The sequence below is a fragment of the Asparagus officinalis genome, chromosome 8 (genome assembly GCF_001876935.1).
Source record: "Asparagus officinalis chromosome 8, Aspof.V1, whole genome shotgun sequence".
Classification (NCBI taxonomy): Eukaryota; Viridiplantae; Streptophyta; class Magnoliopsida; order Asparagales; family Asparagaceae; genus Asparagus; species Asparagus officinalis.
Genome location: NC_033801.1, coordinates 73,518,630 through 73,590,718, shown reverse-complemented (window position 1 = coordinate 73,590,718; position 72,089 = coordinate 73,518,630). Strand labels below are relative to the sequence as shown.

Here is a 72,089-nt window from a genome sequence, read left to right as displayed (position 1 = left end):
GATCTTCTATCACATATAGTGAAGTTACTAATATTTTGACGAAGTATGATTTGAGGAGGAAGGACAAAGAGACTTTCCGCGCTAGTACTTCAGGAGAGGCCTTGTCGATGAGAGGTAGAAGCCCATATCCGAAAGGTGGTAATAGGAGCAGGTCGAAGTCTATAGGCCATCACTAGTTAGCTAAGAATCAGTGTGTGTTCTGCAAGGAACAGGGACATTGGAAGAGAGACTGCCCGAAGCTTAAGGAGAAGGAGAATAGCAAGAAGAATGGCCCGAAGGCCAATGAGGTGAATATTGTGAAAGGTGATGATTCTGATGATTCGAGCTTTTCTCTATTGATTACTTCAGAGGTGAACCATGTGGATGTATCAGATTGGATACTTAATTCTGCCGCTACTTATCATGTGACTCCTAGGCGAGATTGGTTTGTATCATTTGACAGACTTGATGGGGGTGTTGTTATCATAGGAAATGATTAATCCTGTAGTATTTGTAGAATAGGTATCATGAGAATTCAGATGGACGATAGAGTAGTCTGTGAATTGAAAGAGGTAAGATTTATTCCTCAGCTGAAAAAGAATCTTATTTCTGTTAGAGATTTGGAGGCAAATGGATTCAAGGTGACCTTTGAAGACATTGTAGCAAAGTTTACTAAGGGATATTTGGTGGTGTTGAAGGGAGTCCGTGGTCGAAACTTGTATTATCTGAAGGGGAGCACCGAGGTTAGCCAGGTAGCTTTAGCTATTTCAGATACAGACATAAGTAGACTTTGGCACTACAGGTTAGGGCACAAAGGAGAAAAATCACTCCAGGCTTAGTGCAAGCAGGGGCTATTGAAGGGAGCCAAGAGTGAAAAGATTGAGTTCTGTGAGCATTATCTTCTTAGCAATAAGACAAATGTGAAGTTCGGGATAGCCATCTATAGGACGAGGGGAATCTTAGATTACATGCACACAGATGTTTAGGGTCACACCAAGACTGCATCACTTAGTGATCGACATTGGTTCATCACGTTTGTTGATGACTATTCTAGGCGTTATTGGGTGTACACTATGAAGCATAAGAATGAAGTTTTAGAGTTATTTGTGGAGGGGAAGAGAAGATTGGAACTGCAGACTGGAAGAAAGATTAATGCTTATTGTCGCAGAGTGGTTTGGAGAAGATCTTTTAGGCTGAGACACTATCATATGTGAGCCACCTCATTAACAGGCTGCCTTCATCTGCGATTGAGGGGAAGACCCCTATGGACATGTGGACGGGAGAGCCAGCACATGACTATGACCAGCTCAAGGTATTTGGGTGCCCTGCATTTTATCATGTGAGAATAGATAAATTGGAATATCGAGCTAGGAATGTCATATTTGTAGGATTCAAGCGTGACGTCAAGAGATACAAGCTATGAGATCTAGTGGATAAAAAGATCGTGCTGAGTAGAGACGTCACTTTTGATGAGGTTTCTATCTTGAAGTTTCTCAGCTCTCACCAGGTGGAGAGCACCCCAACAGAGGAGATATCGTAGGTGGTGGAGATTGATGCAGCTTCATAGTGTCCAGGTGGTACCGTGTCCATTAGAGTGTCGATTGAGGTGACGCTAGGCGAGCACGATGATGATTTGGAGGATACGGGTACAGATGAGCAGGATCAGGGACCGACGGTTTAGGTTCAGGATTCTCTTGCAGTTTGGAGACAGAGGAGAGACATACGGATGCTAATACGGTATACAAACACAGTAGTTGTGTATGCATTTTCGGTGGAGAGTATCAATGAAATGGTACCTACTACATTCAGAGAGGCTGAGTAGAGTTCAGAGGCTGATTCATGGCAGGTAGCTATGCAGGAGGAGATAGAATCTCTTCATAAGAACGATACATGTGAGCTTGTTGAGCTTCCAAAGGGGCGGAAACCGATTGGTTTCCAGTGGGTATACATGAAGAAGGAGGGCATTATAGGCACTCCAGTGAAATCCAAAGCTAGGTTGGTTGTAAAGGTCTATGTACAGGAGGAAGGTATTGATTATAATAAGGTTTTCTCTTCTATGGTGAAGCACTCTTCGATTCGGATTTTGCTAGATTTAGTGGCACAATATGGTTTGGAGTTAGATTAGTTGAAGATAGCATTTCTTCATGGTAATCTTAATGAAAATATATATATGACTCAGCCATTGGGATTCTAAGCTGCGGGGAAGGAAAAGTTGGTTTGTAGGTTGAAGAAATTGCTATACAGTTTGAAGTAATCTCTTCGATAGTAGTATAGGCGATTTGATTGTTTCATGATCGGTCATTCGTACACTCGGAGCTAGTTTGATCCTTACGTGTATTATCACAAGTTAAAAGGAGGTGTGTACATTTATTTATTACTTTATATCGATAACATGTTGGTTGCTTTTATTTTCAAATCTGCTATAGATGAGTTGAAGGAACAACTTTCAAAGGAGTTTGAGATGAAGGATTTGGGTGAGGCAAAACGCATTTTGGGGATGGAATTGGCATAGACAAAGAGAAGGGTAGAATTTGTTTAACACATGTGGCTTATTTGAAGAAGGTTCTACAATGGTTTAATGTTAGCATGGATACGAAGCCAGTTAGTGTACCTTTGGGAGCTCATTTGAAACTTTCAGGTAACCTTTCACTTAAGACAGTTGAAAATAGAGAGTTGATGTCGAAGACTCCATATGCGAGGGCAATTGGTAGCTTGATGTACGTGATGGTATGTATGAGGTCGGATTTGTCACAGACGGTGAGCATTGTTTTGAGATACATGCACGATCCAAGAGTGAGTCATTGAGACACCGTGAGATAGATTTCGAGGTACATTCAAGGTACTCTCAATATTGGTTTATTTTTTGAGCGGGCAGTTGTGCATTAACTATGTTGATTCAGATTATGGTGGTGATTTGGATAAGTGTCGGTCTACGACGGGATATGTGTTTACTTTGACCCGTACGCCGGTGTATTAGAGATACACCTTACAGTCTATGGTGGCTTTGTCGACGATGGAGGCAGAGTATATGGCGATTACGAAGGCTGTCAATGAGGCTATTTGGCTTTAGGAACTTTTGGAGGAACTTGGTATATCATAGCGGTCCATCACTCTTTATTGTGATAGTATGAGTACAATCTATTTGGCGAAGAATCAGGTTTTTTATGCTAGGACGAAGTACATTGATGTTCATTATCACTTCGTTCGAGATGTTCTTAAAGATGGCGATATGAAAATTGTGAAGGTCCACACGAAGGATAATCCGGCGGATATGTTCACAAATGTGGTTTCGAGCAACAAGTTTGATCATTATCGAAACTTAGTGCATATTTGTGATTGTTGAGGCTGTTGACGGTCATTTGGATGAACTACGGACAGCTGGATCCCTTGGGAGAGGGGATACGTAGGCAGTCATTTTGATGTTGCCGGTTTGATGAGTTGATACCGATATTTTTTAGAATTTGTTCGCATTCTCATTTGGGTTCTCGACTTGTTGTGGATTGAGTTCGTTGTCGTAGATTTATTCCACTTTGTACCGGGTGCAACAAGTGGGATGTTTGGTTGGTATTGGTGTCGGATCGGTTTTGGGAAAACTTCACCGAGATAGAGAATTGAAGAGAAAACAGCAACATTCAGTTTGGTTCTGTCCGGTTGACCGCGACCAAGGGTGAGGTCGACCAGAAACGTGCACGAGTACATGGTAGTTTCAGGATCTTTGTCCGGTCGACCGCAACATCAAGTGCGGTCGATCGTAGACCTTATAATTGGTTTCCTGAGTTTTGGACGTTCTGTCCGATTGACCGCGGCGTCAAGTACGGTTGACCGCCTGTTAGGTTTGGGCCTGGATTGAGAGATCATTGGTTAGGGTTTGTTCGAGTGTTTGAATGATTGTAACCCTTTTGTACTCTCCTCGATATAGTGAAATCTCCCTATCCCCTCCGCGTGGACGCAGACAAATTGTCGAACCACGTATATCTCTGTGTTTAAGATTGATTTATCGTATTTGTTTGGATTGTGCTCGTGTTTAGTTTGTTAATCGTCTCCCGTGGCTTACGGACTCGTTCGGTGTGCGAGCATGCTTCCGCAAAGACGCGCAACACAAGCAACACATGTATTGGACCGCTTACTTTGTAACCAATGTTTATCTTAGCATCCAATGTAAGAGACACGGTGAAAATACATATTCGGCTGACAACAAATTACAATGCAAAACAAGATGATGCCTCTTTATTCATGCATCCAATTAATATATGAGAAAATCACGTAAGATGCATACTTGTTTTGTCCCAAGAGAACTCCATGAGGGGATAAACTTTTAAATTGGATACAAATATACAAATACTCTGTCCCTGTTTGTTTATCCCAAGAGAATAAATAAAAAAACCAATACTTCAGAAATTTTGTACAGCCAATTTCTGCTAATTAAGCAAAACTCCTAGCAGCATCTGCCTTAAAAATAATTTTACGTCCCCAATAATATAAAAACATGGATTCCTCTGTCATCTTCCTGTTGTTCTTAATCTTCTGAAAGACTCGGATCATCTAGCTGGAGAGTCGTTCAATCTTCTAAAAATTTTGCTATTTTCAATACAAATCCAAAATGACTTACTGCTAGGAGTCGGATGATGAACTTTAAATTCTTCCTGTATAAAAATAAAAAAATAAAAAATTAACAATCGAATTAAAAATTCTAATAATTCTAAACTATATCAAACTTTTAGCAAATAAAAATTAAGTTGATTCCTTTAAAAAAAATAAAAAGAAAAAATATTCAAAGATTGATAAAGTACCTGAGTATGCCGACTAGATGATCATTCCTCCTTGGCTTGAAAATTGGGCTTCCTAAAGATCGGCGAAGGGGATGCGTCCGTTATTCGCTTGAGGATGCCGACTAGATGATCCTTCCTGAAGATTGGTGAAGGGGGAAACGAAATCAGCGGCTTCTACGGAGATCGGACGCAGGAAAAAGAGAAGCGGGTTTTTGGGGAAGGGGAAAAGAAAGCAACAGAGATCGGTGAAGGGGAAAAGAAAGCAGCGACCGACGAAGGGGAAAAGAAAGCGACGGTTTTTTGGGGAAGTTAATTTGGAAGAAGAAATTTTCGAATTAAACACACTCCGACTTTTTTTAAAAAAACTGATCACCTCTCGTTTTATTTACTAAAATTGACTCACTTCGTGGCCACGAAGTAGGATGATTTTTTTAATTCGGTTCCTAAATAGTCGGGGTTGCCAACCTAGCTATTTAGAAGGTCGTGGGTAATATATAGCCTAAATTTGTCAGTGTTGTCAATCTCGACTAATTTAGCACACTGTCTAATTGGTCGGGGTTGGAAACTCTGACCAATTTTAAAGCTCTATTTTAAAATGGTCGGGGTTCCCAACCCCGACCATTTAGCAGAGACTTTTGCTTCAAAAGAGGCGAGAGTTGGCTAAGGCAAAATGGTCGGGGTTGGGAACCCTGACCATTTTGTGTACGTGCACAAAATGGTCGGGGTTCCTAACCCCGACTATTTTATAAAGCTCTTCCTTCCCACTTTCAGCTAGAAAATTAAACTCATGTTAAAACATATCAATTCACCAACTAATGTTACATATTTATCAATTCACAATGCAATCACAATCACAAATAACACACATACCAATCCATAATCGCAAACATTTATTTCACTTACTAAAAATCCATATTCAATCGCATACTAATAATCAATACTCAATCGGATACATAATATTCAAGTTCAAACGCAAACATCCTATCAAGTATATCGAAACTTAACAAATATTTACAACTCCCTTTCCTCTCCCTCTCCCTCTCCCTCTTCTTCCTCTCCCCCTTCCTCGTTCACCTTCGATGTGAGCTCAGATGAGATCCTCGTCTGGTTGTGTGTGAAGTTGGGAGCGCATGACATCATCGTCGACTTGAACCGGCTGTGAACTTCTGGCTTGAGCCTGTTGTGAGCCGCCAGCTTCATCATGTGCACGACTTGAGTCTGCCCCCGCATGTCCTCAGAACCATCGACGCCCATATTCAATTAGTCACTCCTCATGTCCATCACATCTTGCATTACGTGTCCTCTAAAGAGCGGACCAAATCTTTTTTATCATGCGAAGGAACGTGTTCCTCGGCTCTGGCTCGATAGTCATTCGCAATGCATCATACGCCATAGTAGAAAGCTTTTTGAGCTCTTGTACCTATAAGATAAAAACCAAAAGAAAATTATTATCAAGTGGATGATAATAATATAAAACTCATAAAATATTTGTATATTATGCTTATACACTTACCAACTCTCTCTCTCTCTCAACTGGCCCTCTTGGTATGTACTCCTTAGGAGCTTTGTTCTCCTAAAATATCCACTGGCGAGTAATCTCTCAATACCACCGCAAATACACACCTAGGTCAGGTGCGTCAGCCCTCTCCATCACTACTTGTTCCTCCCTCAACTCCCACCTCTTGATGTAAGCATGGCGAATTTGCATAATGTGCACCTTTTCTGGGATTTTGCTCTATTCTCTCCACAGGATTCGGAACATGTTGTTGTAACCCAAATTGTTAGAGCACACAGTCGAGTACGTGCATCTCGACAATCTCAAAACATATGATCAGGACGCGAGCACGCCATACATCTCACCTTCCCTGCAAATATCTGGTAGTGACTCCAAAACAGTTCATATGACATCCACTTACGTAAAGCAGATATCAGTAATAAATGATGTAATGATTGAATATATTTAGATATTATGATTTAATACATGTTCATCCTCCATTTGATCAAGCTCATTCCTGTAGAAGTTTTCAAGGCCCTTGGTGAGGTATGTCAAGATCTGGACACATTCCATCTATTTTATATACAATGGGTTAATATAGATTGAAATAAATGTATAAAATTACATGTAATCATATATATTACAAAATAACTTAGTAATACCTATAGCCTAACGGAATATGGCTATCGAGAGCACGGGTCTCCCTCAAATCTGGGAAACCCAAATGCAATCTCTCGTAAGACCATATATGTTGCAGAGTGACACAACTCTTGAATTCTTTGTTTTGAACAAGTGCCACTTTGGTCATCTCTCTATACAAATACGCTAACATGGCACTCCCCCATGATAATCCTCTACAACCCTCAAGATCCTCTAGGAGTGGCAACCACCTCACGTGCACCGAATCCTTCGTGGAATCCGAAAAAAGAATAGTACCGATCATATGAAGTATGTATACACAGGCATACATCTTGATGATCTCCTCGGTCGCATCGATCGATACATTCATGTAATTGTTTCTCAACCATTCAAGCTTGATCTTATCACCCTTCATGTGAGGAATTTAACCCAGCAATGTTTCACACTTTCCTACCCAGTTAAAGTCGTCGCTACCCGTGATAGTATCTCCATCCACTCTGAGTCCAAGCAAAATCCCAACATCATGCAATGTAATCATCGACTCTCCTTGGCGCAGGTGGAATGTATTTGTCTCGGACCTCCATCGTTCAATCAGTGCCATCAAGAGAGCCCAATCAAGTCTCACTCATTTAATTTGTGAGCACTCAAAGAAGCTTGCTTGATGGACATAAACTGAACATGTGGATCGGTCAACTCCCAGCTCGATTGTGCACAAGTATGATAGTAATGCTCGGGGCCTGTATATATAAACAATGCAAATGTTCAGTAACAATCAATAACTTAGAATAATTGATATGATTGAAAATTTCTTCAAATTTGGAAGGAAGTGTCAGATGTGGGATTTTTTGAGATTTGATTTTTTTTGCATCTAAGTCCTTGTGTCATTTAAAATTTGACAATCGAATAAGAACTTGACGTGGCAGCAGCACGGGAAATTCTACGAATGGCAGGCTCACTCTCTCTCTCTCTCTCTCTCTCTATATATATATATATATATATATATATATATATATATATATATATATAATATATATATATATATAGATTAATAGGTTCCTATGTCAAGAGGGGATCCCTCCTTAACATGAGGCGCACATACCCACCATCGTGAATAATAGTAGAGAGAAATTTCACAGTGGTGGAAATTGTTGCCCACATTATTGTCAGGAGGAGATTTCCCTCCTGTGACAATGATACTCATTAATATATATATATATATATATGAGAATAGGGTATGCTGGTACCAAGCAAAAATTTACGCTTCGTTAGTAATGGCACAATTCCCCCTGCCACTCATTCCAAATGGGGAACCATTCACATGGTTGGAAGTGCATGGGGAGATATGCAATCATTTGAATGAGTGGAGGGGATTATGTCAGAAAAAAAAAAAAAAAAAAAAAAAAAAAAAAAAAAAAAAAAAATTTTATAAAAAAAAAAAAAAAAAAAAAAAAAAAAAAAAAAAAAAATAAAAAAAAAAAAAAAAAAAAAAAAATTTGTAAAAAAAAAAAAAAAAAAAAAAAAAAAAAAAGAAATAAAAAAAAAAAAAAAAAAAAAAAAAAAAAAAAAAAAAAAAAAAAAAAAAAAAAAAAAAAAAAAAAAAAAAAAAAAATTTGAAAAAAAAAAAAAAAAAAAAAAAAAAAAAAAAAAAAAAGCATCACTACGCAAGCATAATTTTTTATGTTTGGTACCAAGGCATACTTATTTTTCTCATATAATATATATATATATATATATATATATTTATATATATATAATATATATATATATATATTATATGTGTTGTGTGTCTGACTCTCGTCAACTTTCTCCTACAAAGCTTGGTCCGGTCTAACTCCATGACGCAATCTTTAAGACTTCTTAAGAAAAATAAAATTAATGTTGAAACTTGTGATCATCTAAAGATAAGGCTTTCCTAAAAGTTTAATCACTTCTAAGTTTTGGATTCATATAAATAAATACGTATACACATACATTACTTTAACTAATATTAATACTGTTTTTTAATCAGACTATATTAACAATTGAAAGCGATGTACTTTAGCATTCTTTTTCTAGGACGTTGATCCACTTTGATGATATATAAGTAAGTGTTAGATTTTTTTTTTTTTTTGTCAAAACTGCTTTCCAAAATGAGTTTTCAAACTATATATATATTAACTATAAGTATTTTTCATAAATGGTTAGTAGCCTAGTGGAAAGTTTATGTTTTGGTATTTCAAAATGTTCCTTGTTCGAGACTTGCCAACGGCAAGCCGAGAAGTGTTTTATTTGAATTAATCTCTCATAAGTTCTCATGGGTCATGGGTCGTGGGCCGTGGGCTGTGGGCCAATGGGCCAGGAATCAGGGCTAATCGGGCTGAGGCGCTAAGTGGCACTTTGTTAGGCGCTTGTTGACGAGGTTCGTCTGTCATACGAGGTTCGCCTATTTGACGAGGTTCGCTCGATCGACGAGGTTCACCTGTTTGACTATGTTCGCTCGTTCGATGAGGTTCGTCTGTCATACGAGGTTCGCCTGTTTGAAGATGTTCGTTTGTCAAACGAGGTTCATCTGATTTGCTGAGACGTACCCTCGCGTTTCGTAGCAATGCGTCCATTGATTGCCTCGTATTCAGCAGTTACCGTATGTAGCAGTTACAACAGCATTAAGGATAATTTAATGCATTGATATTACAATCTTAATTGTCATTAAGAATTGTAACAGTAACATTAATTGCTAATGACTCTTGAGCTGGCCTTAGAGACCTATAAATAGTTCTCTTGGGCAGCTCTTGGTTGAAGTCGAAAACTCTCTCATGTGTGTGGAATACGAACGTTGGTATACCCACGCGAGCTTGGAATACGAACGTCAAATTGACGTTGTTGTTGTGCTGCTGCTGCAGAACTGTGCCCGCAGGAACCCTGAAACCGAAAGGTTTTGAACCGAAAGGTTCTAAGATCGAAGAGATCTTTTGCCTTGACCGAAAGGTCTTACAGATCAAGGAGATCTTGACAGTACTGGGTTGGTGCACACTAGAGTACTGTACTGCTGTTCCTGGAAGCAGTTTAGCCTTGGGATCTTGCACCGGAGTAGGCCAAATATTGCTTTAAGCATAGCGTTTCACAAACGCACAGCAGTTAATTAAAATTTTTAAAATAACAGCATATCATCCTTCACTGTTCAATTTTAGATTTAACCTCAATTTCCAACAATCTTAAAGCAATATTTCTGATCTACTAATGGATCCTGCGAGGACTCTTGGAGTGGACTATCTCAAGTTAGAAAATTTTGATGGATCTAATTTTAACGCATGGCGTCGAAAAGTGATTTTTGGGATGCAACTCCTTAAAATCTACTATGTGGTTTCTGAGGAGAAACCTGACTTTGAAGAAGACTCAGAGTCTAAAGCCTCTTGGGATAAAGATGATCATTTCTACAGGATTTATCTCCTTAACTGTCTGGCTGATCATCTGGCAGATGCTTACACCAACAAGCCATCTGCAAAGGAAATCTGGAATGCTCTGGAGGAGTAATACAAGGATGAGGAGAAGCTTACGAAGTCTCACCTCATTGAAAAATTTCCGGACTTCAAGTTTGAAGATGACACTGAGGTTTTGCCTCAAGTTAAAGAGCTCGAAAAGCTTGTTATGAAGCTGAAGGATGAAAAGATCAGTCTTTGTCAAACCTTTATTTACGGTGCAATTGTTAACAAGCTTCTTCCATCTTGGATGTCGTTCTCCACGGACATTCGAAGAAGGAAAACACGGGTGACTTTGTCTGATTTGAAGAGGTTCATTCGGATCGAGGACGAGATTCAGACTCGCACAAAGAATGAGCTCCTAGCTAAGCAGAAGGCATCTGCTAACATGGTGGCTACTAACTCTAAGAAGGGTACCAATTCTTCTAAAAAAAGTTTTTTAACAAAAAGAAGAATCATAATCCGAAGAACCTGAATGTTCAGAAGAAAGATTTCAAGAAGAACGGCAAATGCTTCAATTGTGGGAAGCAAGGACATTTTGTCGAAGACTGCAAAGCACCAAAGAAGGGAACAATACTCAATGTTAATCAACTTGACAATTGTGTGGCTATGCTCTTTCAGGTGATAACTCCAAGTAAAGTCTCTGGTTGGTGGTTAGATACAGGTGCTACCTGTCATGTCTGCTCCAACAGAGATTTGTTCGTGCTACCTGTCATGTCTGCTCCAACAGAGATTTGTTCTCTTCCTATGTTGCTGCCAAAGAGAACGTATCAATGGCTGATCGTGATTTGTTCTCTTCCTATGTTGCTGCCAAAGAGAACGTATCAATGGCTGATCGTTCTGTTGTTCCTGTTCATGGAACTGAGACTGTGGTGCTGACTCTTTCTTCAGAGAAGACTCTCACATTGAAGGATGTGAAACATGTTCCCTTAATTGCCAAAAATTTAGTCTCTGGAAGCCTGTTGTGTGACGCTGGTATGAGACTGGATTTCCAAGGAGGAAAGGCTGTGTTATTTTTTAAGAAAATATATTTTGGCAATGCATATCGTACTGATGGCATGTATAAGATCAATACTATTGTACCCAACTCAGTTGTAAATAAAGTATCCTCTTCTGCTTACTCCTCTGTATTATGGCATAATAGGCTAGGACATGTGAATTATAGAAAGTTATCTAGCATGGAGAAGTTAGGATTACTTCCAAAATATGGGGGTAACAAACCTGATAAGTGTGAAGTCTGTGCGCAAGTGAACCTGACAAGGAAGTCATTTCTAAGTGTCACAAGGAGCACCAACCTATTGGATTTGATTCACTCATATACTTGTGATTTCAAGAGCTTCGTCACTCGAAGCGGCATGAAGTACTTTATCACTTTCATTGATGACCACTCTCGCTTCTGCCACGTCTACCTGCTAAAATCTAAAGATGAAGCCTTCAACAAGTTTGTCAAGTTTTGGACTCGAGTTGAGAAGTAGCTTGGACTTTAGGTGAAAAGACTCAGGAGTGACAGAGGAGGAGAGTACTGATCTAATTGACAGACCCTAAGGTCGCTATGAACGAACCCTAGAGGGGGGTGAATATGATTTATGCTAATCTAATCTGATTTTATGCTAATTAAAACTAATTAACAAATATATCCTAGCAAGTATGATATGCTACAAGATATGTTCAAGGATATACAATATAAAAAAGGGTAAACAATATGATCTTGTAACAATGGCGATATAACAATATGCAAGAATAAATACGCTAATGCCAAACTCAAACATAAGGAAATGATCACGGAGTTCGGACCTTCCGTCCTACATCTCCTCTCCCCACTCCCGGGGAGAATTTACTATACAACCCGGTTTGGAAGCCGGAACTTCTCTACACACTCGGTTTTCTAGCTAACCGAAAACTTTACACACTCGATTATCAAGTCAACCGACAACTTTCACAAATCCTCACAAAGTACATACACAAGCTATAACCTCAAGTGTTGGTCCTCACGTATCGACTCCCTCAATTGCTCGGAATTATCACCTCTCACTAGGTCACCGACGCCACTCCTCTCGGTATCGACTCCGTCCTCACTACACACTCGTCTCAGTGTACAAGTGTATTACAAAGTGAACTTCACAATTAGGCACACAACAAATGATTGTTATCTAAACAAGGTGAGAACTCAATTAGGCACAACTCAATGTTACTATCTCTTACAACCCCAAATATATTATGAATGTAAATACAATAAGCTTAAGTGGGTGTGTGTAACAATGAGATTAATCAAATCTAAACTCGATATAAAACTAGCTTTAATAATATGATAATCAAACAAATAAATATAAAGCTAGAAAAGAGTTTAGAAAACTTCTTAATAGATGACAAGAGATTGAGGGAGAATAGTTGTATGCTCAAACTCCAATAGATGATCTCCTCAAGCTCTTATGGAATTGATTTCACAAACTCAAACCCTCAATTGCGTAAAAGCTTCTTAAACAAACTTAAACCAAACTTAAACCCTTGTTTAAAACTCTTTAAACTTGTTTAAAACATTTTATTAGTTATTGTGAAAGATGAGAGCAAGGGGTATTTAATTCAAAACTTCAGCAAACACCCCAAGAAAAAGACCAAAAACCCATAAACAAACAAAACAGAAAACTAGCGGTTACTGTGTAACGACTCTCTGATAAGTCAACTTATGAGTCGACTTATATGAGTCGACTCAGCAGATGAAAAGTCACAACTCCGCTGTACATTATGAGTCGACTTATAAGTCGACTAATGAGTCGACTAAACGTGCACAGATCTGTAATCCACAGATAAACTTAACTTTAAACCATGTTAAAAAATATCAAATAAATTCCAAAAATTATGAAACTTTGGGGGATGATTATAGACATGATAATAAACATGTTACAAAAACTGGTTTTCAAAAAAGACCTCCCAAATGAGAAATATCATTCTTTTGTAAAATAGTCCAAAACATGAAAAAGTGAACACATGAGTTTTGATATTTTAGCTTGACCATGTTTTGAAACATTACAAAATAATTTTGTAGACTTAATAAAAGATGTATATAATCATTGTTAAGTCCATAAACCATGAAAATAATATTTTCTCAAAATTGCATATACTATGCATTATTCTTAAACAAAATAGAGTATGAAACATATGATTATATATATGAATGTAAATTTGTTTCATGTCTATATAGTTAAACCAAAACACAATAATAAATATGTAATCTCATATTTATAAGCATGAAAACTTAAAACTATGTATGTATATATAACTATATATATATACATAGAAACATATATGTATATGTATGACTACATATACATAGAAACCAAAAACTAAAATAAGTATATATATATATATATATATATGAAAACCAAAACTTGTGTTGTATATATATATAACTATATATATATAAGGAAACCAATATAATGTGTGTGTGTATATATGATTGAGTTTAAAGTACCAACACACATAATATAAACCTAAACTAATGTTACCCAAGCTTGATCTTGATCTTCAATAAGCTTGACTTGGTACATATTACGGATGAAGCTAGAACTTGGATCTTCAACTTGAATTGCATAGGCTTCAACCACTATTCTGCCAACCTCCATTGGATATGATCGTTAAAGCGCAATTCCATCCATCCTCCAACATATTGTTTGCCTAGAATAAATATGAGACACAAACACTAGAAAAATAATATTAGAAGTAAATTGTTTATAAATCATCATCAAAACAAGAAGGCCAACACTAAGGAGTCGGAGGCATATTTCAAGGAGCATGGAATCATTGCTGAAACCACTACTCTGTATTCTTTGCAATCTAATGGAATTGCAGAAAAGAAGAATCGCATATTGACCAAGATGGTGAATTCGATGCTAATCACATCCGGTCTACCTACATGCTATTGGGGAGAGGCTTTGCTGATGGCAAACTAGATTCTGAACAGAGTACCCTATTCTAAAACTGATAGTACTCCTCATCAGTTATGGTTGGGATATCCAGATCCTTTGGGTAGTCTCAAAGTGTGGGGGTGTCTCGCATATGTCGAGTTCCAGATATCAGAAGGCCTAAGCTCGGACTAAAGGCAAACAGATGTGTGTTTCTTGGTTTTGCTAAAGATAGTGATGCTTGCAGGTTCCTTGATATTAGAACCAACTCCATCATCAAAGCTTGGGATGCAGAATTCTTTGAGGATAAGTTTATCAAAGATAAAGGATTATTGCTCAAAGATATAGCAGAGAATGCTAGTACGCCAGATGCACCAGAGGAGCCAATTTTGCGAGAAACTAAAAATGTTAGTGATGAAGAAGTTATTGAACCATCTTCCAAGCGTGTCAGAAGATAGAAAGATTTTGGAGATGATTTCATCACCTATAATATGGAAGGAGACCCACAGACTTTCCAAGAAGCAATGCAATCAACAGATGTTTTTCTGTAGAAAGAAGCTATAGATGATGAGATGGATTCATTGATCCAAAATCATATGTGGGAGCTGGTGGATATACCTAAAGGTGCTAGGCCTATCAGTTACAAGTGGATCTTCAAGAAGAAGCTTCGTCCTAATGGTACTATTGAGAAGTACAAAGCAAGACTGGTGGCGAAAGGATTCTTTCAGAGAGAATGAATAGATTTCTTTGATGTCTATGCACCAGTTTGCAGGATCGCTACCATCAGAGTGCTTATCGCATGGACGGTGATAAAAAGGTTCGTCATACATCAGATGGATGTGAAGACTACATTTCTTAATGGAGACCTCACAGAAGAGATCTACATGGAGAAACCAGAAGGACTTGATGCTCCAGCTGGTAAAGTTTGTAAACTTATTAATTCTCTATATGGACTTAAGCAGGCATGAGAAGTTTGATGAGGTTGTTCATAATAATGGGTATCAAGTCAGTGAGTCTGACAAGTGCCTATACATCAAGGTCGCTGAAGGGAAGGTAGTGATTATCTGCCTCTATGTGGATGATATGCTCATCGTTGGGAGTGATTTGGAGATAGTAACATCTACCAAGAAATTTCTATCAGATCAGTTTAGAATGAAGGACCTTGGAACTACGGACGTGATTCTCGGAATCAAAATCATATACTCTGAAGAGGGTATTGGATTGTCCCAATCTTATTTTGTCGAGAGCATACTAAGAAAGTATGGCTACTACGACCTGCCAGAACTGTCAGTGCCGTATGATTACAACAAGAAGCTTCGACCGAACACTGGAAGACCAGTAGAGCAGCTAAGGTACAAAAAGATAATTGGAAGTCTTATGTACGTGATGAGCTGCACAAGGCCAGATATAGTATTTGATGTAGGAATGCTTAGTTGGTTCACAAGTAATCCTGAAAAGCTTCATTGGGATGCTGTCCAGAGATTGATGAGATACTTAAAAGGAACTACAGGTCTGGACCTATTCTACACTGGATATCCGATTGTAATCGAAGGTTATTCAGATGCGAGCTAGTGTTCAGAACCATATGAGTGCAGTTCTACTAGAGGTTTTGTCTTTACCATGGGCGGAGCTGTCGTCTCGTGGAAATCTAAGAAGCAAACTATGATTGCACAGTCATTGATGGAATCTGAGTTCTTCGTACTCTATGCTGCAGGAGATGAAGCTGAGTGGCTCAGTTGTATTATTCGAGACCTTTCATTGATAGAATTGCAAGGTGCAATTACAATCTATTATGGTAATCAGGCAACGGGTGTTGTGGCAGCGAACTCGTTGTTCAATAGAAAAAAGCGGACCATTCGTCTGAAGCATGGCTATTTGAAAGAACTCATTTGCCAAGGAGTCATCTTAGTGATTGACGTTCGGTCTTCAGAGAATATGGCTGATCCTTTAACTAAAGGTCTGAAAAAGGACATAGTCGAAAGGACGTCTGCTACAATGGGTCTCAAAGTTTTGTGAGTCTTACAAATACTTATCATGTTCATCCAATTATTAGTTCAAAGCTTACGCTACTAATAATAAAGATAACTGGTTCAAAAGTCAAGTAAGATTTGTAAAGTTTGGTGAATCTTACAAATACGTACCATTTCGTCAAGTTATTAATTCAAAGCTTACGCTACTAATGACAAGATGATTGGTTCAAAAGTCAAGTAAGATTTATAAGGAAATCCTATCATATAAAGAGGTTGGCTGTTAAGCCTTAATGGGTCCAAAGCATTTCAGATGCGGGATGTTGGATAGGTAACATGCCTAAAGGACTCACCGATAATCCTATCATGTAAAGGGGTTGGCTGTTAAGCCTTAATGGGTCCAAAGCATTTCGGATGCGGGGTGTTAGATAGGAAACATACCTAAAGGACTCACCTAGAATCCTATCATGAGAGAGGATGGCTCTTAAGCCTTAATGAGTTCAAAGCATTTCGGATGCGGGATGTTTGATAGGAAACATACCTGAAGAACTCACCTATGCTTAGGTGGAGATTTGGCCGTCTCCTATGGTGTCTTATAGAAAGATACCTAGAGCCCTAGCAGAAACCAGGACTTTCACGGGGCCATAAATGTGCAAAGGCGAAGGCTAGTATGGTTCAAAGTGAAAACTACCACAGATGAGTTTGATCTTGTGTGATCACTGGATTTTAGACATGTGTTGGTTCAAGTCTCTACGATACCATGCATATATCTTCTATTCAGTTGGTCTAAAGGAGATTCAAGTCCTTGCGACATCTACCTTATGCACAACGATTAAAACGACGTTACCATAACACGACACTAGTTTAAAAACTTGTGGGGGATTGTTGGATTTTTTTTTTTTTTGGTCAAAACTGCTTTCCAAAATGAGTTTTCAAACTATATATATATTAACTACAAGTACTTTTCATAAATGCTTAGTAGCCTAGTGGAAAGTTTATGTTTTGCTGTTTCAAAAGGTTCCTTGTTCGAGGCTTGCCAATGGGAAGCCGAGAAGTGTTTTATTTAAATTAATTCCTCATAAGTATTAGTGGGTCATAGGTCGTGGGCCGTGGACCGTGGGCCAATGTGCCGGGATTGGGGCTAATTGGGTGGAGGCGCTAAGTGGCGCTTTGTTAGGCGCACTTTGTACTTCGCACAGAGGCATCAGGGGCTGCTTCGCAGCATGTGGACAAGGTACGTATTCGCACGAGGGTGACCCTAGCATTCTCGTAGTTTGACCAGGTTCGCTCGTTCGACGAAGTTTATCTGTCATACAAGGTTCATCTGTTTGACGATGTTCGTTCGTTCGACGAGGTTCGTCTGTCATACGAGGTTCGCTTATTGACGAGGTTCGTCTGTCATACGAGGTTCGCCTGTTTGATGAGGTTCGCTCGATCGACGAGGTTCATATGTCATACGAGGTTCGCCTGTTTGACTATGCTCGCTCGTTCGACGAGGTTCATCTGTCATACGAGGTTCGCTTGTTTGACGACGTTCGTTTGTCAAACGAGGTTCGTCTGATTTGCTGAGACGTGACCCTCGTGTTTCGTAGCAACACGTCCATTGATTGCCTTGTATTCAGCAGTTACCGCATGCAGCAGTTACAACAGCATTAAGGGCAATTTAATGCATTGATGTTACAATCTTAATTGTCATTAAGAGTTATAACAGTCACATTAATTGTTAATGACTCTTGAGCTAACCTTAGAGGCCTATAAATAGTGCCCTTGGGTAACTCTAGGTTGAAGTCAAAAACTCTCTCGTGAGTGTGGAATACGAACGTCGGTATACCCACGCGAGCTTGGAATATGAACGTCAGATTGATGTTGTTGTTGTGCTGCTGCTGCAAAACTGTGCTCGCAGGAACCCTGAAAGTGAAAGGTTTTGAACCGAAAGGTTCTGAGATCTAGGAGATTTTTTGCCTTGACTGAAAGGTCTTACGGATCGAGGAGATCTTGATAGTACTGGGTTGGTGCACACCAGAGTATTGTACTACTGTTCCTAGAAGCAGTTTGGCCTTGGGATCCTTACACCGGAGTATGTCAAATATTGCTTTAAGCATAGCGTTTCACAAACTCATAGCAGTTAATTAAAAATTTTAAAATAATAGCACATCATCCTTCACTGTTCAATTTCAGATTTAACCTTAATTTCCAACAGTAAGTTATCATGGGAATCCATTCCACAGAAAATCCCAAAGACATAATTAGAATCCAATACCACAATCCCAGACGATTGTCGTGTGGTGAAAATGTCTGTTGAATCAGTTTAATTTGAATAATAAAAATATTTGTTCTTCTTCTCTTCCATCATATTAGTATTCATCCCATGCTAAGCACAACATCCTTTCAGATTATTTTTGTGCGTAATTTTTTTCCATCTTATTTTTGTCATGATAAATTTATATTAAATATACTTGAAGTTCATCATATATAACCAATGAGGATATTATTTTGTCACGATAAATTTATCTTAAACATACTTGAAATCCATCATATATAATCAATGAGGATATGCAGATAGGTGTTTGTTTGCAATTCATCATATACTTGAAGTCCATATTTAAACATAGAAACATAAATAATTAAAACTCTTACACAGATAGTTAAATCTCTTGCTTATCCCTTCAAGTAATGTATATAGTTGTGAAGTTCAACATTATGGATTTGTTAATCATTTAACTTGGCATTTAACCTGACAACTGTGATATATGATCTGATATATGCTCCTGTAAATATGTAGAAATTTTTGAATAAAACATTAAATGTTTTACATATACAGATAAAAAAGATCAAATCTATTGCAAATTACATTTAACAAAAGTATCAAAATTAAGTTTCAAGATACATCTTAAACTTTTGCATAATTACAACTACATAATATTGATTAAAGATGTAAAGGGCCAATAGCACTTATTTACTCTACAATATCAACACTTAAATTTGATATCTTGAAGTTCAAATTTGCCCAAATAATACCATAAAGTTTCATGAATTTTATCTTTAATATCCTCAGTTATACCACCTTTTAAACTTTTTATTTAAAAGACCTCACATTTGGACCTCTACATCCCCAAAATTCCATCCATGCCCCTATCTTCCTTCTTTAGTCAACTAAAAGCACTAAAATTTGGCATTGAATTGTAACAAAACAACCCCTGCTTAATAATTTTGACAATAAAATTCGATGTGAATGCCCTAAACTGAAAGCAAGAATGAACATGAAATGTTTTCTGAAAAAATTTATACTTCTAGGTGAAAACTTGTCTAAATCTCAAGGTATTAAAGTGCAATTAACCCTAAAAAATATTTAAATTTAATAAAACAAAATAGAAAAATCCCTCACCACAGACGGCAAACTCCCCTCTGTATTATATCCTGCACAACAAATTCCAAAAATGAAAACAAATTAGTGGTTCCAAAAATAATGAAAACAACATCCCAACTCCCTCTAACCAGATCTCCGCTCGATCTCACGTACTAGATCTAAACAAACCCTAGGGTTAGGGTTTCAAAACAAGAACTAACCATTAGGGAACCGATTGTGGAGTCCAAGGAGCACCGATCTCGTGCCGATGAGAGAGAGGAAGACGATGACCGGAACGATGACAGAGAAGCAAGTCCACCGCCGCTTCACTGTCGGAGGATGACCGGAAGCGGTGCTATGACTCTTCATTCGATTATGGATTTCCATGCACAAACTAAAATCAAGGCTGGGGCAAGAGGAAAGGACGAATATGATGCCCCTATCTCTTTGTTAACTGTAGCAGAGGCTGATGAAGAAAAAGAAGCGATTTTTACAAAGATCGGTTGAATAAACCTAGATTTTGCGAGAAATTACCTTTTGATTAAAAGAAAACTATCACATAAATCTACCTTGTTTTTGTCAGCATCGTAGATGTTGTCGAGATCGAAGCCATCACTATCGTCGTTGTCGCCCCTGCCAGTTTCAAGGGTGAAGTCGGAGTCGAAGGTGGCATCCTCATCGCCTCGCTGGTAGGGTTTGAACTATTACGCGCAGTGGAAATTTTAGCAGCATCTCGGCGACACAACAAGAGAGTCAGATCGCAATAGGAATTCTTGTTTCACCAAGGAAATAAGAACCTTGAGTAAAATATCTCAACAAAGTGGGATATTAGCTCTTCCTCTCATCGGTTCTAGGACTGACCTGTCGAGGGAACCTAAATAAGCTATTACAAATCATACAAATAGCGAGACAACCAATTTTACGTGGTTCGGCAAATTGACTACGTCCACGTGGCAAGGAGTGGGGAGATCTACTATTAGAGGGAGAGAATACAACTAGAGTTTACAATCACAAAAGTTAAACGCTCACACAAACTCTCAAATCTCTCACAAAGGAGATGCCAAAAACCCTTTAAAAAAACCACAAAAGGACTACACAAAAATCCTCCTCAGCCAAAAAAATTAACCACAACCAAAACTCCCACAGCCACCTTTTGCATTCTCACCCTCTGCATGCGCCTTAACCTAGAATAAAACTAGGTATATATATAGGTTGCACTTGATTGGCCCCGTCATGAACGTGGTGGTCCCCACGACGTAACCTCCCACACGGAAACGAGGCCGCGTTCACAAATAAAGCGTTCACACAACGCGTTCAACTCTTCATAGGTGGCCCCACACATCACGTGTTCACAATTCTCCACCTCGGCGAAGTTTTTCCAAAACTGAGCCGACATCAAAGCAACCAAATGTCCTACTTGTTGTCTCTAGTACACCGTGAAGTTAATTCATGATAACGGACTCAATCCACAACAAGTCGAGACCAACCAAATGAGAATGCGAACAAACTCCAAACATCGGTATCTACTCACCAAATCGGCTACATCATAAATGACTGCCTATGTATCCTCTTGCCCAATGAATCAAGCTTTCACGTAGCTCACCCAAATGGCCGCCAACGGCCTCAACAATCATGAACATGTAACAAGTTTTGACAATGATCAAACTTATTACTCGGAACCACCTTAGTGAGCATATTCGCCGGATTATCCTTCGTGTGGACTTTCACAATCTCCACACTGCCATCTTCAAGAACATCCTGAATGAAGTGATAACGAACATCAATGTGCTTCATTCTCGCATGAAAAACCTAATTTTTTACCAAAAAAATAGCACTCATGCTATCACAATGAATGGTGACAGACCGCTATGATATACCAAGTTCCTCTAAAAGTCCTCTAAGCCAAATAACCTCCTTCACAGCCTTCGTAATCGCCATATACTCTGCCTCTGTTGTAGACAAAGACACCATTGACTGTAAGGTGCATCTCCAACACACTAGTGCACGGGTCAAAGTAAACACATACCCCGTCGTAGACCGGTGCTTATCCAAATCCCGGCATAATCCGAATTAACATAGTCAATGAATAGCTACCCACCTGTAGTGTCCCGCTGATAAACCAAACCAACATTGAGCGTACCTCGAATGTACCTCAAAATCCATCTCACAGCATCCCAATGACCCACTTCTGGATTGTGCATGTATCTCGAAATCATGTTCACTGCCTGTGATAAATCTGGTCGCGTACATACCATCACGTACATCAAGCTCCCAACCGTGCTTGCAAATAGAGTCTTCTACATCAACTCTCAATCTTCAACTGTCTTCGGTGAAAGATCAGCTAAAAGCTCCAAATGGGCTCCCAATGGTACACTAACTGGCTTCGTATCCATGCTAACATAAAATCGTTATAGAACCTGTGTCAAACAAATTCTTTCCTTCTTCTTATCTCTGCCAATCTCCATCCATAAAAAGCACTTTACCTCACCCAAATCCTCTATCTCAAACTCCTTTGAAAGTTGTGTCTTCAACTCATCTATAGCAGATCTGGAAATAGAGGCAACCAACATGTCATTGACATAAAGTAACAAATAGATATACGCACCTCCCTTTAACTTACGAAAATATATGTAAGGATCAAACTAGCTCCGAGTGTACGAATGACCAATCATAAAAACCATCGAAACGCCTATACCACTATCGAGGAGACTGTTTCAAACCGTATAGCGATTTCTTCAATCTGCAAACTAATTTTTCTTTCCCTGTAGCTCGGAATCCCAATGGCTGAGTCATATATATTTCTTTATCAAAATCACCATGAAGAAATGTCGTCTTCACATCCAACTGATCTAACTCTAAATCATACTGTGCCACCAAAGCTAGTAAAATCCGAATCAAAAAATGCTTTACCAACGGAGAGAAAACCTCATTATAATCTATTCCTTCCTTCTGTGCATAGCCCTTCGCAACCAACCTAGCCTTGAACCTCAATGGAGTGCCTTCAATGCCATCCTTCTTCGTGTATACCCACTTACAACCAATTACCTTCCTCCCCTTTGAAAGCTCAACAAGCTCCCATGTATCATTCTTATGAAGAGACTTCATCTCCTCCTGCATAGCTACCTGCCATGAATCAGCCTCTGAACTCTGCTCAACCTCTCTGAATATAGTAGGCACTATCTCATCGATACTCTCCACCGGAAGTGCATACGCAACTGTGTCGGCATACCGTGGTGTCATCCGTATGTCTCTCCTCTGTCTCTGAACCGTAATAGAATCCTGAACCTGATCCGTCGGTCTCTGATCCTACACATCAGTACCCGTATCCTCCGTGTCATTGTCGTGCTCGCCTGGCGTCACCTCAGTCGGCACTCTAATTAATACTGCACCATCTGGACACTGTGGAGTTGCATCGATCTCTACCACCTATGATATCTCATCTGTCGGGTCTCTCTCCACCTGATGAGAGCTAGGAAGCTTCAAGATAGAAGCCTCATCAAATGTAACGTCCCTACTCAGCATAATCTTTCTATCAACTGGATCTCATAGCTTGTATCCCTTGACACCACGTTTGAATCCTACAAATATAGTCTTCCTAGCTCGAGGTTCTAATTTATTTATTCTCACATGATAAAATATAGGGCACACGAATACTTTGAGCTAGTCATAGTCGTGTGCTGGCTCTCCCGACCACATCTCCATAAGGGTCTTCCTCTCAATCGCAGATGGAGGCAACCTATTAATAAGGTGGGTCGCATATGTAAGTGCCTCAGCCCAAAAGATCTTCTCCAAACCACTCTATGATAATAAATATCGGACCTTCTCCAGCAAAGACCGATTTAGCCTCTCTGCCACCCTATTCTGCTATGGTGTATGACTAATCGTGAAGTGCCTCTCTATACCCTCGTCTCGACATAGCTGTAGAAAGGGGTCTGAAGTATATTTACCACCGTTATCAGATCGTAACGTCTTGACCTTTCTCCCAGTCTGTAGTTTCAATCTCTTCTTCTACTCCACAAACAAATCTAGGACTTCACTCTTATTCATCGTGGTGTACACCTAACATCGCCTAGAATAGTCATCAACGAACGTGACGAACCAATGTCGACCACCAAGTGATGCAGTCTTGGAATAGTCATCAACGAACGTGACGAACCAATGTCGACCACCAAGTGATGCAGTCTTGGTAGGACCCCAAACATCTGTGTGCACGTAGCCAATGTCGACCACCAAGTGATGCAGTCTTGGTAGGACCCCAAACATCTGTGTGCACGTAGTCCAGGATGTCCCTTATCTTATAAATAGTCATCCTAAACTTCACCTTCGTCTTCTTGTCAAGAACACAGTGCTCACAGAATTTTACTTTACCACTCCTTGCTCCCTTCAATAGCCCCTGCTTGCATAGCGCCTGTAGTAACTTCTCAGCTGTGTGCCCTAACCTGTAATGCCAAAGTCTGCTCATGTCCGCCTCTGAAATAGCTGAAGCAACCTGGCCAATCTTGGTACTCCCCTTCAAATAGTATAAATTCCGACTGTGAACTCCCTTCATCACAGCTAAAGATCTCTTAGTAACCTTTGCTACAGCGTCCTCAAAGGTTACCTTGAATCCCTTCGCCTCCAAAGCTCCAACTGAGATAAGATTCTTCTTTAGTTGAGGAACAAATCTCACCTCCTTCAATTCACGAACTATTCCATCATGCATCCGGATCTGCATAGTACCTATCCCACAAATACCACAGGACTGATCATTTCCCATGACTACAACTCCCCCATCGAGCTTCTCAAAAGATGCAAACCAATCTCGCCTAGGGGTCACATGATAGGTAGCGCCGGAATCAAGCATCCAATCTAATGTATCCAAGTGGTTCACCTCCGGAGTAATCAATAGAGAAAAGCTCGAATCATCGGAATCATCGCCTTTCTTAATATTCACCTTATTAGCCTTCGGGCCCTTTTTCTTGCTATTCTCCTTATCCTTGAGCTTCGGGCAATCTCTTTTCCAATGTCCCTGCTCCTTGCAGAATGCACATTGGTTCTTTCCTAGCTGGTGACGACCTCTTGACTTTGACCTTCCTCTATTATCACCTTTCGGATATAGGCTTCTACCTCTCGTCGATAAGGCCTCGCCTGAAGTACTAGCACGGGAAGTTTCTTTGTCCTTCCTCCTCAAATCATAATTCGTCAATGTATTAGTAACTTCACTATAGCTGATAGAAGATCTTCCATTCAACTAAGTGAGTATAAAGGTGTCATACTCCTCATCCGGTAAGGAGCCCAATAAGATAATAGCCTTGTACTCATCCGAAATCTTCTCATCAACATTCGCCAAGTCCGACAACAACTTCATATAGTTGTTCACATGAGCCGCAAGCGAGGTACCTCTGGACATCTGGAATCTGAATAACCTACGCAGCAAATGCAATATATTCTTAACACTCTTCGTAAGGTACTTATTGTTGAGAATTTCTCACATCTTCATCACAGACGTCACCTCAATCACATCATACTTTAGTTCCTGTTCCAAACAGGACCTGATCACCCTATAAGCGTTCCCATTTATCTTTTCTCATATCACCTCTTCATATTTTGGCGGTCTCTCGTGAACCATGATGGTCTCCTCTAAGTTCTGAGCATTGAGCGCATCCTGTACGTCGCTCATCCAATAACCAAAGTTGATTTTACCGTCATATTTCACCATACTAATTTTGGTGTTCTGAAAACCAACTTGAACTGTACTCGCCATCGACTTGTTGCTTTCACCTTCTTCTCTCATTGCAAACTAACTCTAAGTTGTAGAGAAAAAATCAAACTTTGATAGATATTAAGAATTATCCAACTGAACCCTAGAACGGATTCCAAATAGATCTCCTGTCCACACGAGGAAAGCAAAATCTCCAACGGTAACTCCTAATGCTATCTCCACCGAAGCCTAGAACTCCAAGAACCAAGCTTCACACAAGAATCTTCCTCCACCTAATTCCAAAAACCCTAGATCTAAAATTTGGGCTCTGATACCACTTGTTGCGCGCAGCGAAAATTTCGGCAGCACCTCGACAGCACAACAAGAGAGTTAGATCGCAATAGGAATTCTCGTTTCACCAATGAAACAAGAACCTTAAGCAAAATATCTCAAAAAAGTGGGATATCAGCTCTTCCTCTCATCAGTTCTAGGACTGACTGTCGAGGGAACCTAAATAAGCTATTGCAAATCACACAAATAGCGAGACAACCAATTTACGTGGTTCGATAAATTGCCTACGTTCACGGGGCAAGGAGGGGGGATCTACTATTAGATGGAGAGAATACAACTAGGGTTTACAATCACACAAGTTAAACTCTCACACAAACTCTCAAATCTCTCACAAAGGAGATGCAAAAAACCCTCTCAAAAAAAACCACAAAAGGACTGCACAAAAATTCTCCTCAGCCAAAAGAATTAACCACAGCCAAAACTCCCACAGCCGCCTTTTGCGCTCTCACCCTCTACCTGCGCCTTAACCTAGAACAAAACTAGGTATATATATAGGTTGCACTTGATTGGCCCCTTCATGAACGTAGTGGCCCCCACGACGTAACCTCCCACGTTGAAACTAGGCCGCGTTCACAAATAACGCGTTCACACAACGCATGGTGCACTGTTCACATGAACTTGCGCATTGAGACGAACTTCCATTGAGAGAGGGGGAAGAGGGTTTATGGTTTGTTTGATGGAAAAGGAAAGGGGAGGAAACGGAGAAACTTCTGGGGAAGTTATTTAGTGGAGAAACTTCTAGGTTTACAGGGGAATCTCGAGAGGGGGGCTTTTTGAATTTTAAAATCGATTAGGAGGAAGAACGTGCGTAGTAGGAGAGGGATGCAATAGGAGAGAGATTGCGTAGTAGGAGAGGGATGCAATAGGAGAGAGATGCGGGAAGGGAGGCGGTAGAAGAGAGGGGAAATAATAACGTGGCTCATTTTGAGGGGATGACATGGCTCCTTTTGATTGATCCACTTATGATTTACTGTTCATCAGAACTTTTTTGTTGTTCTCCGTTAGTTTATAAGTAGTAGATTGTGCCTCCTAATTTGTCTTAGATTCTATTGGTAAGAATTTTTATTATTATTTAAGAACTCATCAAGTAAGAATTTAATTACAAATTAAGAATATTTACTAAACGTATTTACTAAAAAATTCTTTTTGTAGATAAATCTAATGAAATTTCTTAGTTGTTCGAATTAAATAAATGATTAGGATCTAGTCCATTAATACGATTAATTAAATAGTTTATGTATTATATCTTAATTAGTGAATAAATAAAATTATTTCTTAAATTTTAAATAATAAATAGATTATCCTCGATGAAGTAGGATAAGGTGATGATTCATTTATCAATGTGAATGGTAAGAGAAATGTAAAATTCCTGAAGGAAAGTGAAGATTCAAGGAAGAATTTTCAATTAAACCAAAAGTAGTAAGTATTACGATGATTTATAAGTATAAATCTCTTTGCTCTCCAAGTTTTTCCTGCTCGTCCAAATAGAGAGAGAGCTAACTAATAAGAGTGTCTAAAAAATTCCTCATTTTCTCAAAAATAGAAAGAAAATATTTTTTTTATTGAATAAAAGCGAATAAGGCAAGGCATTTTAAAATTTACTTGGCAGTTATCTGCTTTTCTTCATTCTTTTTCTAATACAAACTGAATTTCTTAAAGGGAAAGACCAGAGTCCTCATCCTCATCCAGATCAGATGTGTACACAAAATAAAGGGACCAAATGAGTCCGAACACACCAAGAAGTATCCACGCCAATAAATTGTTGCTAATGCCGAGCGTCAGACCTGTTCCTTCCGTGCTCATTCGCTCGTCGACCAGGGCCAGAACCGCATCAGGGGTGCTCATTACGCTACTCGCCGCAAGCACAAGCGACGAGGTCATGGCAGCAGTTGAGGCTCGTTGGGTGTCACGTCGGTGTGGCTTCTTCTCTGGTGAGCATCTCATTGTTGCTATCCTCGTTGCAGTTTGAGGCACACCTATTAAGTCAGAGGGAATAAAGGACGAAACCACAATCAAGTTTAACTTCAGCTTTCAGCTTTTCTTGATTAACATGTCCTTAGAATTGGTCCTTAAAAGATGTATTTATAATTTTCATGAAACGCGTATAGAATTCTAATGGCTTACAGCAAAAGAAAATAGCCGAATGTTGCAATGAACTGACACGAAATTTCTTTAAATCACTAAGAAGTTGCGATGGGTACCAAGAACTTGCGGCGAGGTGACGGGAATCGCCGCCTTGGAAGCGAGCACAGCGCGGGCAATAGCTGAAGAGGGGCAACATGCTGTGGCCATTATTCTTGGCTCAGAGAGGAAATAGAAAGCAGCAAAGAAGCAGACAGGAAGAGCGAAATATGAAGATGAAAACAAGCTTACATGTTCGACTGTTGCAATATTGGAAGTTTCATCGGTGTGACTCAGTGGCTGGCCCTCTTCGGAAACCTCATCCTCTCCCATCCAACCAATAACTTCCACGTGCACGTATCTATCCTTATCATGGAGAGTTGATGCTATTCTACTCAAGGAACCATTTTAGGAGATTTAGTACGCCGAAGGGTTTATGCAATAAAAGCAGCAAAACAAACAGAGACTTCTATCACTAACAGACGTTCCAAGTTGCCAATTTTACATCCAGAAAACAAGCACTGGAATCGAAGATATAAGCTGCAAAAACAAGATATCTGAAAAACAAAAAAAAACAATCATATGAAATTTTAAGGTTTCTGAGCCAAAATGTACACTCTGTTAATATGTTCTTACATCAATAGAGGGTATTCGGTAAAAATATAGAGGAAAAGAGCTCCAAAGGATAACTCTTATTCTATCAGGGTCTGCGAAAAAGAATGGGATGGGCTATAAACGGCAGCTGTGTTGGGTGAAGAAAGACAAAATATGGAGCGATGATTTTACATTACAAGAAGAGAAAGAATCGGTAAACAACTATTGAAATTTTTAAGAAACAACAACTAGAACGAAAGCCTCCAACAGGGGCTACTCATGGATGTTGCACTGTTGTAAAAAGGGCTGATCATAATTGAGGAATTTGTTCCAATAACCTCTGTATCTTTGAATACCAATCTCAAGCCATGGTTTCATGTTTCCAGTATAGTGGATGACTGCTGCCTTATCGATCTCTGATCTATTCATTGAAGAATCCTGTCCGAGTCCAACTAAGTGACATTGTCTATCAAGAGTTCTTGTGTGGTTGTAAAATGTTAGCTGACCCAATGGCAAGCTTCCTGCTTTCCATGATTGCCTCCTCCTTCCCTGGGAAGCCATAAATGTAACAGATAACCTTAGAATAAATTTATCGATGAAATGTCTCATAAGGATCGATACAGTTAAGAGGTAACCTTGAGGTACAAGACTATGTGCTTAGTGCTCCAGTTAAAAACTGTTTTTTCTTATCACAGGTTTCCATGTCTAGTTAAATGTATCCAGGCACTGCACGTTTCATGTCCCTATTTAAAAGTTAATTGAATTGCTTCAGGTAACATGATCCTTTTCCATTCTTTACATTTTGCAGCCAAACATTAGACACAGATGTATATATTATATTCATATATATAGAGAAAGCAAGAAATTATGAGTTTTAAATGTGCTCTAAATATAGTTACCATGTTTAAAAAACATTATATTCTGAACCCGCTTGAGATGCTTGTTAAAAGAAGAGGAAACTTTTTTGGGGGGGAAGGAAAAGGAATAAAAGTAAAAATGAGCGCTAAAAGCTTTCCCTTACCAGCTGAAGCCATTTACTATAAACTCGAGTTAAACCTCGTTTCCGCCATTCATGCAAGTCGAATATATTCATCCCAAATGCCCACAGACATGCCTTGGCATCAAAATTTTTTGCCATTGTTGGTTCAGAGAAGTCAACGAGCGTATCCAGTCGATGAGATGAATCACCTTTCTGGCATGTCTCAACAACACCAATTACTTTGCGCTTCATATTTATTTTCCACAACACCCTAAGATCTTTCTGGACTACCACATCATGATCCAAAAGTAAAACCTTGTTCAGGTAAGGAAAAATATCTGGCAAATAAAAGCGAAGATGGTTGAGTGGCGAAATAAATCGTGGATCTCGTACACCTGACTGCTTAACCATTAAACTGAAATCTTGAGGAAGCAATTTGAGATCGTCCATGTTCTGTATCTCAACTGTGGCTCGCCCAGGTGGGTTCAAAAGAAACCACATCGTCATTGCTGGGAAGTTAAGAGAATCAGTCACTATATGAAAGACAATTTGGTCAGGTGCCTGCAAAAATAGTAGGCAACAAATTATGATTTACCAAGAAATTCACGTGGAGCAAAAATATGAACTAGGCTCATCGAGTTATGGGGCATGGGAATCAAATTAAACATGTCTTATGTTCCATTTGAGTTTAACTTCCATATTTGTAGCCGTACCTTACAGGATCAACTAAAATGATTCAGGAAAAGCAATATTAAAATAAGAAATTACAAAATCCAAGTGCTATGACAATATCCAAAAATCTTAATGACATGCATAAGACAAGAACAGTACCCTCTAACGAATAAAGACAGTAAATATAACCGAATAACTGTTTAGTATTTACACAGAATTAGACTAAGAAAATGTGGTAACGCTGGTGAAAAATTGTAAATTTGATCAACTAGTGAAAAAAATGGGTTAAACTACATAGAATAGATAGTGGGTCAGTCCTGGTTGGTTCCACGTTTTAAGTTTGTGAAACCAGGGAAAGATGTCGAAGCATGCCATCAAAAGATAAAAATAGGTGAGGTTAAAACCGGATATTATGTGTTTATAAAAGTGATATTATCCATAAAAAAGAACACAAAATCAAACATGTTGACATGCAAATTACTCTTACATGAAAAGGTTACAAAGTTGATTTTGATAAAGCTTAACAGCTTCTAACATACATCTCATGATGAGGGACAAAGAAACAAGTAAAGAAGGAAATTATGCTTGAGAGTTGTTCAAAGTAAAAGGTTCTTAAGAAATCGTGGTTATTGTAAACCTGGTGTGTAACTGAATTTGAGAAACATAGTTTTGCCTGACAAGTCAAGAGAGTGGCAACTACATCTTTTTAAAAAAGGGTGATCCCATCATGTTGAGTGCCACCTAGATTATTATTGTGTCAGAGCATTCCTTTTTTTGAGCTTTCTAGGTAAATCAGATCTCTATCAGCAAGCTAATCAATTTAGTCCTAAGTGCATTTAGTCAATCCACGACTAAAGCTTGATATTTAACCGTGCAAAGAAAACTAGAAGTCCTGAGAAAGATGAGAACAAAGGAGAAGAAAGTTTAGCCTTTGAATTAGGAGGGTGGAGGATTATGACAGGAGAGGTTACCATCTTTCCCAACATACAGCAGAATATGGCCACCTACGATTGGAGCTTAGATGCAGAAAGCCAGAATGGAGGCTGGAGTGAAGATATGCAAGAAGAATAGCATCTGTGACACAAAAAAGTTTAAATGCTAGCGCCCTAACAAACAACATATCTAACATTTTACTTTGCATTTGATCGTAAGCAACTTGATAATGCCAACATAATGAAAGGAAGCAAAACACAATGCTTATGTTTTCAAAATAACTTAACATGATATCAATTTAGAAAGTCAGAGTTAAGTTACGAATCATGGATCACAGAGTTTTCTTTTTCATAAAAACATTAGAAAGTAAGATGAGACAACGATAAAGTTTATTACTAGTGTTTCTATCTTAACATTATTGCTAAATATATTAACATTAAATATATAAATATGATGGTACAAACAAATCATGATTGAAAATTAAGTCGAAATCAATATGACAACAATTAAAAGAAAGGTCTGACTGGCCAAAAAAACTGAAAGAAAGATGATCACAAATCTGAGTAGGCAAAAATCTGGATGGACCGCAACCTGCAAAAAGCTACATTTCTACGATGTGGAAAAGCAGAACTTCATCAAGAAGTAACATATTTAAAAGGTAATAATAAAAAGAATCAAAGAAACTAGGAGGAAAATATAGAATGGTTAATAACAAATCCCCAGGATAACCTAATATCAATCACACGAAAATATGAGAAAAATATTGAGAACACAAAAACACATATGGTTCGGCTTGTAGACCACATCCACGGGCGAAGGAGGATAATAGCTTTACTAAATAATGAGGAATACAATGTGGAGATCTCTCTTTCACTCAATCCTAAATTACACTACAGAAAGAACTTAATCTCTTTAACAATCTCGACTGCCTGTAGAGCCAACCAAAAAGAGAGCCAAGTCAGAAACCTCTTGAATCTATTGCTTCAACCTGCAGAGCCCGTCTCATTGCTTACAGCTATCGTCAAGTGGATCATTTGCTTGTATCCTTAATAAGGAACTATTCGTTCCTTTTCTTGATGCTACGACCCTAGAGTGGGTAAATGCTCATAAAAGAGCTTCTATCTTATTAATAGAGACTAAAGATAAGTGTTGTTGCTAACCACAATATTCTACAAAAGAATCTTAATCTCAGTAGAATAAACGAACTCTTTTGTTCTAATCTTAATACTAGGCATGGCTTATAGAAACTCTAATTGGATTTTGCATATCCTATTCAAGGATTAGAATTTGAATCACCCATAACAAATCTCCACCTTGATTCAAATATTAAAAAAATTTCTCACTCCAAATTAAGCTAACTTACTTTCTCCAATAGTCCCACTAGGCACTAAGTGCAACACATACTGATTAAGCCCAAGCACCTCTTAAGACTCACAAATTGAAAGAGACTTCGACAGCTTACCAACTGAATAATCCATACGAATAACTAACTAATTTGCAGAGTCATAAGTTGAAGTAGCTCCTGAATAGAAGAATGGTATATAATCATCAATTGATGATGCATAAGCTACTATATCTTCATATCTCTGTAATGGTCCAATCCAATCATCCTCACACATGGTAGCCAATTTTTTCAACTTCCAGAACAAATTCTTCCTCAATCCATTTTGCGTCTTCACAATGATTATCCTAACTTGCAAAAAGCTAAAACTAATGTTATCGTCAAACTTCTCAATATCTCACTTCGTAGTAGTTGTCATCATATTCTCATCTGATTGATAGCTTAGGGCTCTAATGCCAATTTTTTATGACAATTGACAAATCCTTAGGATTAACTAATATCAATCACAATATTGAGAACAAAAATACATACATATATACGTTGTTTGGCTTGTAGCCTACGTCCACAAGTGAAGGAGAAACTAAATAGTGAGGAGTACAATGTGAAGATCTTTCTTTCGCTCAATCCTAATTACACTACAGAAAGCACTTAATCTCTCTAACAATCTCTACCGTCGTAGAGCCAACCAAAAAGAGAGCCAAATCAAGAACCTTTTGAATCTATTGCTTCAAGTTGTAGAGCCTATCTAAATGCTTACAGCTGCAGTCGGGTGGATCAATTATCAGCAACCTTAATAAAGAACTATTCGTTCTTTCCCTTAATGCTGTGACCCTAGGGTGAGTAAATTCTCATCAAAGAACTTCAGTCTTATTTATAATAAATGCACCAAAGAATAGTTAGACAAGCATTTTTGCACACCATGTTGGCATCCTAGGCGAATGCTAGGATATGAGGGACAATGCTGGCATTATTTGATATATTCATTTGCATCATATTAGTTCTCTTGATGCTTGACTTAGGCTTGTCTTATGATGATAGATCATATACCATTGCCGTCATCAGATTTTATGGGCTATCGAGCATTTTCCACTAAAATATTATTGCTCTGATTGAGTTTGTGCCTTGGATGTTGTCAGTTTTGAATACTGTCATCTGGTGGAGTACTGATCAGTTGATCAGACACTCATTCAACCTATTGCATTTGCTTTCTAGAAAATTTGGACAATCAGAATGCTGATCCCTCAATCATCTGATCAATTACTGCTGGTTGTGTAAGCAATTTTGCTTGTTCTGAACATTCTAAATAACCTTAAAGACTCGTATAAATGTTATTATAAGGGTTGCACTTGCACATTGTTTGAAGGAAATTAAATTTAATAAGAGAGAATATTTGTGTTTATCCATGAGGATTTCTTCTCTATTTTGCAATGGATTTATAAGGATGTAACGATGTATCAGCTTTGGTAGAGGTTCTCAACTTTTGTAATCCTCTATTGCCTGTGAACGTAGATCATAATACCCAAGCACTGGTTCTATAATCATGCTCTCCTTGTAATGATCTTCTAAATATCTACAGTGCCGGCACTCCCAGATCCAACGACCACTGCACACACCATTTGCAACAGCTAATTGATTTTAGAGGGGGAAAAAAGAAATTTCTTGAAGTGTATTGCGGAACTATCAACAGAACTGAACTTTGAAACACCAAAAAGTTAATTTTTACACCAAATATAGGTTTCTTTTGTTGAAGATTTTCACTACTAATCTGTGAAGCAAAGTCGAGAAAGAGATGTTGATGGTTTTTATTTTATTTTTTGGTTTTATATAACCCATCCATCTGATAACAGGAACTATTGAAACTTTCATGCATAGTAACTTATGCAACTTTTTCACAATGTAAGTTTACCTTAAAAATGTACGTGCAAAGCAAGGAAACTAACAACCCATCCACAAAAGATTCATGAGTTTCCAATTTCAAAGTTAGAATACGAAGGATATTTAACCTAGGAACATAAGTAAATTACTACATGTGCAAAATAAATGGACATAGATTAGAGGCTAAAAACTGATTATTTAACTTTGTAAATATGTAATTGTGCATAACCATATGAAGACACATTCACAAGTCCACGACATAAATAAATGTCTAAACCTGACACACAATATAAGACAAGCACAAATGAAAGTTCAAAGAACACACTTTATGAGAGATGAGTAAATACCCAGGAAAGAGATAAGTGGAAGGGAAGAGGACAGTAGAATTACTAAAGAGAGAGGGAGAGGGAGAGATGTTGGTACCTCTGTATTTATATAGCCCTTATAAGTTAAATGTGATGCATATGGGGTCAAAATTTAAACATGACAACATTCTTTATGCTCCTGCATGCGCATGCACATACTAATTATTTATATCACGTCATTTTTTAGTGTGGTCATTGCTAGTTCCTTTTTATAATTACTTAACGCGGGTATATAACAGCAATTTTCTGATGAATATGCAGCCGCATAAATCACACTTTTGAACATTGATCCTAGTATAGGATTTTCAGCTTGCTGGCTCAAATTAGAGGTCTATCAACCAGGTCAAATTAGCTTACCTCTAATAGTCCAACCCCACACAAGTTACGCCATAAGAGGTGGAAGAAGTTAAGGGTGACAAATCAAGAGAAAGGACCTCCAATGGAGAATGATACCGGACATTTTTTTATCCTTATAAGACTTCAATTATTGAACACATATGCCTTAAATAAATGATTATATGCCCAAACCACATGATCTTGAAAACTTTGAAAATAATCAGGCTAGTTACATGGCATAGGAATTAAATTTGAGCAATAAGGGACCTGAATCATATAAGCTTGAATAAAAAGATGGCACATCCAAACTGCCAGCAGAACAAATCCATTTATAAGGTTACATGAACAAGAGGTGATTCATGATATGTAAGTCAGTTCTAGCGCATACAAGTTATAGTCTTTGGTTAGGCTGCTTATATGCATTAATGGTGCCAAGACCAATTATGGAGCATAGTAATGTGTTGAGCAGTACTTAAGGTGCAATATGGCAAACTTTGCACATAAAACATCAAAAAAAAATGAGAAAACCACATAACAAATTATAGGTAATCTCACCTGAGAAGAGGATATTGTGGAGTTCACTACCACGGCGCATGCTAAAATATTATCAGAAAAAATGGCATAATGATATAAATCTTCTCTCTGAGTTTTGTTTGTATTAGGAAACTGGCGATCCTTAGGCTCCAAAGTGAAGTACTGTGTAGTAAGGCGCATGGATAGGCAATGAAGACCTTTAGGGAAAGTGCTGGCAGCAAGCTGAATAAGATATGAAGCTTGATTCAGTTGGGCTCTGAGTTGTTCTTCTGTATTTTGTGTCATAGCACGTAGCTTTGATGCCATTGCAGAGCAGTCTGGATAAGCCTTGTTGGCCTTGGACAATGTCTCTTCCATCGCCCTCATTTTCTGTAAACCACTGGATAGTTTTTCTCATCTCAATCAAAACATATGATAAAATCTCGATGAATGATTGAATAATTTCCTAACATGTAAACAGTTTGCGTATAAATAAATTAATACATAAACCAACTTACCCTCTCGGTAAACTAGAACCTCTGGAGTGACCAAGTACCCTTTGAATTTCTTTAATTCTCACCTTCAATTCTCTTACTAAATGGGAATTACTATTTGGCGGTGCAAATTGCAAGTAAGTCTGGGCTGTGATTAGCTGATCTTCCATCTCACCAACCTTCTCATTTATTATGGGATGTTGCCGAGATGATCCCCTTTGTTCTCCTATAGATAGCTGAGCAGGTTTCTCCTGCAAAGCAAAATGTGGAAAATTGAAAGGACCATGTAAGGAAAGGACAAAAATGATTCTATAAAACTTTTATCTTTCTCTTTCTGATTCTCATAAAAGCTATTCAAGTTATAATCCAAGTAGAAAATATTTGTTCAAAACTTACTTAATTCGGTATCATTCAACGCCCACTAGGCTTTTATAATCTGGGTACAGCCAGTTTTATTTCCATTCACTTAATAAAATCACTAAAGACTTTACCTGATTCAAAGAACAGAAAAGAAAAGGATAGATACTCACCCTTTCAACAGAAAATTTCGGAGCATCGTGCTCCTTAACTTCCTCGCCATCACCAGCGTCTCTCAAACCTACAGTTAAAGAGGTAAACAAACATTAGTTCAATAAATAAAACAAAAACACCACCCAAAAATTTTAAGAAGAAAGCTAATAGTTCCCAATAAATTACCACCACTCCTCTCATTTTGCACAGCATTTTCAGCTGGCGCGTGATAATTTCTATCTTTTAAGACAATCTCAGCAGGTACTCTCAATCCCCCATTAATTTCCTGTGCTTCACCAAACAAACAACTCAACTCAACAAACACATAAAAGTTTCGCGCTTTAATTCAGATAGTCAGCTTAACAAATAATCCAGTACCCGTTTGATTGAGTTGAGCTTCTCAGTTGTTTTCCTCTGCATTCAAAAACAAAACAAAAAAAACCCCTTGAATATTAAAAAATTAAAAATGAAAAAAACGAATTAGTCTTTAGATCAGAGATTTCTCACTATAACAGAGTTCTCCCCAATCAACTGGTAATGCTCTGCATCGGGGGAAAAAGATTAAAAGACAATAATCAGCATACGTCATCAATATTTTACCCCCAAAAAAAAAAATATTTAGAGAGTGGAATTTAGATTACGCAGAGCAGGGGAGAAATCGGCAGGGACGATTGCTAAGAAGAGGAAAGAGGTGAAGAAGAGGAGACCACTGAGAGCGAGGAGAGGGATCCTCAATCGCCGAGGTGGCAGCCTCATCTTCAATTGAAAGCAACGAGCATTTGGGGGAGATTTCTAGGGCTAGGGTTAGGTTTCTAGAACTTGTAGCGTGATTTCGAACAGCGAAGGCAAGAGGAAGAAGAAAGGGATCCAGTTTTGTTTTAGTTCTTTTTTCTTTTAATTTAATTTTTTTAATCGAGGAGGTAGTTTGTTAATCGAAAGTGGGCTGGGTCAGCAAGAGGGTTTATTATTATTATGGAAAAGTCCTTCTGAGTTGCGAGCTTTACTTCCCCGTTAGTATTATTTTTATTTTTTTTTAAATTAGTCTTTAGTCACAAAATTTTGATGTTCTATGCAAGCGTCCTACAATAAGAAACAAGTCGAATCTGATATTCTCATGAGAAAAATTACTATAAATATGAGAAATAATTAAGCTCATTGGGTATACGTGAGCAACCCGGAATTGGGTGGGGACCAGTTGGAGAGATTAATTATGTGAATTGCTTATTAATAACGCATTTATTAAAAAAATATACATGGTTTAAGACAAAAAGGTTATAATTTTTAAACTTAAAACTATTTTTTTTAACATAGCTAATTTTAAACTATATCATGATAGCTACATCATGGTGAGCACGACGATCGGAGAGCAATCTCTGCAATGCTTTAATTTTTCAAGGGTGGCACTTGGGGCACACCCCCAACTACATCCTAAACCACACTCCCTCTCTCATATGTTACAGTGCATCGGGTCTCACATGGGATTTTAAAATTTTAAAATCTCATGTGAGGCCCGGTGCACTGTAACATATGAGAGAGGGGGTATGGTTTGGGATGTGGTTGGGGGTGTACCCCTATTATTGAAAATGGGACCCACTCAACTCCATCCCCTGTCTGTGCGACACGTGTCCAGGTGCTGAAACCCCAACCCGATTCTCAGCATCAGATACGGGATCAAACTGACCGTCAGATCGTGAGTCTCTGTCGGGGACGGGTAGTATCACGTGACCTCGGGGGCGATGCGTTAGTTGATAATCACGTGCATGGATTGTGGAACCACGACCATGTTGGGCCTTGAGCAAACTGAGCCATGGAGCCCTTGACTCTTCAAACTACTGCAGCAAACATGTTGGGCGTTTTTGGGTTGTGGCCCAGTCATTACCCAGCTTAATATGCGGTGGGCAATTTAAAACTCTCGGGAAACTAGAACAAAATTTAAATACAAATTTTGGTCAGAGCAAGCAATACTCTACTTTGAAGGATTTCTTGTATTTCTTCTCAACTAACTTAATTTACATATTATAATTCATCTCTTTAAATAGAGATTTCAAGTGCGAATAGCACTCTGATTAGAGAGGATCCGAATCCAAATAAAATTACTATTACAAAATATTATGATAGTATTCATAACATTCTGATATTATTCATACTCGTCCAATTACATGAAAATTGCAATATATACACATATGTCTAGTTGAATATTCTTGCAATCCAAAATGTTTATTCTAAGAATACAACTTGCAAAATAGAGGAATTGCTTCTTGTTCAAATTGAAACTTGCTTAATATAATCTTTTAGAATTAATTACATCCAACTACCCTAAGATATGGTGCGATTACACGGGTATCTTCAAGGATAATCTTGTGATTCTTGATTGTAATTATATATTGATTATAATTATATCGGTCAACCTCAATTTTATTTATTTTTTCTTTCTAATAGTTATCTATGTAGATAAAATCAGTAATTTCAATGTTACTCTTGTAATTATGCATATTATAGGGTCATCCACATAATTATGTATGCGTCAAAAATTACCCACGGATTCCCGCACGCGGCTCGAGACAGAGAAAAGACGATGAGCGTTATTATCCAAGTTAATGAGAATTATTTGAAGCTAACAAATGCACGAAGCGAGTTGATAAAGTATACAAATCAACGGGATGGTACAATAACGAAGAAGCGACTCGACCTGGGGTTACGTTTCACCCACAAAGGAGTAAGCACCACTCATTTATTGCTCATCTCATAGATGTCTCATCCATGGGAGGTTGTATACATCTTCGTGAGCTTTCTAACGCACCTTGGATCACTTCATTCCGAGGCTGGACGAGGGAGTTAGAGCCAAAATACCCGAGACAGTACAGACTGTTTCGCACCTGCGAGACACCAATTATGTATCGCATATTTTGGCCATGATACAATTCGAATCTGAAGAATCTCAAAAGATAAAAGTTGTAGGTATCTTTGTCCTATTTCCAACGCATCCTGGATAACTTTATTCCGAGATCGGATGAGAGATTTAGAGGCAAAATAGTGAATAGACACTTGCACTGTCTCGGCCAAGGCCGAGGCAGTTGGACTGTCTCGGTCCTGGTAGAGACTATTTCGCTTTGAATATGAAGAATATCAAAAGATAAAAGTTGTACATCTCCCCGTTAGCTTTCCAACTCATCTTGGATCAACTCATTCCGAGATCGTATGAGAGAGTTAGAGGCAAAACAACAGAGAGATATTTACACTGTCTCGGCCAAGGCCGAGACAGTTGGAATGTCTCGGCCATGGTAGAGAGTGTCTTGCTTTGAATCTAAAGAAACTCAAAAGATGAAAGTTATATATCTTCTCGTTAGATTTCCAATGCATCTTCGATCAACTCATTCTGAGATCAGATGAGAGAGATAAAGCCAAAATATCAAAGATAGTACAAACTGCTTTGGAATTCCGAGACAGCGTTTGTGTCTCAGAGAAGAATATAGATTTTGACCAAGCTTCGATTCGAATATAAAGAAACTCAAAAGACAAAAGTTGTAGATATCTTCGTCAGATTTCCAATGCATCTTGAATCACTTCATTTGGAGATCATATGAGAGAGTTAGATGCAAAACAAGCAGAGACACTCTGACTGTCTCGGTCAGGCCGAGACACCCACGGGTGTCCACACCCCCGAAAACCTATTTTTGGCAGTTTTAAGCTATTTTTTTATGTTAACCACCTGGATTTGTTCCAACTGATCTGAATCTATCCAAGAACATGATAAAGTGGTTACAAAATGGAAATGGCTATGCAGGAGATGAGACAAATACACGACCAACAAATCCGAGCTTTGTCGAATCAGCTAGGTGAATCCAGTCGTCGTAACAATGCTAGCCAAGCAGCTAGCAATTCAGACGTGGATGAATACATCAATGCTGATGACCCTCCCATTGACCAAAATGTTGGGGTGGCCCTATTAAGAATAACAAGGCCGGGGGTGGTCCTACCAATGATAACAACACTAGGGGTGGCCCCGTTGTTCCTCCTCGAAATCGACCAAAGAAGGATACAGACGAGGACGATAAGATGAAAGACCTCGAGAGCAAAATTAACGCTCTGATGTCTGCTCGAGAGGTGAAGAAGACCGGTATTATGTGTCCTTACACAAGAGAGTGGGAATCAATTCCATATCCGGCTAAGTTCAACCTGATCAACTTCACGTCGTTCGACGGGAAGGGCTCACCCACTCAGCATCTGATCTACTACAAGTCCCACTTGGACATGATCTCCGGTAATGAAGCCCTGATGGTTCGATCATTCGTTGGCACCCTTCGCGAACCTACCTTCGATTGGTACCGCCGTCTTAAACCCGGAAGTATCAACAGCTGGGAAGACCTGGAGAGCTTATTCCTCGCTCACTTCTTTAATGATGACGCCGAGGTATCAATTAGGACACTCTTTGATGAGAAACAAGAAGACGACAAGACAGTCAACGACTTGGTCAAGCGCTTCCGGAATACGACGATGAACTGTCGAGATCCAATCACAGAGGACTTCATCCTCCAAACCTGTCATAACAACCTCTCTTTGGACGTGTTGGAAGTTATAGAAGTAGCACCCTCCAATACCTGGAAAGAGTTGAAGATGTGCGGAGAGCGGGCCGAACGCTTCCTCAGAAGGAAGAAGACCGAGAGGAGCCAACCGACGGCTAATCCTCCGAACTCAAACTTCGCCTCCCGTAGTAAGGGGAAGGCACCTGCAGCAGTTGTTGACGTTAATCAGACGTCGCATCAACAACCCCGAAGATAGCAAAAGACTTCGGATCCGAGACTCCAAAAAGAGTACTCCTTCAAGGACAAAGATGTTCCAGGCATTTTCGAGTTTCTCCTTGAAAATAACAAGATCAAGCTGTCACGCCCCGCTTTCCAAAATACCAAGGAACCGAGACGCGAGCAAGCCCGCGACGTATTAGATTAAGGAGAATAAATAAAATTAAACATTTCTCCTCAACCTAATATGCTAAGCGTCAAGAAATAAATGCAAAGGCACAGATTCCCGATCATAGTGGCGAGATTATAATGAACAACTCAGAATAAAAAAAAGAGACATAACACGAATAGAATATCATCCGAGACACAAAGTTTGGGTCAAACATGCCCTTATTACAAAATAGTCCAACTAAAATAAGAAAATACATAGTCCAACAAGTAAGAAGGAAGTACTATAAAAATAACTAAGTCTCTCAAAAGACTAAAGGATAAGGTACTACATAAATAATCTAGTGTCCATCGTAAAAGAAAAGGCTAAGCTGCCGTCTGTTCTTCTGTTCCACCCGAAAGACATTCCGGCTGGGCATACTCCTGCTCTAATGCATCATCATACTGGACCTATCTGTCCTCTAAATCTGACGTACACCAGAGAAAACAGGTGTACGTCAGCGTGTATGGCACACGGCAAGATCCCACAAGGAAAGTAGAAACGATCGTACGACCAATGCAAGAACAATAATAATGATAATAGTAATAATCTAAATGAAATCCACCACTAGAATATAATAATCAGAAGAATCCAAAAATCAATCGGGTAACGAGGTCATGCAAGTTGCGATCAGACTAATCATCCAAGTAACGAGGTCATACTACTAGCCATGGTATAACAGGTCACTGATACATATCTCACACAGAGTCAACGTTCATATCATTGGATAACTGACTGTTCACAAATCCCCTACGTGTATCCAATCCTGCTACACATGCGGCCTAGAGGACTACACGCAATCCGTTTTCTGCATGGTTCGAACTTCAAACAAAACCCGGGTGACGAAATAAATTTCCCACTGACCAAAGTGATGTACACACTTCACTTTAGCCCTACAAACCAACCCTAATGGCGACACCGACCACTGGTGCGAGCCTGGAAGATACATCAACAGCCTTATCCGATCACATGAACCAAGACTTTCCCATCCCAACTCTCTTGTTTTTCTAAGCTAACATACACACATATTTCTAAGTCTTAAACAGGACACACCAGGCCACACTAGTCATGAATTTCTAACGGTTCTCAAACATAACAAAGAGTAATAAATGTAACTAATCATATATAACAATATCATAGCATATCACATAATTAAATTTAAGAAACATAAATCATGAAAATTTATAATAATCCCTTTTCTAAAATAAATCCTTTAAAATTATTTATAAATGTTCTAAAATAATTCCTTTTATAAAACTCTCTTAAATTATTGAAATTATTCTAAATTGATACTTATTCTAAAATAAATTCTTTTAAATTATTTATAATTATTCTAAAATAATTCTTTTGTCAAATAAATTCTATTAATTTATTATAATTACTCTAAAATGATTTTTCACCAAAATAATTTATTATAATTATTTTAAAATGGTTATTTTGTTAAATAAATTCTTTAAAATTATAAATTAATCTAAAATAATTTTATTTTATTTTATCTTTACAGTATCAATTATCACAATATTATTTTTAGTACTTTTTAATATCATTCGTCAAATAAATCCGTGCAGGTATCACAGTATATGTATTATAATGTGAATGGTCATAAGTTTTTTTTCACAGTCCATTTAGTTCACTACAGTTCTATACGTTATAGTTCTCAGTTCAGTATGTTCACGACAGTTCTATATTTGTAACGAATAATTATTCGAGAAAGGAGTTCTTATGCATAACTAATCTATGATCAATCTAAATTGTACTGAGCAAGAATAGGAATCTTGCCTCGGTTTATTGTCGATCGATACGTCATTACCGTGCGATGATACGGGTCCACGGATGAAGTGGCGGCGACGCTTCTTGCTGTTTTGGCGACGCACACAGCAGCTCGAGGAGGCTACGACGAGCGGCAACGGGCGGGGCGACGACAGAGAGATGGGGCTACAGCGGGGGTACTCGAGCTTGGGGAGTTCAGCGACGACGGCGACTGAGGGGCTGGAGGGGAAGAAGAGGCGGAGGTGATGGCCACAGTGGTGGCTGGGGCGTCGGGAAGAGNAAGTGACAAGGTAAAAACTTCTCCTCCGCTCCCCGAATCTATTTTATGATGAAATGAGAGCAACAACTAATTAGTGCTCCATTAATCATTATCATCAAATTAGTTTTTCTCCAAGTATACTGCTTACCATAGATTAGGTTGCCTCATTTTGGTTCTTAAATATCATAAAAAGCTATTATATATCGCTCGAAAGTTTTAAGGTTTTTTTTTCTCCCCTTTGTTCTTAGAGCTGTTGTGTGCATCGATCGGGGAGAGAGAGAGAGAGAGAGAGAGAGAGAGAGAGAGAGAGAGAGAGAGAGAGAGAGAGAGAGAGACTGTGAGCACGAGAAAGGGTTGGGTGAGGGCTTAAATAAAAAAAATTAATAATAAAAAATGTAAGATATGATTGATTAGAAAATCATGAGCTGCTTAGTATAAGTTTACAGTGCACGTGATTCATGAACAGCGCAGAGGATAGAGGTTACTGACGTGGATGGGGTTTATATCCTATTGTATTATTTATTTATTTATTTATTTTAATAAAAAATATTTAAAAGTTACAAAATGAATAACAAGAGTTAATTAATGTAATTTAATTTATAATTAGCTAAATAAATATAAATTTGGATTTTTAAATCATAAAACTTTAACAATTATTAAAAGTTTTTTTCCCTTTTTTTCTTTCTTTATTGATAAAATATTTAATTTATAATTAACAAAACTATTAAAATAAGATTTTTAAATTATAGAAAATTCTAGAAAATCGGGTAATTTATTACTACTCTTTTAAAAATAAAATTTAATATTTAAAATACCAGAAAATTTATTTGAGTCAAGATCGAAACATTTCGGTTATTACATTCTACCCCCCTTAAAATAAATTCCATCCTCGAAATTTAAAATAAGAGTGATACACAAAAGAACCCAAGGACAGAGATATGGAAAGAGATACTCAACTCAACACATATAGAGAATGATTCAAAATTACTGCATATTCATAGCAGGGAGAAAGTAAGACAAGAACGATACAAGGTAAGGTAGGAGATGTGACAACTAAGATTCAGGAAACAGATGAGGGTATCGTTGTCTCATTTCAGACTCAGTCTCCCAAGTCGACTCGCCAGGAGAATCTGAGTGCAACATCACACGAACAAGCGTGACGGTTTTGTTCCGGAGAGTCTTCTCTCTTTGGTCCAGAATTGCCACAGGTTGTTTCTCGTATGTCAAATTAGGTCGCACCTCAATCTCCGAGAAATCTACAATATGACTCGGATCTCCAACATATCTCCGCAACTGAGAAATATGGAATACGTCATGCACTCCAGCCAATGCGTGTGGTAATGCAAGTCGATACGCCACTTCTCCAACTCTCTCTAATACGTCGAAAGGTCTCACATATCGTGGACTCAACTTCCCACGCCTTCCAAAGCTAATGTTACCTCGGTTGGGGGAAATCTTTAGGAACACATGGTCTCCTGGCTGAAACTCCAAGTGTCGACGCTTTGCATCCGCCCAATGCTTGAATCGGTCCTGCGCTATGCGAAGTCGTTCCTGAATGATTCTGACAACATCAACTGACTTGTTAATCAACTCCGGCCCAAAAATTTCTCGTTCACAAATATCGTCCCAACTCAAAGGAGAGCGACACTTCCTCTCATATAATGCGAAAGGAGCCATTCCAATGCTAGCCTGGAAGCTATTGTTGTATGAAAACTCCACCAAATGCAAGTGATCTTCCCACGACCTGTGAAAGTCAAGCATACATGCTCTAAGCATATCCTCTAAAATCTGAATGGTCCTTTCCGATTGCCCATCGGTCTGAGGATGATAAGTTGTGCTGAAACTGAGATTGGTCCCAAGACTCGCCTGCAAACTCTTCCAGAATTCTGAGGTAAATCGGGTATCACGATCTGAAACAATGCATACTGGAACTCCGTGCAATCGTACGATCTCCTCCATGTATTTCTGAGCAAGATGTTCCGTTGACTGTCCTACTCGGAATGGAATAAAGTGAGCCGATTTGGTTAATCGATCTACGATCACCCAAATAGCATCATTCTATCTAGTGCTCCGAGGTAAGCCAGTAACGAAGTCCATGGTGACATGTTGCCATTTCCACTCCGGAATAGGCAATGGCTGCAATAGACCTGCGATGCGCTGATGCTCTGCCTTCACCTGCTGACATACAAGGCACTTCGTCACACTACGAGCCACATCTCTCTTCATACCACGCCACCAAAAGTTTAGTTTCAGATCCTTGTACATCTTCGTACCTCCAGGGTGAATAGAGTACAGTGAGTTGTGAGCTTCCCGTAATAATTCTTCTCGAATATCTCTTTCTGGTACGCAGATACGACTCCCAAATCGTAAGGATCCGTCCTCATGAACAACAAATTCTGACCGAAGACCAGTCGATGCTAACTCTCTGCACTTCTAAAGAAATGAGTCACCTGATTGTGCAGCCTTGATTCGCTCGACCAATGTCAATTGAATTTGAAGATTCATCAAGGAAGCAGTGACTCCTGGAAGTAGAACTTCTATACTCATATCCCTCACTTCCTGCTGTCATGATTGCTGGCAAACGGCTCAAAGCATCTGGTACTACATTGACCTTGCCAGGGTGGTACTGAAGGTTAATGTCGTAATCTGCCATCAGTTCTATCCATCGATGCTGCCTCATGTTGAGCTCCTTCTGAGTAAAAATGTACTTCAAGCTCTTGTGATCCGTAAACACTTTCACTTGCTCTCCCAACAAATAATGTCTCCAAAGCTTAAGAGCAAAAATCACAGCTGCCAACTCCAGGTCGTGGGTAGGGTAATTCTGCTCATGCTTCCTCAACTGACAAGAAGCATACGCTACCACATGACCATCTTGCTGAAGAACGCATCCCAATCCTCTACCTGATGCGTCGCAAAATACCTCAAAGTTCCCGCTCTTATCCGGTATCGTCAGGACTGGAGCCAAAATCAATCAAGACTTTAACTCCTCAAACGCCTGCTCACAAGCGTCGGACCAGACGAATTTAATATCCTCCCTCGTAAGACGCATCATCGGTTCCGCAATCTTTGATAAATCCTTGATGAAACGCCGGTAATATCCAGCTAATCCCAGGAAGCTCTTAATGTCAAACACAGACTTAGGGGTAGGCCAATCCTTAATAGCAGCTACTTTATCCGGGTCCACAGATATGTCGTCTCCTGACACCACGCGTCCTAGAAATGCAATGTGGTCTAGCCAGAACTGACACTTACTATACTTGGCGAATAGCCGATGCTCTCTCAAGGTTTTCAACACGTACCGCAAATGCTCCGCATGTTCCGCTTCACTCTTAGAGTACACTAGGATATCATCAATAAAGACTTCTACAAACTTGTCCAACACATCATAGAAAACCAGATTCATTAGGTTCATAAATGTCGCTGGCGCATTAGTCACACCAAACAGCATTACTAAGAACTCGTAATGTCCATATCTCGTCCGGAACGCAGTCTTGGGGACATCAGAGTCCTTGACCTTCACCTGGTGATATCCACTCCGCAGATCCAGCTTAGAAAATACTCTCGATCCTCCCAATTGGTCAAAGATATCATCGATACGAGGAAGTGGATACTTATTCTTCACTGTCACAGCATTCAACTCCCGGTAGTCGATGCACATTCGCTTGGATCCATCCTTCTTATTCACAAGCAATACAGGTGCTCCCCAGGCCGATACACTGGGTTGTATCAAGCCTCTTTGCAAAAGATCATCCAACTGAGTTCAAAACTCGGCCAACTCAGTCGGAGGCATACGATAAGGGGTCTTGGAGATCGGAGCAGTCCCAGGCTTCAATTCTATAGAAAAATCAATTGCTCGATCAGGTGGCAACCCGTAAATATCGTCGGGAAATACATCTTCAAATTCCCGAACTACAATTGGCTTCTCGGGTTCCACCTGCATGGCAGCAAACGTCGCCTTCTTCGATCTAGCTCTATACTCTAGCGGTCCAGCCGATGTACTACCACTGAGGAATTCAAACCTCGGGTGATCCGGTATCTCAAATACTACACTCCGACGGCGACAATCAATGGTGGCAAAGAATGACCTCAACCAATCCATTCCAAAAACTGCATCGAAGCTTGGCAAATCAATTACCAGAAAATCTGCAAAGAGCTCTCTCCCGCAGATGACTACAGGGCATGCTTCATAACCACTGGTTGCTACTAAGACACCACTGCCAGTATTGATATTCTAGCCTATGGTCAGAGAGTTATAGGAAGAGAGTGGGCGGTCGTAAATTGACGAGACAAGAAACAATGGGAAGCCCCAGAATCAAAGAGTGATAAAGCAGGAACGGAGGAAACAAGAACCTTGCCTATTACAGGAGGAGGTAAATGCAACTAAACTTAGTACTCATAACAAATCCTATCATTCTATCATCAGGTAATGTTAAATAAGGAAAAATTCATATGCAAGTAAAACTAAGAATGAACAATTCTTACCAGTGATAACCTGATTGTTCGCCTCAGCTTCCATAGCTGACATCATGAATGTTTGACGTGGAGGTTGCAGCCCCTGTGCCTGCTGATAAAACTGCTTCCGAGGAAGTAGAGGCCCTGCTCGGGGATAGGGTCCTTGCTGAGCCGGTGCTACTGGAGCAGGTCGAGGTGGAGCTGGAAGAGCTGCCCAGACTGGAGGTTGGGGCAAGCGGGCCTGCTGTCGTTGCGGACAGTCTCGACTGACATGACCGGGGGACCCACAGTTGAAGCACAGATGAAGACGCCTGGGGCACTCCTGCTGAGTATGCCCAGCGTGGCTGCAAAAGGAACACTTCACTGAAGGCTGGCCACGAGTCTGCCCTCCAGGGCGCTGATAGGGGTGAGCCTGCTGAAATGATTGTCGCTGGGAAAACTGCTGCCTCTGCGGAGCCTGCTGCTGCCTCGGAGGGGGACGCTCGACATTTCGGGATGGAGCTACTGGTATCCTACTCTGAACCACATGTGGATCTTTTGGTTCCTTCTGAACACTCTCGATCTCACGTGCTGCATCCAGTACGACGTCGTGAGTCGTAAGTGCTCTACCAGCCAGAGCCAACCTGATATACTTGTCCAGACCCTTCTGGAACTGATGCCTCCTAATAGCCGGGTCGGTAACCAGATGGGGAGCATACCGACTAAGAGAAGAGAACTCAGCTTCATATTCATCAACTGATCGTCCTCCCTGCTTGAGCTCAACAAATCTACGTAGAAGCTCATCCCGGGCTGACTGAGGAAAATACTTCCTATTGAAGCGATCCGTGAATGTTTCCCATAGAATCGGCCTCTCCAGGTGTGTCTTCTCAGCAGCCCACCAGATTCGAGCCGTATCTGTGAGCTGGACATCCATAAGGTCCACCCACTCTGCAGGGGCAATGCGGGTCACTGTAAGGATAGTCTCGGTAACCTTCATGAACTCTTCTGCTGCTAGAGGTCCTTCGGCACCGGAGAAAGAAGGAGGTCGCATATACCAAAACTCTCTAACACCAGGTTCTGTACGAGGGGGAGGCTGGTGAGGCTCCCGCTGCAAGTGCCCAGCCAAATGTTGCTGATTCGTCGCCAGTCCCTGAATCATTACCAAAAGTTGGCGCGGGTCCACTTCGGGAGGCAGGACATTACTACTGGACGGGTTACCATTGTTACGTGTACCTACCATGGTTCTGAAGGGAAGACAACGAGGATCAAAATTATTGTAGGATGACTAAGAAAATCAAGTCAAAATCAAATCGAAATCGAGTAAGATAGGGACTAAAATATATATTTTTTTAAATACTAGGATAAGGGCTAAGTATAGTCTTACGGATGAAATATGATATGCGTCTAAATTATTCATTATATTCTCACTAGTAGAAAATCGGGACCGTGACTGGGACCGTGACCTGCATGGGCCACCACTAAAACCTATCACGCCCCGCTTCCCAAAATATCAAGGAACCGAGACGCACGCAAGCCCGCGACGTATTAGATTAAGGAGAATAAATAAAATTAAACATTTCTCCTTAACCTAATACGCTAAGCGTCAAGAAATAAATGCAAAGGCACAGATTCCCGATCACAGTGGCGAGATTATAATGAACAACTCAGAATAAAAAAATAGACATATCACGAATAGAATATCATCTGAGACACAAAGTTTGGGTCAAACATGCCCTTATTACAAAATAGTCCAACTAAAATAAGAAACTACATAGTCCAACAAGTAAGAAGGAAGTAATGTAAAAATAACTAAGTCCCTCGAAAGACTAAAGGATAAGGTACTACATAAATAATCTAGTGTCCATTAGTGACTACGTAAAAGAAAAGGCTAAGCTTCCGTCTGTTCTTCTGTTCCACTTAAAAGACATTCCGGTTGGGCATACTCCTGCTCTAATGCATCATCATACTAGACCTGTCCGTCCTCTAAATCTGACGTACACCAGAGAAAACAGGTGTACGTCAGCGTGTATGGCACACGGCAAGATCTCACAAGGAAAGTAGAAACGATCGTACGACCAATGCAAGAACAATAATAATGATAATAGTAATAATCTAAATGAAATCCACCACTAGAATATAATAATCAGAAGAATTCAAAAATCGATCGGGTAACGAGGTCATGCAGCTAGCGATCAGACTAATCATCCAAGTAATGAGGTCATACTACTAGCCATGGTATAATAGGTCTTGATACATATCTCACACAGAGTCAACGTTCATATCATTGGATAACTGACTGTTCACAAATCCCCTACGTGTATCCAATCCTGCAACGCATGCGGCCTAGAAGACTACACGCAATCCGTTTTCTGCCTGGTTCGAACTTCAAACAAAACTCGAGTGACAAAATAAATTTCCCACTGACCAAAGTGATGTACACACTTCACTTTAGCCCTACAAACCAACCCCAGTGGCAACACCGACCACTGGTGCGAGCCTGGAAGATACATCAACAGCCTTATCCGATCACATGAACCAAGACTTTCCCATCCCAACTCTCTTGTTTTTCTAAGCTAACATACACACATGTTTCTAAGTCTTAAATAGGACACATCAGGCCACACTAGTCATGAATTTCTAACGGTTCTCAAACATAACAAAGAGTAATAAATGTAACTAATCATATATAACGATATCATAGCATATTACATAATTAAATTTAAGAAACATAAATCATGAAAATTTATAATAATCCATTTTCTAAAATAAATCCTTTAAAATTATTTATAAATGTTCTAAAATAATTCCTTTTATAAAACTCTCTTAAATTATTGAAATTATTCTAAAATAAATTCTTTTAAATTATTTATAATTATTCTAAAATAATTCTTTTGTCAAATAAATTCTATTAATTTATTATAATTACTCTAAAATGATTTTAAAATGATTATTTTGTCAAATAAATTCTTTAAAATTATAAATTAATCTAAATAATTTTATTTTATTTTATCTTTACAGTATCTATTATCACAGTATTATTTTTAGTACTTTTTAATATCATTCGTCAAATAAATCCGTGCAGGTATCACAGTATATGTATTACAATGTAAATGGTCATACGTTTTTGTTCACAGTCTATTTCGTTCACGACTATTCTATACGTTATAGTTCTCAGTTCAATATGTTCACGACAGTTCTATATTTGTAACGAATAATTATTCAAGAAATGAGTTCTTATGCATAACTAATCTGTGATCAATCTAAAATTGTACTGAGCAAGAATGGGAATCTTGCCTCGGTTTATTGTCTATCGATACGTCGTTACCGTGCGAGGATACGGGTCCACGGATGAAGTGGCGGCGACGCTTCTTGCTGTTTTGGCGACGCACACAGCAGCTCGAGGAGGCTACGACGAGCGGCAACGGGCGGGGCGACGACAGAGAGATGGGGCTACAGCGGGGGTACTCGAGCTTGGGGAGTTCAGCGACGACGGCGACTGAGGGGCTGGAGGGGAAGAAGAGGCGGAGGTGATGGCCACAGTGGTGGCTGGGGCGTCGGGAAGAGGAGGGGGAGCTGGAGTTCGACGGGGCCTACGGGGTCGAGCTCGGGCTGATGTGGATCTGGGCGTGGCTGCAGCGTGCTAGGACGGCAGATGAGGCGTGTCGGAGCTTGCTGGGGTTTGGCGCGAGGGTGATCGATGTTGGGGTGGCGGCAAGGGTGGTCGGAGGGGTGCGGTTCAGGAGCAACGACGGCGGACGTGGTTGTGGGGGAAGGAGCTGCAGCAGGGTTCGCGATCTGAGGGCTGCAGCGCAGGTCTGCTGGGAGGTGGCGGCTCAGGCGGCGCGCCTGGTTGTTGGCGACGCAGCAGGGAAGGGTGAAGGTGGTGCTGCTGGGTTTGTGTGGAAGAACAAGAGAGAGGAGAGGGAGGTCGGGGTGGGGCTGCTTGGACGGCGAACGGAGGAGGAGCGCGGGCGCCAAGGCGGGCTGGTGGTCGACGAGGGGCGGTCCGGCGAGGCTGGCGGCGGTCGGAGGTCGAGTGGCGAGGTTGAGGGAGGCAGAGCTCGGCGAGCGGCTGACGGCGCAGTGGCGAGATTCGATCGGCAGAGCTCGAGAGAAGCTGCGAGAGGAGAGAGAGAGTGAGGGAGAGAGAGAGACTGTGAGCACGAGAAAGGGTTGGGTGAGGGTTTAAATAAAAAAAAATTAATAATAAAAAATGTAAGATATGATTAATTAGAAAATCATGAGCTGCTTAGTTTAAGTTTACGGTGAGCGTGATTCATGAACAGCGCAGAGGATAGAGGTTACTAACGTGGATGGGGTTTATCTCCTATTGTATTATTTATTTATTTATTAATTTTAACCAAAAATAATTAAAAGTTACAAAATGAATAACAAGAGTTAATTAATGATAATTTAATTTATAATTAGCTAAATAAATATAAATTTGGATTTTTAAATCATAAAACTTTAACAATTATTAAAAGTTTTTTCTTTTTTTTCCTTTTTTTATTGATAAAATATTTAATTTATAATTAACAAAACTATTAAAATAATTATAAAATCAGATTTTTAAATTATAGAAAAATCTGGAAAATCGGGTAATTTATTACTACTCTTTTAAAAATAAAATTTAATATTGAAAATACCAGAAAATTTATTTGAGTCAAGATCGAAAAATTTCGGTTATTACACAAGCTACCACCTATCACAGATTAGGAGGAAGCTGACAATACTGCAGATCCGAAATACTGTGCGTACCACAGGAGGATCCTTCATCTTACCAAGGCTTGCTTCTCTCTCAATAATAGCATCCAAACTTTGGTTTAAGCCGGCGTCATAACGCTCAATTAAGTTGAATGAAGACTCCGACAAGTATAAGAGTATAAACTGCTCCTTCTGAAACTCCGAAGAGTATACGAGTATAAACTGCTTCTCAATACTCCAACAGGTATATGAGTCTAAACTATTTCCTTTCTTTCACGAGAAGTTCCTGGAAAGCGCCATGCCTGGTATTCTTAAGGATAACTCGGTCATCCAACTAAGTACAACGTTAGACCCGGTTTTGCAAAGGAAGCTGGGGGTGGATGATTCATGTAACGAGAAGTTCTCGGAAGAATGTTGTATGGTGTATTCTTAGGGATAATTCGGTCACTACAAAGAAGTGATAAATGAGAAACTCCCACTGGTATTGACGATTTACAATCTTCCACTAAAAAATCCCTCATTGATCAAATTAATTGACGGTGGGTCCACTGAAAAATCTTTTCTGGTTTAATCCACTCAAACTCCTACTACGTCTGTGCACGCAACACTTCCATGGTTAGAGTCCGGACATAATGCTTGTAATTTTGATCTGTCGGTCCTTGACGAATTGTCAAACCCCTTCGTGTTAAGTTATTATCACTTGACACCAAGAACTCCCACTGAGTGATCGGTACAAATCAATACTCCCACTGTGATTTGTACTCCCACTCCCACTGTCTACCTGGTCAAACCTTCCTACAGTTAAGATCACAACCAAAATCTCCTCTCGATTCCTCCCATGAACGAGAGGTCCACTTTTAAATCGAGTGATCAAACCTTCCTACAGTTAGGGTCGCCTCAAAATCTCACTTGGTCAAATCTTCCTACAGTTAGGACCACAACCAAAATCCCCTCTCGATTCCTCCAATGAACGAGAGATCCACGAACCAAGCAATCAAACCTTCTTACAGTTAGGATCGTCTCAAACCTCCCATTTGATCAAACTTTCCTGCAGTTAGGACCAAAACCAAAATCCCCTTTCGATTCCTTCCATGAATAAAATGTCCACTTTCAAATCGAGTGATCAAACATTTCTATAGTTAGGGTCACCTCAAACTCCCACTTGGTCAAACCTTCCTACAGTTAGGACCAAAACCGCAATTCACTCTCGATAAACGAGAAATTCATCTTTAGTTTGGTAATCAAACCTTCCGACAGTTAGGATTATCCGAATCTTTTCGATTCTCGGAGTGGAGATCCCACTCTTAGCTTCACTTTCCCGGATTCTTGAAGTGGAAATCTCACTTTGAGTTTCCTTTGTAACTGGAGATAGAATATAAAATTCTTCCTTTCCAGTATCGGGTTCGTCTTTGCCCCAAGAGAAGACATCATCCTTCAACTTCAAAATCCGTGCCTCACACGTACGTGGAATTTTATCCCGAATCCTAAGTAGGGATAAGTCAGCGCCTAACACACGTCGGTTTAGTCTTTTACCGATTGAAGAAGACACCAGAATCCAAGTCTGGGGAATTTTGTCTCGAAGCCTAAGTAGGGATAAGTCAGCGTCTAACACGCGTTGTCGGTTAGTCCTTAACCGTAAAAAGGACAAAAGGCCACATACGACATTGTGGCAGGTTGTTATTAATAACACCATAATCCGTGCCTCACACGTACGGGGAATTTTATCCTGAATCCTAAATAGGGATAATTCAACGCCTAACACGTGTTACCGTTTTAGTCTTTCACCGATTGAAGAAGATACCAGAATCCAAGTCTGGGGACTTTTATCCCGAAGCCTAAATAGGGATAAGTCAGCGCCTAACACGCGTTGCTGGGTAGACTATTCTCGTGAGAAAGACGAAGTCTACGTATTCAATATCATAGCACTAAGAGAGTTAACTCTCTTAGCACAACGTCACATGCGGAACGGGTTTAAACAATCCCCATGCAAGCCCGATGCAAACGGTAATCGGTAAAGGCAAGTCAAATCCGTTAAAGGCTAAGGATTTACCAAAAATCCTATGTCTACGTCTAATACACGTTGCCGGTTTAGTCTTTCACCGAGTGAAAAAGACACCAAAATCCAAATCTAGGGACTTTTATCCTAAATCCTAAGAAGGGATAAGTCAGCACCTAACACGCGTTGCCGAGTAGTCTATTCCCGTGAGAAAGATGAAGTCTACGTATTCAATATCATAGCACTAAAAGAGTTAACTCTTTTAGCACAACGTCACATGCGGAACGGACTTGAACAATCCGCATGTAAGTCCGATTCAAACGGTAATCGGTAAAGGCACATCAAATCCGTTGATGGCTGAGGATTTGTCAAAAATCCTGAGTCTGCATCTGATACATGCGGCCGGGTAGTCTATTCCCGTGAGAAAGAAGAAGTCTACGTATTTAATATCGTAGCACTAAAAGAGTTAACTCTTTTAGTATAACGTTACATGCAGAACGAACTTAAACAATCTGCATGCTAGCCCGACTCAAACGGTAGTCAGTAAAGGCTAATCAAACCCGTTGATGGCTGAGGGTTTGCCAAAAATCCTATAAATGTGAAAGTCATTGACGCACCAGCTCCATTAGTTGGTCTCGTGACTTAAGGATCCGACAACTTCAGGATAAGATCCATACATTCAGATGAATCAACTTTAATAGTTGGTCTTGGAACCTCGACATTTGGGACCGCCACTCTCCAACGCCTTAAGAGCATAAACGGTGTAGACACCAGTCAATGTGAACCCTAAGGTCAACGCCGGTCAACGTGTAGCCCTAGGTCAACGCCAGTCAACGCGTTGCGATGAAAGTCAACGTCGATCGATGCGAAACCATAAGGTCAACGCCGGTCAACGCGTAGCCCTAGGTCAACGCCGGTCAACGCGTAATTCTGAGTCAATATCGGTCAACGCGTTACGACAGAGATAGTCAGTTCAAAGTCAACTCAATGACACGAGCCAAAACTAACTCACCAATTTCGATTCGAGACTTCGACGATGGCCAGACGATAAACGCAGCCCCGGAGGAATTTCAGCTATTCGTCAAAATATTTAATAGACCAAAAATCGAAGAAGTCAAGAATCGAAACAAACTACGGGTCCTTTTTTACCGACTGAAGGTTGGACCGATCATATCCAAAGTATTTTAGACTCTTCTATAAAAGAAATGAGACTGAAACACTTTGGAGGGGGTACCTGTAGGCGTCAAAAATTACCCACGGATTCCCGCACGCAGCTCGAGACAGAGAGAAGACGATGAACATTATTATCCAAGTTAATTAGAATTATCTGAATCTAACAAATGCACGAAGCGAGTTGATAAAGCATACAAATCAACGGGATGGTACAATAACGAAGAAGCGAATACAAATCAACGGGATGGTACAATAACGAAGAAGCGACTCGACCTGGGGTTACGTTTCACCCACAAAGGAGTAAGCACCACGTACAATAACGAAGAAGCGACTCGACCTGGGGTTACGTTTCACCCACAAAGGAGTAAGCACCACTCATTTCTTGCTCATCCCATAAATGTCTCATCCATGGGAGGTTGTAGAGATCTTCGCGAGCTTTCTAACGCACCTTGGATCACTTCATTCCGAGGTCGGACGAAGGAGTTAGAGCCAAAATACCCGAGACAGTACAGACTGTTTCGCACCTGCGAGACACCAATTATGTCTCACATATTTTGGCCATGATACAACTCGAATCTGAAGAAACTCAAAAGATAAAAGTTATATGTATCTTTGTCAGCTTTCCAATGCATCCTGAATAACTTCATTCCGAGATCGGATGAGAGAGTTGGAGGCAAAACAGCGAAGAGACACTTGCACTGTCTCGACCAAAACCGAGACAGTTGGACTGTCTTGGCCCTGGTAGAGACTGTATAGCTTTGAATCTGAAGAAGCCCAAAAGATGAAACTTGTAGATCTCCTCGTTAGATTTCCAACTCATCTTGGATCAACTCATTCCGAGATCGTATGAGAGAGTTAGAGGCAAAACAACGGAGAGACATTTGCACTGTCTCGGCCCTGGTAGAGACTGTCTCGCTTTGAATCTTAAGAAACTCAAAAGATAAAAGTTATAGATCTCCTCGTTAGCTTTCCAATGCATCTTAGATCAACTCATTCTGAGATCGGATGAGAGAGATAAAGTCAAAATATCAAAGATAGTACAAACTGCTTCGGAATTTCGAGACAGTGTTTGTGTTTCGGAGAAGAATTTCGATTTTGACCAAGCCGAGACACCCACGGGTGTCCACACCCCTGAAAACCGATTTTTGACAGTTTTAAACTGTTTTTTCGACGTTAACCACCTGGATTTGTTCCAACTGATCTGAATCTATTCAAGAACGTGATAAAGTGGTTACAACTGAAGATAAGAGTGAATCGATCATTCTTATCTAAAAATAGAGGTCACAAAGCTTATAAATACAGCCCCAGATCCTTTATTTTTTCAGATCTGGAATTCTCGAGCGTTGGCGAAGCCCTGTTGGATTGAAGACTGAAGGAGCAGGAATTTCAGAAGAGAGGAGGAGATCGGATCGAGTTCGTCAGCATAAAGAAGATGAGCTCGTCAGATCTACACTTCCCGGTTCTTTGCCTTGAGATTGCCCTGTTGCGGTAATCTCGAGAAGAGTGATTATCTCGCTGTTGCCGAGATAATTGCTTCGGTTTCTTGAGTCCTTCGTGAATCAACGAAGCCTCGGATCTTATATGATCGTTTGGTAGTCCACGGATATCAACATCCCCGTCACAGGCCAAGATCCCACGCAAGTAGCGGAGGATAAATGTCCGTTGCGTTTGTTTTGACGAAAGTTGTATTTTTTTTATTTTTATGTGTAAGAGTCTTATAAAAAGACTATTTTTTTTGTTTTTATTGTAACGACTAAAGTTATAATGAATACATCAATGAAGACATCAACTTTCTCCCCAAACAAGTTACACCATACCTTAGGGTATGGATCGCAACTAATCCATAATTTAGTAGCTAATTGTTAAGAAAATAGATAAAACTATGAGTGGAATACAATTTGAAGAAAAGGGTGTGATAATTTAGTAATTTTCAAAATACATATGATTTAGGTGGTATATTTAGAAAATATTGCTTTATTAAAACTCTGATATATTTAACCCAATAAGAAGGGCTACATTATCATATTGGTATTTTGTTTTGATCCTTTTTACTAATATGGTTTTTTTAAATGACCCACCTATATTAAGGTATTTATTTCAACCCCCTTTACTATAATAATTTTTTGTCTCACTAACCGTGAGAATTTCAGCGTGAACTACTATTTTTTGTTGGAAAAATTAGTTATGCTCCCTGACTTGATCGCTATATTTTATTATACTTTTATGCCCTTATTATCTATATTATTGAATAAATATACTTGCTGATCTTTTATTTTTATGAATTTGTAGAAAATAAAGAAAAAGATCCTTATTTGAAGCTCCAAAGAAGCCTTAAAAAGGCCTTAAAAACCTAAGAAAATCGGAGCATAAATGAGCAAGATAACTCATTAATGAAGTGTTGGAACATGTTTCAAGTGAAAGTGTGTAGGATAATTTTATTTGAGGCTTTGAATCCTCTAAGATTTTCTGTCTTTCAATTATAAATCCAACAAATTAAGTTTGAGTCGAGTTAGAGTTGTAAAACTCAAGATATGATCAATTTAATAAAATAGTGGCAGAACCATAAAATAGAGCTAATTCATTAGTTTCCAACATAATGCAATGAATGATTGATTTTGATTTATTAGAGCCCAAGTTTTATCCAAAGGCTAATATTTGTTATTGAAGGCTATAAATAGGGGGTGAAGAGTGAGGGTTAGAGATTTGTAAAAATTTTGTAGACTCGTTTTTAGAGAGGATGACTACTTATTTTCGAAAAGGCCTTTCAAATTCTAAAACTTCAGTTTTGCAATAAGATAAAAATTTCCCCTCTTTTAAATTTTCTTTTGTTGATGAATATTGTCTTCACAAGAGGCCAACCCCTGCAACGTAAGTTTTTATCTTCTCTTTTTTTTCTTGTTTAGAATTACATGTTCTAGAATTTAATTTCTTGCTTTTAATTCATGCTTTATAATTTAGGATTTTCTTGCTTTTTATTCTTGCTTTCTAGGAGTAGGATGAGTAGCTAATTTCTTTAAAATATTTAAGATTATGTGAAATTAGTTTAATTTCTATTTGGTTTTTGAATTGCTCTCTTTTTGTGTTTAATTGATCACGCTTAGGATAATCAACTAGAATAATAATTTGTAGGAAAAAGTTAATATGCTATACTTATCTTAAATGGTATGATAGTTTACGTTTTTTCAATTCTAGAATTATTATCTAGAATATATCAATTATTTTAAATTAGCATATCTACAGTTTTTTACAGAACATATCATTAGTAAATTGAGCATATCTTTCTCTAGACAAACTCTTTTTCAGAATAGTTTTCTGTTTTGGAAACTAGATCCACATAGCTATCATTTTGGCACTGGTTTGGTTCAGTTTGGAGTTATATGATATCTCAAATTTCCAGTTAAAGATTACACACATGCATCGGTTTTCTACAAAACATTTCATTAGTAAATTGAGTATAGGACAAATTTTGTAAATAGTTCCTTTTGGATTTTTAATCCCAAAAAAGCCCTATTTTGCACTTAATAACAAAAACCGACCTGGTTTCAGCCTCAGCGCTGAAACCAGGTTTTTGAAAAAAAAAAACTTTCGAAACTACACGGGACTTCTAGTCCTGTGAAGTTTAGAAGCCAAATTTTTAAGCTGCTAAACTTCACAGGACTTGAAGTCCCGTGAAGCTTTTTAAACATGCAAACAAATTCTGAAAAACTTCACGGGACTTGATGTCGCGTGAAGTTTGAGGTTGATTTTTCCAGAGAATCGACTCTCTGGAAAAACTACAGGGTAGTTTTTCCAGAGAGTCGATTCTCTGGAAAAATCAACCTCAAACTTCACTGGACTTCAAGTCCCGTGAAGTTTTTCAGAATTTGTTTGCACGTTTAAAAAGCTTCGCGGGACTTCAAGTCCCGTGAAGTTTAGCAGCTTAAAATTTTGGATGTTAAACTTCACGGGACTTGAAGTCCCGTGAAGTTTCGGAAGTTTTTTTTTCAAAAACCGACCTGGTTTCAGCGCTGAGGCTGAAACTAGGTCGTTTTTTTTTGTAATTTAGTGCAAAATATGGCTTTTTTGGGATTAAAAGTCCAAAAGGGACTGTTTACAAAATTTTTCGTTTTGTAATTAAGTACAAAATTTTATATATTCTCTATAAAAACTCTTTCTTAGAATGGTTTTCTGTTTTAGAAAAAAGGTTCACATAGCTTTCATTTGACACTAGTTTTGTTCAGTGTGGAGTTTATATGATATCTCAAATTTCCGGTTAAAGGTTACACAAGTACAGCAGTTTTCTGCAATCTATGATGAAAACAAAAACTAAAACTCTTTATAATTTAATTAGACAACAAATTAGGGCTAACACATGAGTTAAACATAATTATCAAGTTTTAAAAAAATAAAAAATTTAATCACCCCTAATGATCATGATTATGTTACTATCATAAACAATTAGGAAAAACTAATGATCTAGCATTGTGTTAAAATTTATCATCAAAAATCTCATCTTTTTCATATTAGGTTAAGCCTTAAGTATGAAAATATTGATTAAACATTTTTATAATCATTAAACACTATGGGGATGGGTTTGGATGCAGACGATCTTGCCTTATCACGTATGCAAGCATCTAAAACTGATGTGAAACAACTCCTCGTCATCAAACGTCGTATATCTCGCCTTTTCCTCGTTTCTCGCCTCACAAGATGCTCCCAAAATCTCAACTTTAGAGCTAGGGTTTGAGAGAGAGGAAGAGGGGCTGCTAGAGTTTGAAACTCTGATGAAAATATGATAATTTTCGTGAAGACACACACACACACACACACACACACACACACACATATATATATATTTATACTATATATATATATATATATATATATATATTTATATATATATATTATATAATGAGAAAATGAGAACTTTGTACCAAGTTGCTCAAGCAACTTGGTAGTTATGTGACATAATCTTATCCTACATCTACATTGGAGTTGTGAAGAGTGGTTGAGGCTCTATCTTCGAGGTGTGATGTAGGGGCAAGATTTAGGCCACATCACTACGAAGTTACTTAAGCAACTTGGTACACAGTTTCTCCATTTTCTATATATATATATATATATATATATATATATATATATATATATATATATATGCAAACCCGAAATAAACCCGTTTGACCCGAACCAGGAAACCTAGTCCGACTAGGAAAATAACCTTCGGTATTGTTTGTTGAAAAAATTTACAGTAAAAGAAATGAAAGAAAAATTGACATGTATTCCTTTAATCTCAATTACAATTGAATTTCCTGGTTACAAAAGAGAAGAGAATGATCTGGATTCTCCCCTTTGTTTAAAATTGGGTTCTTCACGGTGGCGATGAAGTGCCTCCCTCGAATGCTCGCGTCAAGTTTGCTCTCCGTTGACGATCCGACGTTTTGCTTCACTGGAACGATGTCTTCTCCTCACGGTTTGATGCTGTGGAGAACTTGCAAAGCAAGTTTTAGAACTCTGAACGAGTTTAGAAGAACTCTGTGAAAGAGTTGATTTGAACCGAAAATCGGTTAATAAGCCAAGGCCAGAAGAAAGCTCCGGTGGTCGATCGTTGCTGAGGATGAACGTCGATCTCCCCCTTGCTGCCAAGCCAAAGATCTCCTCTTCACTGCCGAAAAGAGGATCAATCTGAGCCAAGAAATTCCAACCCTTAACTCAGTTGAGTTTCTTCTTATTTATAGGGGATTAAAGGGGTGTAATCGTCCCTTAAATCACTCCTAAGTGGGGTGTAACCGCCCCCAATCGTGGGAAACAGTTTTGGTACTGTTCAAGAGTTTAAGAGGTGCAATCCCCCCTAAAATCTCTCCATAATGGGGTGTAACCGACCCCATTAAGTGGAGATACGGTTTTAAAACCGTTCAGGTTCTGTTTGAACTAGTCAAACACAAAAAACGCGGGTCTAACCCCAGCGTTTTGATGTGGCAACGCAGGCTCGACTCCGGCGTTTTGATGTTGTAACGCAGGTCCGACTCCAGCGTTTTAATATTGACACACGGGGAGGACCTCCGCGTTTTGGTGTTGACACACGGGGAGGACCTCCGCGTTTTGTTCTGGGAGTTTGGAACGCGGCCACGAGCTATGCGTTTTGAATCTGGGACGCATAGGTGAGCTCCGCGTCTGGATTTGAAGAGACCGTTGATTTGTAGTCTCTTTTGCTAGAGCGTTGTAAAGACCACCATCTTGTAATCTTCATCTTGGCTCCTTAAAAATATAAGAGTCGTCAGATTATAACTCCCGATGTTGATTGTGAAGGCTGTTGATTAGAGATTTCATCGATTGTTGTGAAGGTCGTCAGATTGTAACATTCACCGATCTACGTGAAAGTCTTCAAATTATGACCTTCTGGAAGTCGTCAGATTGTAACTTCCATCATCGGTGTTTGATGTGGGATCAGCTACCTATTGTGATTTTTTGACAGCCTACAGGTATTTTGGCTGTAACTTTCTCATCCAACCTCGAAATGAGGTAATTTAAGATTGTTGGAAAGCTATTGAAGAGACCTACAACTTTGGCCTTTTGAGTTTTTCCATATTCAAACTGCATCGGTATGTAAAATATATAAACTCTTAACTGGTCATTTTTCCAGATTTCTCTTCGTGCATGTTTTGTGCATTTGCAATAAACTCTTAACTGGTCATTTTTCCAGATTTCTCTTCGTGCATGTTTTGTGCATTTGCACTCATATATTCACAAATATACATTGAATTGATCTCAAATCAATTCCTATCATACTCAAACATTAAAATATGTTATATTTTCACCATATAACATATTTATTATTATTTTTCACATAATATTCAAATTTTCGGGGTTTTACAGAATCCAAGTTGTGTTTGGCTTAGGTATTTACGATTTTGTCATCCGCGTTGTTTAACATATAAATAAGGATTGTTTAGGGTTTCTAAACATCAGAAAAGAGTTCAGTGAGGATAGATAAGTTGTTCTTTATTCTAGAGAGATTGTGAGATAAAGATTTTGTAATCTTTTATTCTTCATAATCTAGAGAATGTATTTTCCTTCGTCAAATTAAACTATTCTTGTGTTTGTTGTTTTCTTCTCAAAACTCACTTTTGATAATTCCACGATCAAATGTGCTCGCACGGTGACTCGTATCACCTGAGATCTCTCTACCCAAGATAAACCACTACCTCAAGCTATTGAGGTCTCTTTTTAAGGATATGATCACCCTCATCACCCGACCATCCTCCCTTTTATCGACCATCATAACCCGCTTGAGATAGCCAAGCTAGCCAATCCTCATGATCATTATTGCACTCGAAACCTTTATTATCTATTTTATTTAAATATATATCTACTACTAATGAGTTTTTATCTTAATTTGCAGAAAATAAAAAATTAAAAAAAATCATATTCTCTCATTTTACACCATTTATCGAAGCCTAAGATCAAGCCAAGAGGAAGCCCACAAAAGCCCAAGAGATAAAAAAAATTAGGTCAACAAGTCAACAAATGAATCAAATCTGTTAGGAACTAATCTGTTGAAATTAGTTTTATAGGAACCAAAGACTCTTATTTAGAACTCTATTGATCTCTTATATATTTATACTAAAAGCAAAATACATGTTATATATTATTAGGAATATGCTAAAAATATCCTTAGCATATTCTTTTATTCTCTCAATCACAATCTCTAACGTCTCTCAACTACATATTCTTAATATATTATTCTTAATATAACTATAACATCATAGATCTGCATAATATATTCATTAACACTCTCAAGATGGAGCATATATGATATACACGTGCAACTAGTTATAAAAAAGATGTACTCCAATTTGTGACGCGACTTAAAAGGCTGAAATCTTCTGTATGACATTTCTCATCGTAGTTGTCTTCATCATTTAGTCTTCTACTTAAATGTCTTCCACCACGAACAACCTTAACCAAAATCACCATATATGATACATCGATCTTCTTCACATATCAACTAAACGAAATAATCCTCCCCACGAAACTATCAAACAAATGATCTTTCACTAGGGACCCACCAAACAAACAATCCTCTCTAGGAATTCACCAAAAAAAAAATCTTCCTCAAGAATTCACCAAATAAATAATCCTCCTCAGGATCTAACAAATAATCATTTTTCAATGATCTGCTAAACAAATGATCTTATCAAGAATCTAACAAATAAATGATTCTTCTCATGAATCCACCAAATAAGCAGTCCTCTTCATGGATCAACCAAATAAATGATTCTCTTCACGAATCAACCAAACTAACTTTATCCCTCATCAAGATTTCTAAAATACAAGTGGTGGTGGCGATGGTGTCCCCAAGTTGAGTACGCAGTGAACAAAGGGAAATCAAGGTGGCACAGGTAGTGATGAGAAAATATACATTGAAAATGACTACTGCTACCAACCAATAATGACAATCTTGATTATCAACAAGGCCATCGAAAGCAGGTCGGATGAGAATCTGTGGCACTGTTCATGTTGAACAGTCACTGCATACGACATCACACGATCAGTAACATACCTATAATAACTTATCTTATTTAAAGAGCTAGTCCATAGCCAAAATTTCACTACACAGATCACTTTGTAAAAGTCACATGATCATCCTTCAGTTTTGAGGCCATAAAATGTCAAAATAATAATAGTGAATAATGGTACATATTCTACATAAGCACCAGCCTCACAAATATCACTCCTTTGGGACACTGCAGAAGTGTCGAGCTTAAAAATTAAAACTAATTACCCATTTTTAGTATCACCGTTTTGGCTTTTATCCGTGCCATGAAATTTCCTTCCAGCTTCCACAGCTTCCCTGTTGGAAAATTAACAAAATATAGAAAGAAGTTAGAAGGATTTCTAGTATAAAATTATATTCAAACAAGAATAAAACAGAAAACCCCATCCTCGCCTAAGTTAGAGACCATGAACTGGATTGACGTCAATTTGCTCTAACCAACACAGACAAATATATGCAGTAATTCCATTGATATTTGAAATATATATCTACATTTTACTCCATGTTAAACACTGGGTATTTTCACTATAGATATAATATTTTAAGAGAACATTATATTTTTCTATGATTTCATATTTCAAATGCTTATGATATCAAACCACAATATTTTTCTCCACACATATCAAAGAAGAGAATCATTTTACCTGAAGGCCTTTACAAGCTCCTTATTTTCAGGATCAAGCTGTACACCTTCATAAAAGGCATTTGCTGCTTCATCAAACCTCTGTCAAAGCCATGAAAGATTAAAATTTGTCGAAAAATTTCAATATAGTAAATTAGAAGTTACAGATTACAAAAGAGAACCTGCAATAAAAGGAGCGCTGAACCTTCCCTGTAGCATGCTTTAGACCAGTCAGGCCTTAGCTGCCTGCAAGCCCTGGCATCAGCTAAGGCATGCTCTGCTTGTCCCAATTGGATCCAACAAAGGCTTCTATTGGATAGCAAGGTTGCTTCATTGGGGTTAAGATCAATAGCCTAAAATTTTAACACAGGATTAACAAGTTAAATCTCAATTACCTCCATTGGTCTGGCCAACAAAGCGAAAGTTGTCAAAACAGATATACGGAGAAGTAATTAATCATGTCTCACGAACATAATTCTTGATGATTCAGCTCAGAATAAGATATCTAAAGCCAGAGAGTCCAGAACAACTTCTGGGCATAACAAGTTAATTTGTTAAAGATACGTTTAAAGTTCTAAATTATTTAGTGGAAACATTAGCCATGCGAATTTTAGATGACAAATATTTCCTTGACAATATATTCAAACGCTGACAAATGAGCTTAGCTAACTAGCTTCTAAGTTAAATTTTGCTCGATGACTTTGCTTTTTCAGTTGATGGGGCTCACTTTTCCCCTAGATTTAGGACACCTTGACACAGCGTAGGTAAAACCAAAGGCAGTTAGAGATGTGCCTACAGTTTATCTACGATAGGCCAGCTGAATCCATCCAGAAACCATTAGGAAGAACCCATGGCCAAAATAACAAAATCTGAATTTCGTCTGCATCAAGAACATTGTCATAGTGCTGGATTGCATATCAAATACATTTGGACTAAAACTTGATGACAACCAAATGAATAAAAACCCAACTTTCCAGACCATAATGTTTAGCATTCATTATGTGTAACTGAACTATAGATCAAGACATTGGAACACAGGCCCTGATATCCAAGTAATGAAACTCCCCATTTGAAGAATTTTGGTCTGTTCGGTCAAGGGCACAAAACTATCAAATATTTTATCTAGTCTAATTCTGAAAGATGCTACATCAGAAGCGGGAGAAAACTGAACCTACAATAGGCGAAACTGGAAGAAATTTATCTTACAACTCTTATAAATACTAATCCACTTAATTGAATGACAATTGCATAAAATCAAGGAATGGTTATCTTATATCACTCATAAAACGGTACAATTTCACTTCATCCAATGCAACGGGAATTGCTCTTGGTTACTATAAAAATAATCAAGGTAAGAAACATTGAGCAAAAGTAGACGTGTTTGTGATCAGAGTATAAAGGAGTTAAATTTACAATTGAAGAAGAGAAAAGAAAAGAGAAGCAATCACCCTGCCTAAACCCACAGTTTTAACCCCATAGTTTCGTACCAGAAGCCTTAATCCTGATTTGATAGACACCACAGGGAGGTACTGAATGGGATTCAAACCTAGCGTCTGACCTATTCTATAGAACGCACTGGAAAGATGTTGGTCCAAAGGAAACTCTTTTTCTATCCCAAGAGTTTTCAAGGGAAGAGAGGGTTTTTCGCTGCAGATGCCTGGTTTAGTCTCCTGATTCCACACTGACTTTATGTGTGTACTACAAGCTTTCAACTTTGATCACGGAATATGAGCTCATGCAAAAATTTCTACAACAGGCATCTTTTGACAATTATGGGGGATCCCTGGCACATCAACTAGAAGACTAGTCCATGGAAAGGTAACCAACCTTTTTGTTTTTCTCCCCTACAACCATAGCCAACCCTCAAATTACCATGAACTTCATATGATTGGTATTTCTCAGTTAAGCACTAAGCTAAATTATAAGCTTCTTTTTAAGATGATTCAGCTCAATCTAGAAATATCTTCTTATATTTTGGATAATTCTTGAAGGAGTTACCTGTGTATATGCATCTATTGCCATGAGATAATCTTTTCTTTTGAATGCATCATCACCTCTGGATTTAGCTTCCAAGGATTTCTCCTTCGCCTCAGGTGTTACCTGCAGGATTGATTGAAATTTTGAACTTCACTTGAGTATACAAAACAAACAAACCTGGTAAATCACCAATCTGCTAGTCTCTCCTTCAAAAACTCTAGTACCATACACTACATTACAGGCCAAATATTGTCGGGAAGAGGAATGCGCTTAAACAGAAAAGGATTTCTTGCGTGGGGATACAAGCAGTTGGTATCTGGTCAAAACCGTGAGTTCCAAATTTCATAATTTTCAAAAATTATCATGAAGATCTATTCAGTCTAGTGCAGATGCCAATATCAAGTGACAAGAAAGTTCAGCAATTTGCAACTTGCTGGTGACAAAATGCACGTTTTCATCTTGCTACTTGCACCATGGTGCAATACGCGGTGCAAAATCAGCAATGGTACCTCAACAATTTGCGGCCTCTGAGAACTGGTTTTCGTTGGCATTTCTGGTTCTTTTGCACTTTCCTACAACATAAAGGATAAACGTCAGATGCCCAAGCCTACAAATTGTTTGTTCATCTTACGGGGAAAAGAAGGAAAACTACCAATTCTTTACTTGAATCGGACTGCATGTGTTCAATGACTCCATCAATGCTCCAGTTTGATATATCTTTAACAGGGGATGTCAGTGGAAAAAGAACTTTAACAGCTTCACTGTTGCCTCTAACAGCAGCAACCTGTATTGGCTTTTGGCCATCCTGCATAAAGGATTTTATTTGCTCAAGAATTCATTTTCATTTTGGCGAGTAAACAATGTGTGAAAACCCAAGTAACCCAGATGCCCAGGAAAACAAAATAAACTAGAAAATGCACCGTACAATGTTATGGACATGTTTTCATTCTGACCATTATCATCTCAAATACTAGATATCTGAGGATGTGAACTATTATCCGTCATTCTTAATAGTAAAAGTACTACTGTATCTGCAACTGTGTCGTGATGTCACAAGCCATTGTTTTTGCTAGCAACAATTACTTATGATACAGAGTTCTAAATTTTTCTTTGATTTTTTGCTTCTCTTCTTTTTATTTTTACTTTTTAGTAGCTAGTTCATCATCCTTTTTTCCTCCTCGTCTTCCTATAATTCTTCTTATTATCTTACTTTTGCCTCTCATGAGAGGTTACTTGCCTTTGTCCTCCTTTTCTCATCCTCCTCCTCTCTTCTCTTCTTTCTTCTCTTTTCTCTGTCTTACTGCTTCTTTTTTTCCCCTTTTTTCTACCTATAAACATTGTCTCTGAAACATTGGTTAAGTAGTCACTGTTACAGAGTCATAGTTTCTTAACAACTATTCCAAAAGTATCTCACATGAAAAAAGAACAGTATTCAGTATTAAGTAATCATCACATAATGATTGATATAGCGCAACTAATTGAATTTATCTCAGTCTTAAATCATCATTATGCTTAGAATTGAAGTCAAAAGATCGCTTCACTTACAGTGAGACACACCACACCTTGCACCTTGGGACTATGACACATTTAAGGTTTCCTTGCTTGGCACCTGGCACCTGACAACTTCGGAATTCGACATGCAATGGGGCACATTATACTGGTGGTTTTAGCACTGTAATATGTCTACCAGTGGTGGTTGTACAATCATTGTTTTGATGAAGTATCAGGAGACGTATATGCAGTGCAGTAGTAAGGGTTTCTTGATGCTTCAGCTGATTTTTACAATATTATAACCTTATTGGCCAAGATATCAAGTGTGCCAAAAAAATCACTAGTTGTTTGTGCATCCAGTGCTTAGGTTGACATACAATACAGTCCTCAAAAATTGATGCCTTGATTCTAACCTGCTATAGGAGAAGTGGCAGAATCTTCTATCTATCATTACCATTGTTTTAAATATCGGCCGATAATCGATATTATCGGCCGAGTTATCGGATTTTTGAGCTCTCCGCTAGGATAAGTTGGTTTTGTAATCGGTTATCGTTTTGGAGTGATTATCGGCGAGTTATCGGCGTTATCGGCACTTATCGGCCGATAAGTAAGGCTAAATTATCGGGATTATCGGGATTATCGGCCAGTCATTTTGAGTTGAGTTGTTAGGTTTTTAAAACCCGACCCCACCCGTTTTGTTAATAATATGAAACTTAAAACCCGAAACTTTATGAATCTGACCTTCAAACCCTAACTTCGTCTCCGGTGGCTGCTCCTTTTCTCGTAGGGCGCTTCCTCCGTTATCTCCATCTCATGTTCTCTGTGTCTCTTCGTCGCTCGCCTTCATGAACTTCAACCTTGAACTTCGTCGCTTGCCTACCCTCTGTCAACCATGTTTTTTTTGTCCAGAAACATGGCTATATACACATGCTGTGAGCTTTCCTTCTCTTGTAATTCCTTCATGCACACACTTTCTCTTTTGAGTAATATCAGTTCTATAACTATTCTTTTATCATACTTTGCTTTTCTGTTTTGGTATGTTTATATTTCATTAAGCATGGTTAGATTATATTTTTTAGTTGTTATATTATATATATACACCATCCAGTATATTGCTTCGATAAATACTACTTATCCCCGATATATCCCCGATTTTCGCTATCCGATAAGAATTTTGGCCGTCCGATAAATCCCCGATAACCGATATTTAAAACCTTGATCATTACTCAAAAATTGATGCAGCCCCCAGCGTCACACTACAATTGATCTGAAGTTTGGTGTTTAGTTCCATGCTTTTGGTTTTACACATGCATTGGAACAACAACTGGGGTCCAAAAGTTGTAGTCATTGTCGAGCTAGAAATGAGTGCACTTCCAGCTGCTTCTTGAATGCCACATCAGCAAAAAGTTCTTAATAACACTTTCTACGTGTTTCTCTCATTTAACAGTGAAAATTAAGTTACAAACCAATTTTATTTTATATAATTGTTTGACATTGTTGTAAAATGATCTACCTAAAAAATGCATTACAGATTAACCACCATAGTTAGAGATGGACTGCATTTCCATTTCCAACTAAATACAAGTATATAAACCAATATATTATTGGTTCTTTAGAATGAGCATATGTGAACAGACTGGTTATCTGCACAAGCCCATGATGTTTCATGCTCGCTCGGAGTATCTCAAGGAAACATTATTATGTGGGCATTGTTGACTTTTGAAATAAGGACTTCCCAAGATATCACTCATCCTAGGCTCCTAGCATTTTTGATACTCAAGCAAGCAAAGTGCATGGAGTTTTTACCATACTTCTTCCCAGGTTAATGTTACCAAATTTGCTCTCAAATTCTCTAGAACTGTTCTGCTGCAATGCATCTTTCTAGCATGCCAGATATATACCTATTTTTTTCTAAGGGTCTTTGTAAATGTAGTGCTGCAATTTATAAGAATTTTGCAATTTTTGTTGCAAATTACTGCGCACATCCTAACATACCTTATATGTTGGTGGCCCCTACTAGAATAAGGTTTCACCACATCCTTCGCTCCCCACTAATAAAATTCTGACGTTATTTTAAGGGATAAAAATATTCTAATATTCTTTCAAGTATTTGATATTAATCTTATAAAGTATAATTTCATTTGTTGGATGACTAAAAAGGCATCATCTAACTTGTGCAGGATTTAAACAAGAGGAATAATGAATAGAGGTCTAAAATCTAACAAGTTTATCAGATAATGCACAGACAGTCCATGCATCTACAACTACCTATAATTCAAACAACCATGCCGAGAATGTAAGAGAAGCTTGTGTGTACCAACCTCGTCAGGAATATTAGGATCTGCCCCAGCTTTTAGTAAACAATTGAGAATTTCTTTGCTCCCTAGATCTGCCGCAATGTGCAATGGAGTTATTCCACCTGCTTTGATGTTAGGATTAGCACCTGCCTACATAATTTAAAAGGAAATCAAAATCAGAAAAGGGGGGCAGGATTCAAGATAATTAGTGTGCAGAAGTAGTATAAACTCAAGATAGATTGCATCGCCAAAAAAGATGCTAGATGGGAACTGATAACACATACATGATTCATTCAAATGCAGCGAAACAAACTTGAAGAATCAAATAGGATAGTTTCTTGAGAAACCCCATGAGCCAGCTTAACCACAAATAGACAATATCCAACTATAACATTTAAAAACATGGAGCTGAGATATTTCTTTCCCCATACACCTGGATTACAGATATACAAAGCCCTAACTTTTCAGGAATTATACTTTTAAAGCAACCTGATTTCAAGACCATTATAGTAGATAACTGGCCATCAGGAAAATATTGTAATTAATTTCCTAAGAGAACATTCTTGATCTAAAACTGCTCATTATCCTGACTCTACATCATATGCTCATCGAACATTAAACCTTTCATTTTGATTCTAAAAGCATAATGATCAGCAAACACGATAAATTTTACGAAATATGAGCTGTTAATAAGAAGGGATCCACTTATATAATAGCTTGAACAATTTCAATCATAAGAACAATGAATACATAATAATGATTGACAACTATAGATTGTCATAATAACTCAGATAAGAGAAAGACATAGGTAAGAAGAACTAAAAAGGGCAACATACTTATTATGAAAAGCAGACGGATTGTTAAGGACTTGCATGGATTCCTTTGCTCTTTTGTTAGGAAAAGTGAGGTGTCGATATCAGAAATGGTTTAGTAGTAGTTGCAAATCGGCATTCACCAAAATATGGTAAACAAATAGTACCTAACGTCTGGATTAGAATGTAAAATAAAAATTGTGGAGGGAGCGTGTGAATTATTAATAGAGCCCTCAAGCATTCACAGAACCACACATATAACACTATTCCATCAAATTGTATAAAAACATTAATGCCTATTTAACAAATATTTGATGTTTGCTTCATTGACCATCTTTCCTTGATCATATCTGTTAAGGGTCATTCTTAAATTGACAACTATACCATCCTTTTCAGTATCTCGATCCATCTTGATGAGAGATGTCTATTGCCTCAACTATCTTCCTATCATTTCTCTTGACCAGAGCACTCAATGGCCTCTGTAACAAATGTCAAAACCATCTCAAACGATTCTCTCACATCTTATCCTCATTTGAAGCTGCCTCTAATTTGTTCCAAGTGCAGAAGTTCATTTTCGTATCTATTTTATATTCATTTTACCATCCCAATTTATACAAAAAGGCTGTCTTACAATTTGCTAGAAACTCTAAACCAGCACAAATGGGAATCCAACACTATATTAACTATCTATACATTGGGAACAAGTTACCTACAAGGGTCATTCATAAGGACTATGAAGCTATACAAAAAAGTATCTCAAACT

The 72,089-nt window shown here is 38.7% G+C and overlaps 3 protein-coding genes and 1 long non-coding RNA gene across 6 annotated transcripts in view; all 4 read right to left on the bottom strand.

Moving 5' to 3' along the window:
• On the bottom strand, window positions 4,179–5,115 carry LOC109820380. Its single transcript, XR_002241830.1, has 2 exons — window positions 4,770–5,115; window positions 4,179–4,622 (listed from the first exon to the last, which is right to left on the bottom strand). It is a non-coding gene; the product is annotated as an uncharacterized LOC109820380 (long non-coding RNA).
• Window positions 27,158–28,183, bottom strand: LOC109851543 (photosystem II reaction center W protein, chloroplastic). Of its 2 annotated transcripts, none has more exons than XM_020421734.1 (2): window positions 27,782–28,183; window positions 27,158–27,556 (listed from the first exon to the last, which is right to left on the bottom strand). In XM_020421734.1, exons 1-2 carry the CDS (start codon window positions 28,032–28,034, stop codon window positions 27,234–27,236), a joined length of 576 nt encoding a protein of 191 aa, XP_020277323.1. In that variant the 5' UTR covers window positions 28,035–28,183; the 3' UTR covers window positions 27,158–27,233. The 2 variants fall into 2 exon arrangements, with proteins under 2 accessions (XP_020277323.1, XP_020277324.1); XM_020421735.1 differs by having other exon boundaries at window positions 27,705–27,957.
• Window positions 28,260–37,271, bottom strand: LOC109851542 (probable galacturonosyltransferase 6). 2 transcript variants are annotated; one of them, XM_020421732.1, is made up of 9 exons: window positions 36,956–37,268; window positions 36,822–36,856; window positions 36,693–36,728; window positions 36,501–36,600; window positions 36,335–36,402; window positions 35,829–36,055; window positions 35,353–35,710; window positions 29,317–29,835; window positions 28,260–28,844 (listed from the first exon to the last, which is right to left on the bottom strand). In XM_020421732.1, the coding sequence occupies exons 1-9, from the start codon at window positions 37,068–37,070 to the stop codon at window positions 28,569–28,571; spliced, it is 1,734 nt and encodes a 577-aa protein (XP_020277321.1). In that variant the 5' UTR covers window positions 37,071–37,268; the 3' UTR covers window positions 28,260–28,568. The 2 variants fall into 2 exon arrangements, with proteins under 2 accessions (XP_020277321.1, XP_020277322.1); XM_020421733.1 differs by lacking the exon at window positions 28,260–28,844 and adding an exon at window positions 28,856–29,038 and having other exon boundaries at window positions 36,956–37,271.
• Window positions 64,135–72,089, bottom strand: part of LOC109822026 (ankyrin-1) — a 14,837-nt gene continuing 6,882 nt past the window's right edge. Inside the window, exons 5-11 of the mRNA XM_020388189.1 lie at window positions 70,539–70,664; window positions 67,379–67,531; window positions 67,236–67,298; window positions 66,748–66,849; window positions 64,932–65,102; window positions 64,772–64,851; window positions 64,135–64,424 (exon numbers count right to left, since the gene is read on the bottom strand). Coding sequence (XP_020243778.1) covers window positions 64,352–64,424; window positions 64,772–64,851; window positions 64,932–65,102; window positions 66,748–66,849; window positions 67,236–67,298; window positions 67,379–67,531; window positions 70,539–70,664 — 768 coding nt within the window. The 3' untranslated portion in view covers window positions 64,135–64,351. The remainder of the gene's footprint in view (window positions 64,425–64,771; window positions 64,852–64,931; window positions 65,103–66,747; window positions 66,850–67,235; window positions 67,299–67,378; window positions 67,532–70,538; window positions 70,665–72,089) is intronic.

Excerpts from the sequence above, each read along its gene's own strand:
- LOC109851543 (XM_020421734.1), bottom strand. The coding sequence starts at position 28,034 with ATGGGAGAGGATGAGGTTTCCGAAGAGGGCCAGCCACTGAGTCACACC. Across the intron at positions 27,557-27,781 it reads CACCTCGCCGCAAGTTCTTG|GTGTGCCTCAAACTGCAACG; the intron begins GTACCCATCGCA and ends CTGACTTAATAG.
- LOC109851542 (XM_020421732.1), bottom strand. The coding sequence starts at position 37,070 with ATGAGGCTGCCACCTCGGCGATTGAGGATCCCTCTCCTCGCTCTCAGT. Across the intron at positions 36,729-36,821 it reads TTGGGGAGAACTCTGTTATA|AGGAAAACAACTGAGAAGCT; the intron begins GTGAGAAATCTC and ends TTTTGAATGCAG. Across the intron at positions 35,711-35,828 it reads GGTTCTAGTTTACCGAGAGG|TGGTTTACAGAAAATGAGGG; the intron begins GTAAGTTGGTTT and ends AAAACTATCCAG.